Source organism: Haemaphysalis longicornis, unplaced genomic scaffold (assembly GCF_048455015.1).
Source record: "Haemaphysalis longicornis isolate Haplotype H1 unplaced genomic scaffold, Haemaphysalis longicornis Haplotype H1 scaffold_9, whole genome shotgun sequence".
Taxonomy (NCBI): Eukaryota; Metazoa; Arthropoda; class Arachnida; order Ixodida; family Ixodidae; genus Haemaphysalis; species Haemaphysalis longicornis.
Genome location: NW_027526460.1, coordinates 25,146,633 through 25,218,721, shown reverse-complemented (window position 1 = coordinate 25,218,721; position 72,089 = coordinate 25,146,633). Strand labels below are relative to the sequence as shown.

The 72,089-nt window shown below is 46.0% G+C and overlaps 1 pseudogene; it reads left to right on the top strand.

Annotated features, from left to right (window-relative positions):
- Positions 1 to 35,405: 35,405 nt before the first annotated feature.
- Positions 35,406 to 36,573, top strand: LOC144153111 (uncharacterized; annotated as a pseudogene).
- The last annotated feature ends 35,516 nt before the right edge of the window (positions 36,574 to 72,089 follow it).

Sequence of the window (72,089 nt, the reverse complement as noted above, 5' to 3'; positions counted from 1 at the left end):
CACTTCTGTTATTAAAGGCGCTGCTAAGAAGCAAGAACTTTGCCTAAAAAACAAGCACCCTGGTGGTAAGGTAGGTCCCCTCCCATGCAGTGATTTTAGATTCCCTTTCATTCATTCATTCATTCATTCATTCATTCATTCATTCATTCATTCATTCATTCATTAAGGTTATTCTAATCCATCTGGCTTCTGTTTATACATAGATAACTATATTATGTATATGATTTTATATCGCATAGGAGCATTTTTATAAATAAACAGTGGCGCTTGTTTCAAGGAATAATTTTGTAGCAGCTTGTTTTTTACCTAAACATTCCTTTGATATCGAATAAATGCCCTGTTTTACTCCGAAAACACTAAATTCTGCCATGCCGCGGGGCTACCTAGAAGAAGAAAAATAAAACGAAATAGAACGTAAGAATAGTCTAGACGTTTAAAAGAGTGAGGCGATAGAAGCGTTGTGCACGGCTCATATTCTCACTCACTTATACTTCGAGGCAGGGTAACCGAGCTGCTTGAAAGTCTAAAACCAGAACCTTTCTTCGGCGTTTGCGTAAGCATCATCGAAAATCTTGAGGCGCTGTGTATTAAGACCTAAGTAGTAGGAATATCTTTGGAGATCGTTTGTGAGAGCATACAGCGACAGCTCCGAACTTCAAGCATGCAGTTATTCTGCAAGTGGTTCCGGAGAAAATCCTTTTTTCGTCGCGCAGAATTTAATACGGACATTTCCCGAGAGATCTTCAGCGAAGTTAGAGTTGGGCAAAAAACCCAACTCTGGTTCCGGCCCATTATCCCTCTATTCAAGCATGAGAGCTTTCACTTTGCGTTAGTCTGTACATATTTAATATAGAATGCTTTCTGCTTGAGGCAGAACCGAAACACTTATTTTATTTAGCTGAATAAATTCAGGCTTCATGGTTTCCACGCACTTCTGCTCTTTTGCGGGGAGATTGTGTTTTCTTCCCGCACACGCAGTGCAAGTTTCAAACGCATTTCTTAAATGTGAAACCATTATGTTGGTCTGGCATGCCAAGGAAGCGCTACGACGATCTGAAAGAATGTTGCAACGACTGCAGTAGGCTTTGTTAGTCTACCACCATTTTTGGCGCGCAATCATCTTTGAATGAATGAATGAATGAATGAATGAATGAATGAATGAATGAATGAATGAATGAATGAATGAATGAATGAAAATTTATTTGCCTACAGCTAGCGGCGGAAATCTATAGCGGTGCCCTCTGGTGTAGCTGCGCGTAGCATGTCAGGTCCAAGAAGGAGGAGGGCGCGCTGTGAAGGTATTGAGAGAATGAGACTGTGCAGGTTTTGACTCTATGCAGGTCTTTTTGGCACCCATCGCAATGAAAGGTTAAAGGAAATGGCGTGAAAACTCGCCCGCATCATCCGGTGTCGGAAAACGGGTGTTGTCAAAAATGTGCAAGATAGAAGAACTTGAATTTCTATCCACCAAAACATGCCCCGGAACCCTCAAAATTAAATAAATATGATAAAGTATTTCTCATAAGTGCTGCAAATATCATCATCATCATATTTATGTCCACCGCAGGGTGAAGGCCTCACCCCTTGGCTTCCAACAGCCCCTATCCTGCGCTGAGCAAGCCTATTTTTCGCATTAGCTGGAGTTATTCTTTGAAATCATTCATCTGTTCGAACCAACTGATTGATCACTTAATTACTACTACTTGATTGATTGACTGATTCAATCATTGATTGATTGATTGATTGATTTAGTGATTGATTGATTGATTGATTGATTGATTGATTGATTGATTGATTGATTGATTGATTGATTGATTGATTGAGATTATTTTAATTACTTATGTGGCTGGCTACTTTTCTTGTCATTGGCGAATTCCCTCTTAGGTACACGGGCTGCTTTTTCTTGTATGTGACATGGGAGTGTGTTTTCTTTTTTTTCCGGGAACAAAAACTTCTCCATACCTCAAACACGCCCTGTATCATGGATGCAGTGTCCGTCTGGTGTAAGAGTATGAATCACGCACAGACCCGCACGGGCTCATGAGACCGCATGCAGTGCAGGCGAATCTGTTCCGCTGTCTATAGGGCCCAGCACTTTTGCTTTTTAGGAGAAACTTTCTAGAAACTGGACACGCCTCTTACAAAATCCAGGTGCCGGAAGCAGAAACAGAGCAAAAAAGAGGTCAAAATAACGCACTCTCGTGCTTGTTGTAGGATGAATGGATGTCGCCGGGAAAGAACAAGTACCTATGCGTGTATATAGTAAAAACAGCGCGAAAATACGATGTTTGCACGCTGACAGGAAAATGAATTGTTCGCGTGTGCAGACAGGTAGCTCCGGTGTAAATGTGCACTTCGTGTTTTGCGCGAGAGAAAGAAGCGGGGGGTTCTGGTGGAGCCTGCAGAACCTGTTGTTATTTTTTCCTAAGGTTTGAAAGTTTATCGAACTTGCTGAAAAGAGATTTGCCGTATTTACTCGGTTTTTTGGCAGATGGCTTTGGTTCCCTGGAGGGCGCTGTTTATTCTTTGTGCTTTCGTGTCATTTTTTTTAGGTGGGAGGAAGTGAGAGAACTGACGGAAGGATGCCAAACAAAGTATTTTGATACTTGTTCATAGTGGCATTATTGTAATCATTAGAGTGATTTAAATGCAGACTTCTTTTTAAAGCAGAAAGAGCTTTCAGAGATCGGCTCTAAAGTTGTATTAAAAGGATGCTGATGGCAACGCTCACTCAGAGGTCACTGTATGATATTTTCTCGCTGTTTAAACGGCTTCATTGTGTTGAAAAAAAGGAAAGAAAACGTATTGTGCCTTTTCACAACCACACCCTGTTTCTCCCGCCAGAGATTGAACCACCAAAGTTGCCAAAAAAATTAGATCGAAAGAAATTAGTCCGAGCTGGATGTCTTTACAGTAGCATAACGTGTAGCGTTGTGCTCAAGCGTGGCAGTGTCAGCCCATATGCGTACTCACAGCCGTGATTGGTTAAAAAACAACTGGAGATATTTAGAACTTCCTAAGAGTGCGAAGGCAAAATCCTAGGTGGAGGCCTTCTCTTGATCTGCTGTTCTGTTGAACTTTGCAGCTGTTCCCGTCACTACTCGACCGGCCCCCTGGAAAGCACCCTCCGCAGCTCGTTCCGCTCGCTAGCCATCGCCAGGGCCTGCTCTTCACCTTCGTCGGCACCCTTACCTCTAATCGACCACATTTAGGAGAAATCCCCAAGGTGGAGTAAGTTTCTGTAAAGGAAAGGTTGACATCCACCTAAATGCAGCCATACGGCTACCAAGGAAAGCTATACAGCTTTCTCGGAAACTTCGCAGTTGAAAAAAAATTCGTCCTGGTCCAGGATTCGAACCCGGGACCACTGCTTAACCGGAGCAGTCGCTCTACCAACTGAGCTAACCAGGAGGGTAGTCGTTAGTAGCGCGAAAGCGAATTGATCAACAACTCGAAGAGAAGGACAGGGGTTCGACCCCTGTCCTTCTCACCCCTGTTCTTCTCTTCGAGTTGTTGATCAATTCGCTTTCGCGCTACTAACGACTAGCCTCCTGGTTAGCTCAGTTGGTAGAGCGACTGCTCCGGTTAAGCAGTGGTCCCGGGTTCGAATCCTGGACCAGGACGAATTTTTCTTCAACTGCGAAGTTTCCGAGAAAGCTGTATAGCTTTCCTTTGTAGCCGTATGGCTGCATTTAGGTGGATGTCAACTTTTCCTTTACATACCCTTACCTGTGAAGGCGGCTCATATGGCACGAGCGGCAGTGGCCTACCCTCCTTTGGCGCTGCTGTTTCCCATTCCCGGCGCACTGTGTCACCTTTTTTCAGAACCTTCCCGACCTTTCTCCCGCATTGCTGCTTCCCCTTCCCTGCGCACTATCCGTGGTTCTCGCTCATTCAGACTTCAACTTCAACTTCTTTTGTACCACCGATTTACTGCACCTCACAACGCGCGTGTTTGAACCATAATCTAAAGCTCTGGCGTTAAAAAATTAAAGAAGTACCGGAGGTGACACCAGGCCAGGCAGCGCATTTATTGTGTTTTTTCCTCTTCTTGTGTACTCCTGAGGTTGCGCTTTTTTAAGTCATGACGTGCTAACTCGGCCAAGTAACTGCTCTCGGGAGCTTATACGCCTTGTGGCACCATTCGCCGTGCTCGAAGGCGTAGGTTTGCTACGTCTCCATCAAGTGATCAATGTTATTCGCTGCATACTGCCATCGTTGAAGGAACTGAAGAGATAACTCAACCTCACAGGACGTTTTTCTGTTTCATGCTAATAGCTAGCTCAACAGAGCAAGTTTTCTCGGCGAGTAAATGCGGAAAGTTTCGCGAGCTTTCCATTCTGGACGATAGTGGACCAGACAGTACGTCATGGCGCATAAGCAGTGCTGGTACTCCATCACGCACTCGCCCGTTCTCGCGTGGGCGTGCCTCTGACCAAGACTGATCACGACCCATCAGTATCTGGGACCACGCTGGCCGCGGGAGAATCGCAGCTAGAAGTGCCGTGACCGATTGCTGGCAATATGCATAAGAATGTAAGCGCTCGCTCATACAACTTTTTTGTTGCACATGCTTCTTTTGATCTTGCTCTGATTTTATTAAACAAATACTCTCCCTCCAACTCAACTAAAGCCTTCTAGCGGGACCTTTCGCCATAATATCATGTGTCCTCATTCAATTTTTATGTGTGTCAAATAAAGTTAAGATCTCATTTCTGAAATCGTCATGTTATTTTTTTGGTAAATCAGTTAGAAGACTAAGGATTTTGCATTGGAGAGGACATTCTTTGTGCTGTTTAAACAACCACATTAACAGATTTGAAGCATTCGGAAGCGGAGAGCCTACACAAAACAGCCAGCATCAAAGCCATTTTTAGTGCCTTTTGTAAAAGCACTTCTACCAGAACAAGCAGCAACACCCACTGCTAGCACTGGCAGCACAACCCATAGATGTAAACGTTTTTCATGAAAAAGTGAAGCTTAATATATTTTAGACAAGATAGATGTATATATAATCGAGAGTACCACGGTATTTTCAGTGAAAACAGACGTTTGACGGGGTTTTACGAAAACCACTGAAAAGAGAAATGGATCAAAACCGGCATCGGCGAGGGAAGAGGTCAAATGAGAACATAAAAAAAGACTTCTTAGCTCGCGATGGGCCAAGCACAAGTTAGAAAAAAATGGGGAGAAGATTTTGATTTTTCATTAGGAGTTAGGAGGTTTAACCCGCCGACGCTACACAGGCGATGAGGCACGCCGTAGTGGAGGGCTCCGGATTAATTTTGACCACCTTGGAATTTTTAAGCTGCGCCGAAATCTCTAACACACCGGCGTTTTCGCTTTTTGCCTCATCAGAAAAGCGGCCGCCGCAGCCTGGAATCGAACCCGCGTGCTAGGGAGAAGAAAGGGGAGTAGGAGGGTCGCTACTTGTGAAGGCAAACAGCAGTGAACGATTAAATTGAACTGAATAAACTTGATTACAAAACAGGATTGCCTACCGCCTAACTTAAAGAAAGGGAGAGGGGGACAAAGGGGTGTCTACCGGTGAAGGGCTACATCAGTAGCCCGGGGAAAGTCCCAGAAGTTGATGAGGGTTGCACAGGATGAGATGATGTTTGGTGGATTGATGCAGTCTTTATACGGATGTTTTTGAAGTGTTGACTGCGAAGAGGCTGAAGCAAATTCACCGCCCGCAAATGTATGTTTCGCCACTAATTCCCTCAACATACACCGTTCCACTACTGAACCTTGGAGGAGAGCCTTGGCGGGTACTGTCCTGGACGACCTGCTTCGACTGGCCCAAACGGATGGTGATTGCGCCGTCGTTCAAGACATTTTAGAATGAGGACTCAACTTTAAAGCTTCAATGCAAGCCTATCTATTGCTATCAATAAGCTTTTATTCTCTCTCTCTCTCTCTCTCTCTCTCTCTCTCTCTCTCTCTCTCTCTCTCTCTCTCTCTCTCTCTCTCTCTCTCTCTCTCTCTCTCCCTCCCTCGCCTCTGGTTTACAGTTTTATTTGCAGAAATTTCACCCCACGGGAAGTCTCTCATTGGGTGGATACATGTCGGGGTCACTCGCCCGACTGTCAACCACATTGACGTTTCTTTTCCGTTTCTGGAATACGTCCTGGGTCTGTCCTCGCCTTGTGAACGAGTACTTGAGCCCCGGAAGGAATATTTCTAAGCAGTGGCATCTGTTTTTAGGTATAGAAAATAGCAACGATCTGCGTCGTTCCGCATTCTCCATTTGATGCGCTTTCATGTGCTGATTTCGTGGGCTGGGGGAACAGGATGTACAGCGAGGCCTATGGACGAGGCTTCAGCGCTGCACGCCTTGGCGTGGGTCAGCTCGTTTGCGATGCTGGCCGTGTGTCCCGGCATCCAGTCAAGGCGTAGAGACAACTCATGGTCATTGCGCAGTAAGCGGCTCTTGTGCTTGATGAGATGGAACAAGGACCCAGCGCTGCTCGCCTTCCGCAGTTGGTTGACAGCTTCTCTGCAGTCACTGCATACGATGACTGCAATCTGTTTAGTCTGTAAGTAGTGCGTGGCTTTTGAAAGTAACCGAAGGGGGGGGGGGGGATCAGGGAAACAAACGGGGCTTAGCTCATAATGCGTAGGCGTCGACTGGTCGAGGCAGTTTGATTGCCTGCCAATGTACACCCCGTGCGGGGTAACGACCGGTATAGTGCTCACTTTGTCGCCTTTGCGCCACGAAACGTCTGTATACACAGCCGAGGACTGTCGATCGGCTGCGTCAGTGGTGAAGGTTTGCGCTCGCCCCTCGTTTGAGTGGTGGTTTTTGGAGTCACTGTGGGACATTAGTTTGAGCCGAACGACGAGCTCATGTTCCTATCGTCTGTACTGTAGAATGAAGGCGCGCTCGGAACCATGCAAACGCAGACTGCTCTGCAAGGGATTAACCGACACCAAAAAGTGTCCACTGGCCACATGGGACAACAAGGATCTCGCACTGTCGCTTGGCTGCGCAGGTTAGTGCGTGCCTCTGCAGCCTGCCAACGTTTAAGGTTTGTGACGTGATATTTCTACTTTTGACACTTTTCTACTTTTTCTACTTTTGTGATTCACGAACCGTTAGACAGGTCGCATAAAAACGCGATAAACCAATCTCAAGCAGAAATATTGTACTATCAGCCTGGTTCCAGACGAGATTTTAGCGGCTTTCTTTGTTTTTGCACTTTTTCAGCAGCATACTGTTAAAAGCAGTTCGTGATTTTATCGCCTCTTCGTTGGTGCTATCCAAAAAAATTATTGAACGTGCGGCTGCTCCGCTCTTAAACTTTCAAACTGCCAAGCAAATGCTTTCTGCATTTCTTGCTGGTGATTCACAGAAATGTTCGGCTATGGAGAAGGCCAAAGACCGAGAACCACTATTTGTGGAAAGGAGTTTGCACAGGCAGTTCCTTCGTTCTAAACTTGAAGCTGTGACCTCAGGTCCGTGTTAGTGAGACGAAAGTCGGTTGAGGCTTTCACAACGAAGCTTCTCGTTTAAACCACAAAGTCTCCAAGATTTTTTCCTTCCCACCCGGATATCTTATCCCGCACTTATTTTCTTTGACATCTTCGAAATATTGCTTTTGCAATCCGCACGGCGAAGCGAAATACGGCCGAGATCAAAGCTCCTGGTTGAAAGATTCGGGCTTCGGTCAAATTGACACTTCCTTGTGATTTTTTTTTTAATTTCGTGATACCGACGAAAAGAGTCATATCTCGCAAAAGAAAAAAAAATAGCAGGCAGAACAAAGAACGACAAAGAAAGAAGAGCCTGAGAACGCGACGCCCAGCGGCAAAACTTTGTATATTGTCCTTTTTTAGGAGAACCTTGTCAAACTGACATTCTGCACCGCACTTGGAAGTTCGAGGAACCGTGATTCTTTTCTCGCCACCGTCACGCCTCGGTGCGATGTGAGAAGGAGTCTCTCCTGTGGATTGCGGGGATTTGAACAAGGCGACCCGTTGATATAAGCGACGGTGCGCTTTATCACGACATTTCATGTCTTGGGACAACTGGGGGAGTAAGACAGGGCAGTCCGCATTGCCCGGAGAAATTTGTCTTTGAGATTGAAAAGCGGAGCTAAGCCCGAAGTCAAGAGTGCTAAGAAATCGCTGCAAAGTAATTTTTTTTTATTCCGAAAACGGTGCAGAAATAGCAAAGCAAAAAAAAAAACAAAAAAAAAACATTGGTTTCGCTATTTTATTTTTTTCGCCCCTTCGATAACTTTCACCCAGTAAGTCTTGCTTATGCTCAGCTGCACGCGTCAATTACAGATATTGGATTCACGCAAGCATTTTTAAAGAAGGGTGCCGTCTTTGATGTTGCGCTCCTCGTTAGCTAAGACACGTGTGGCTGTCTCCAGCTAAGTTTGTCACAAGACATTTGTCATCCGCTGGATTTTTTTTTCTTTCTGTTAGGCTTGGTACGTGGCGAGGGAAGAGACTACAAAATCGATATATATATATATATATATATATATATATATATATATATATATATATATATATATATATATATATATATATATATATATATATATATATATATATATATATATATGTGACGTCCCGCAGATGGATGGTGCAGGGCAGTTGGCCGGAATGGGAGATTAGCCACCAAGAGACGGTGCGGTGAGATAGTGGTGGACGATGAAGAAGAAATTGTTAATAAAGGTGTTGGTTCGACGGACGCCATGTCTCCTGCGTTACATATATATATATATATATATATATATATATATATAAAAATCTAGAGAAAGATAAACTCACAAAGCGCGCAAAAATAGTATAAGTAAAGAGTCGGATACACAGCAAGAACAATAACAAACAATGTTTACTTACGTAGCGGCAACGGGACTTGCCTTCATCAGAGTAAAGTTACAGGATTGTAACTTGTTACAATCATTGTTGTTACATGATTGTTACATGATTGTAAAATCATGTAACTTTACTCTGATGAAGGCAAGTCCCGTTGCCGCTACGTAAGTAAACATTGTTTGTTTTTGTTCTTGCTGTGTATCCGACTCTTTACTTATAATATATATATATATATATATATATATATATATATATATATATATATATATTATATATATATAGAGAGAGAGAGAGAGAGAGAATATGGACAAAGAAAAAAACAATAGGGTTAACGACAGCTCTGCCGGCTTGACAACCCTGCACTGGGGAGGAGAAAGTATGGTCAGAAAGCGACTATTACAACTTGCATAAAAGAGAACATAAAGACCCACTCGTGAAAGCTTCTCCAGGCCTCCACGGGTTTAAAATTTTTCAGGCAGCCCTGCAGACTTCAAGTACAAAGAGCACAATGATTATTGTTTCACGAAGATGACAGTCGTGATCACGGTATGACGATCGCCGCCCCATTAGACGGGAAATTATCCGGCTTGTTCATCAAATAGAATCTGAACCGAGGGCACCGAAACAAAATGCGTGAACGAGATTTATTTATTGATACCCTTTCTTTACGAGGACCGCAGCCACCCTACAAATAGCCATTTCAAATAAAAACGCTTTCCATAGCAGCAACAACATTATAAGATAAAAAATTACGCAGAATTGTCTATTTCTATACCAACTAGGCAGAGCCTCTGGACGCTTTTCTGTTGTGCTCGAACTTCAGCGTGTGGGAAAAGAATCATTGAGATGTTTACGAATGTACGCTAATAATAACAAATAAAATACATAAAGGTACATTTTCGTTGACACTGTCACTGTTTCATTTGCAATGCACGACAAGACCTATCAAATTCCAAAACAAAGGCTTAATTAAGAAAAGTACTATGAAAGGAATGTGCATGTCTCTCGGCATCCCTACTCGCTAGTGGCTGGGCCAGATTCAAAATCAACGACACAGCACACCATAATGTTTCTTAGGCATTGAACTAAGCAAAAACGTAATCTCAACGTTTCTTTTCTCTAATCGGAGCCCACTGTTCCTTTTGTGCGTGCGTGCCTGCGTGCGCGCATGCGCGCGTGCGTGCGCGGTAGAATGAGCTGGAATGAACAGTGCGATCTGTTACGGAGAACAGTTTACTTTACTGGCAGTTCTTTTAAAAGGGTCAGGCAGACAAAATACAAGTTCATTTTATTCAAAAGATTTTGTGTCTTAAAGTGGCCCCAGCACTTGTTCGTCACGAAACGGTGCTTTATATACTGGGAAATCAAACAACGCAAGCCCCATTTTTGTCATCCCGCTGAATCGCGTGTTTTGGGACGTCTGCGATGACCCACCCAGGGCAAGTAGTGAAACGAACGTAAGTATGTGAACTACGGCTGCAGCGAACGGCGGAACGCCTTGTTTTTGCTGTCAGTCCTGCAAGTTGGCGCCACCATACCGCTCGAGACCACTGTCCACCCTCGCTCTGTTTTTGACTGGATTTGTGCCTGATTAATGTTTGCTATGGTTGATAGTCCGACATTCTCAGATGGCCGATATTCTCAGATAATGAATAGCAGCCTACCATTGTCACTGAAGAAGAAAGTGTATGACAGCTGCATCTTACCGGTACTCACCTACGGGGCAGAAACTTGGAGGCGCACTAAGAGGGTTCAACTTAAATTGAGAACGACTCAGCGGGCAATGGAGCGGAAAATGATAGGTTTAACATTAAGGGACAAGAAGAGAGCGGAGTGGGTCAGGGAGCAAACTGGTGTTAAAGACATATTAGTAGAAATTAAGAAAAAGAAATGGATGTGGGCAGGGCATGTAATGCGAAGGCAAGATAACCGATGGTCATTAAGGGTAACAAAGTGGATCCCTAGAGAAGGCAAGCGTTGCAGGGGGCGGCAGAAAGTTAGATGGGCAGATGAGATCAAGAAGTTTGCGAGGATAAATTGGTCACAGTTGGCACAGAACCGAGGTAATTGGAGAATAGAATAATGGGAGAGGCCTTTGCCCTGCAGTGGGCGTAGATAGGCTGGTGATGATGATGATGATGATGATGATGATGATGGTTGATAGTACTTGGTTGGGGAAACTTTGGGTAGAATAAAAAAACAGGGTCACAAAAAAATTCACAGCATATCCACGGGGTGAATGATGATGAGTGGGCGAAGCTCCTGAGGGGAAATCATCGGTAAAACCGTGACTCTTCAATGAAAGTTCGCCCACTACATCTGTGTCCGAACGTAACGGCTAGAAAGTCTCGCTTAAACCGCGCGTCGGCACCTTGGGCCTGAGCTCGCCTGATGCGTTTTGCAGACGCCTCACGAGCTCTCACTGCATCGGGGTCTGCCTGCCGATACGCGCGCTTTCTCGCCGCTTCCCGTTCTCTGACGTTTTGGAGATCCTCTTCGCGCCGCAGCCGTGCCCCTTCGCGTACGGCAGGGTCCTCGCGCCATTGCCGTGACGCTTGGGCCTCTCGTTCTCGAACGCTGGGATCTTGGCGGCGTCGTCGCGCAGCCAGACGACACGCTTCGGCCTCCCGCTCTCGTACGGCAGGATCTTGGCGGCGGCGTCGCGCAGCTTCACGGAGCGCTTCTGCCTCGCGGGCTCGCACATCTGCAGCCTTATCCATCGGGCGATTCCGAGCGCGCGCCAACAGCGAACGGATTTTATTACAACGCTCCCCGCCATCTAGTAAACAATCCAAGAACTAAACTAGAGGTAGCCACGCCATCTAGTAAACAATCCAAGCGCATCTTTTCATCATATACAAGTACCGCCATCTAGTAAACAATCCAAGAACTAAACTAGAGGTAGCCACGCCATCTAGTAAACAATCCAAGAACTAAACTAGAGGTGGCTACATACATACGTCGAGGATGCACAGACCCACGCCTTAAGGAGCTTCGCCCCTAAAACAATGTCACTTATGCCAAATGGCTAGTGTAAGCTCAGCGCACCGGACGGCTGTGTAGCTATAACCGGCACAGTGCGCGCAGTGTACGCACTGGTGCTAATATGTTTGCGTGTTTGTTCGTAACTTCCATATTTACCCCACCATTATTGCTGCTATAAAACGAATCTTCACTAATTGTAAGCGCGCATCGCTCGTTCCGCAAGCTTATAACCCATGTTCGCTTGTCCCTTGAAAAACTCGCTTGTCCCTTGATTACGCCTTCCGGCCAAGAGTTAAGAGGTCAAAATTAATCCGGAGCCCTCCCCTACGGTGCGCCTCATTAGCTGTGTAGCATGGCGCGTTAACCCTCATAATCAATCGTCAATTAAAACTTGATAAATAGGGTTATATAAGCAGAGCCACCGGAAACTCCTGGACAAAATTAATCCGGAGCCCTCCCCTACGGTGCGCCTCATTAGCTGTGTAGCATGGCGCGTTAACCCTCATAATCAATCGTCAATTAAAACTTGATAAATAGGGTTATATAAGCAGAGCCACCGGAAACTCCTGGAGCCACCTGCAATTGGCATACATGTCCGCATTATTTAGCGTAAAGAAAAATTCAGGTACATTTGAGGCCAAAGATATGTAATTAACCGACAGTCCCCGCGTCCACTTAGTTAGGAATGCTCATTGGGTTGGTTTTACTAAAAGAAGAGAAAAGAAGTGGTCGCCGAACAAAAAACGACGCGCTCAAAATGGCGCAGAAAGGCTCCAGCACCTGCGAGATGAAAGCAAGCACACAAGAACAGAACTCCCGGTAGAGGTGTACCAGACAGAACAAGAAACAAAATATAAAAGAAAGAATGCGAGCTGCCTAGGAGAACGCGTACGAACACTGGAAGGCGGGAAAATTAAATTGCAGTAACCAAATCTCTGTTTAATTCATCAAGAGAGGAGTGAGACAGAGGGAGGAAGAGCATGATGGTGGTTAGAAAAAAGCGAGGAACGGTGCCACAGCTATTTTAGCGAATCACTGCTCCGCACTTTACAGCTTTCACGTTGCGTGGAACTGCTTCATTTTTTTTCCTATTTATATAGCGTATTTTAGGTAAGTTTCCGTTAAAAGTGGTGTCAGCATTATCCTAACGAGGCAATCTTTTAAGTGACCCAAACTTTCATTTTGACTACATTACCCCATTAAGTTCAGAGCACTTAAGGGGCCCGACGTGTCGTCGTAGCTCATCCGAGGTAACGGTACCTAGCCACCGGAGTCACGCGGCGTCACGCACCCAAAACACAGGCTTCGAAAAGATCACCGCTTCCCCTGCACGGGATCAAACCTGGCGCCCTCCTGTTACGAACTCTAAGACAATCCCATTGCGCTGCACAGGCACACGCTACTCGTATGAAAAGTGTTGGGGGGGGATCTCTGCGCTGCGCCGTTGGCACGGAGGCTGCCGTTGCTAGGCCGCAAATAAATGCGCAATGATAGAAAATAAGGAAAAATCACGAATTAATGAAATTATTACCCCAAAATAATAAAAACCTCAATCGGGTGTCTCCTTGTAGTTGTTTTCAGGGGATGCGGCGCCCTCACTTGACTACTGTCGGCATCGACGCCAGGCTGATATTGAAACCAGTCAAGAGTAGACGCCACGGCGCCTTTGGTGATTGTCTGTTCCGCACTGTACAGCTATCACGTTGAGTGGACTGCTTTAGTTTTTGTTAGATGTTCGCTCGTAATCTCTTTCTTCCCTATTTTGCTCCAAGTAGTGGCTGTTCAAGCGCCTACACTGGCGTTTAAGGCATGGTAGCGCCTTCGCCGCTACAGGTTGCACTGCAGAGACAAAGAAACAGTCTGGTAGGGATCACGGATAACCTTAAATGTGTAAGCACTCACCTCAAAAAGCTGTGCGTAGCTGCTCAACTTTGTGAATGCTCATCAATATGTTCTATCGCACGTGGAAGCACGTATGAAGCTAAGTAGTGCTATCCTTGGATTTACTGCAAGCGTTTCGGAAATGAGTGTGTATTGTTTTGGATGACCTTCTTTTCAAACCGATATATACTTGTAGAAGCGCTCAAAATAACTTCGTCATACTGCGGGTTTGGTGATTTTGTGCTCAAGACGGAAGCTTTTTGTTTTTATGGGACTTGAGGGGAAGCAGTAAGTAGTTTTTCTGGCCTATAGCCCACTCTTTAAGCATTACTTACATGCTCAAAGCATAACGACATTTTATATATGTCTGTGGCGTACATATAAATGTTCGCTCCATTCTTTCTGGCACAACTATGGACTGAGAATTGTGGTCATCCGCTGGGACGCAGTTTTCCAGGACGCGCGAGGTAAGGAAACCGATGCCAGATATACAAATGTTGTTAAACCTAGGCCTCCAAGAACTATGTACTTACAAGGAAGGAAGGAAGAATGTAGAAGAAAGGCAGGAAATTTAACCTGGCCAGAGCCTAGTTTGCTATCCTGCACGTGGGAAAGGGGAAATGGGCAAAAAAGACAGAGGAAAAAAAGAGGAAAAGTTGGACCGGACACGTATCAGCACTGAGGCACTGACAGTGATTGACACTGGAGGCTCTCAGTCTATAGCCTAGTGTTCAAGTTCGTCGCCCGTAGAAAACGTAATAGTTCCTTAGTCGCCTTCTGAGCGGATGACTGAGAAGGCCAGTGGCACAGAATCTTCTCCTCCGAAAATAGCCGCCGAGAGTCTAAGTTCCTCACTGCTGATGACAGCTTCTTCCTTGCAGGCAAGTAGCGTGGGCACTCGCATAAAACGTGGCGTATCGTCTCCGATGTGCCGCACGTTTCGCACTCCGCCCTTGCTGCCATTCCTATTAAGTACGAGTAAGCGTTTGTGAATGCCACCCCCAGCCAGAGACGGCAAAGAAGAGTTGCGTCAGACCGTGGGAGGCCTAGTGGAAGGGGACGTTGCAGGTGCGGGTCAAAGGCACCAATGCGTGCACATGCGAAATCTTCTGGAGACCATTGGGAGATAGCTGTTTCCCGGGTAAGAATGCGGAGGGCCCTAGCTGCGTCCGTCCTAGACTTACAAAATACCCAAACATATGACAAGGTGAATTACTTTTGGCAGCGTTCAAGAGAGGCTGTGAGGGTTAGCACCAATGGGTTGGTACGTAGAAACAGCGCTTTCAAAAGGCCCCAGAAAATTTCATTTATGTGTGATCTGTGCCTATTTTGCACGGTTTCACCAGTGTAGCACATTTTCTTGGTTATTTGGAGGAAGTCTTGAGCATCAGTTCTTTTGTAATGGGCAGCATAAAAGCAAATTAAAGGCCACTGTGATGACGTCACAGCAGATCGGAATGTGTTTTCATGCTATCTCCCGCATTTAAATTTTGCACTTTCACCTTTTTAATTGTACATGTTAACTTCTTAATTTACACTGCTATGCAAACTAAGCTTTTTAGGCGGAAAGCGTGCGTACTTGGGTGTTATTATTGAAAAACAAAGTACTGAGAAACATATTTCCGGCGCAAAAAGAAAAAGAACGAGGAGCGTAAAAATTACAGGACGAGTAAAGGTCTGGTCTTTTTATTCGTCCTAATATTTGTTTGTTTTGCGCTGCGAATCTGTTTCTCCAGTTAAATCTGCCCACAATTCACTCAGTATAGCCCACGGAATCCCCCAGTGTGTCGTCGTAGCCGACATCAGAATATCCATAGGGAGGAAAGGATACTTTCAAACGGACTATTCTTCCTACAGTACCAACCTAAACAAGTGAAAAAAATATCAGAACGTGGGATACGCATTGAAGAATTCAGTGTGGTAAGGTAATTATAGGGTGTTTGCAACTAACTTTAGTGCCCGTTTATCAGCCGGTTAAAACAATAAAGTTTCTACAATCGACGGCACCAGAAATTGCGCTACCGCGCGAAGAATAATAACCTCTCCTCGCATGGCAGCGGATGCAAACTGCGTCGATTGTAAGTGCCGTGCCGGATGGTCACGGCATTAGCTGTTTTCGAACGGTTCTTGGGGAGGAACATCATCAAACACAGTTCGTGGACAACTCCGTCATAACAACGCATTTGCATCTGTGTCCATAAATAAAGCGTCCGTTGGGTAACTGCCCTTTATATCACTTCGAATTTCCTACGAATAAACTGCTCCCATTTTAATGGGCACGTTGGATTGCTACTAATTAGTAATTATTCGCATATTTTATTCGCCGAACCCTCGTTCAAATACCGCACTCATGAGCACAGAGTCACTGCTTGGAATTAGATGGGGGTTACAGCACGTCGGTGCATTTCATCCACCGTGGTGGCTCAGTGACTGCGACGTTGTGCTCCTGAGATCAAAGTTGCGAATTCTACTTCCCTTCCGCGGTGGCTTTTTTATTGACCGAGGCGAGAAAAAAAGCGAAAACGCCCCTGAGGACGAGATTACAGCGCGGGTTAACGAACGGCACACCTTATAGCCTATACGTCCAGTTTTGGCGTGCAAGAACCCCAGATTGTACTCACGTAGAGGTGGGATAAACTGCAGTCACCTGCATAAATTTCGGTGCCTCGTACGTTTTAGCATCTTACGGATTTTGTGTCTTGTCAGAAGATGTTGTTTACCCCATTTTTAGTAACACATAGGGGAGTCCAAAATATGAGTTTAAAACAACAACCCTCTGCTTTCTTCGTGATATGCAATTCGAGCAGCTAAGTGAGACGAGATAATTTTTTTATCTTCCCTCCCGAATGATTATGCATGTAGAACTCGCGAAACACGATCGGCTGAGCCCGTTATTTAACCATAATTATGCATACAGCGTTAAATACCTATACAGGGCACTGGGAAAAGAAGACCCAAAGCTTTTATTCGTCCTGTTTTGGCTTTCTTTATTTATTGTGTTTTCGGCTTCGTATGTTGGTGTAATCTTCCATAAAGCTTGGTGTTGGGCTAGTTGGTTAATGTAACAATAGCACTGAACTTAACATGACGACGACAGGTTCAAGAAAAAAGGACACACGAAACGGTAGATGGTAATCGCTACGCATGTTAATACAATGGTATGTAATGTAATCGTATGTCAATGTAATCCTAATATTGTTGTCTCGATGAAATAAGCATTACTGGCATCGACATGCGAGACAGACATTTTCATTATTATTGTAGCCTTTCCGTGTGGGTATGCTCGCTTGCTGCCAAAATGTAAGCACCGCAAAATTCCCCACACTTGCAGATAATTTTCAGTAAGACCAGCTGCTCCTTGCTTGCTTGATGGGTAGATATTGCTGTACGTTTTTATATTAGCATTGTTACCTCTGTGTGTTGTACCTGAAAAATGTAACACAGCCTTATGGTGAAATTTTAAATAAACGTGCGAATCAAGTACACTGTACGATATTTATCAAAAGTGTTAGCGGATATAAAAAGCGTGGTAAACGTGTGACAGATCGTAAGGATCGCCACTGTCTGTCTTTCAAATGCAGCCATTTCTTATTTGTCTGCTTGGACGTTACACGTATTTTGCTGCGTTGAAGTCTTTTATAACGAAGCTTCCACTGATGGCGTTCCAGGTAGTGCCGAAGCGCACTGCAGAAAGGACAACTTTACACATTGGGTATCGCAATACGATGATGATGATAAACGAAGGTACATCAAATGCCTCAAGAAAAAGAAAATGCTTCCCCTGCTCGGAATGGACCCTGGGTCTCTCGCGTTATGAAGCCGGTGTCTATCCGATCGTGCCATTGCGGCACTTCCTTTATTGCCAATCTCTGACACTAACTGGAGGCACCAGGTGCAATGGCAAGAAAAGTCGCAGTAATGCCACCATGCCCCCCAGGGCCGGTGTTGTCATTTAAAATTTCTTACGCGCAGTTAGGGGTTCAATTTTTGACAACCACTCTGGTGGAGAGTTCTTCGCTCCCTGAACTTCAACAAAGTGTGAGACACTTTCCAGAAAATGCTGTCGAGTTGGTCGCGCCTCTACGTCACAGTGAAGCCAAGCCATGCGCGAACGCCGAATTCTGTGCAGGTCAAACAACATGACACCGTCAAATGGCACACCGTCCTCTCTATCAATGCAACAAAAACGTATGCCGTGTGCGCTGAGTGGAAAATCTTTCTGAAGTGTCCGTTGGAGGACGTCGCGAAGGAACACTGCGGCCCAGCAATGAAGAAAGACATGCTCCACAGTTTCGGGTTGTTTACAAGTAAGACAGTCGGTTCACCATTACACTATGAACACCCTTTCTTTCATCCAAGTTGGGACTGAAAGTGTGTCAGTGCGCAATTTAAAGAGGAAAGACTTCGCCCCAGGTGACACTTACATTCGCTTCACTCGTTTTGACACATCTTTCGCTGTACCATTAGTGTATACAGCTCTGTACAATGGCACGGGGAAGACTAGGTCACATACATCCTTATATAATTTTTTTCCTGGTTACATATATTCTGGTTTTTTCCTGGTTACATTCTTCGATATTGCATTGAAAAATGGGTTGCCGTAAATTGGAATGGCAAGAATTTCTTTAAAATATGACACGGTCGAAGCAGCGTCGCATTTTAACGATGTTACCCTGAAGAAAGCGGTTTTGATTTTTTTTCTCGGTAGACTAACCACAACGCCCCAGCCACTTGAAGAAGCAATTGCTAAATTAGCAACTCGGAAAGCAGCAATTTCCGCGCCCTCCAATCTTCTCGACTTTATAAACTTTTGTGTTTTTGCACTCCTTGTACCGAACAGGTCAAGGCGGAAAAAATTTACTATCCTTCCGTAGCGAGCGTACAGTAGTGCACGCTGCCATTGCGCTTTGGCGAGCAAACCATGGAAATGGGCAATTTTGCACGGATGACGACGCCCGTTATTAAATTCCGGCCCCGAGGAAGCAGCGCTTAGGAACACCGGCTACGTGTTTCATTCGAGTTTGGGGTCATAACATAGTGTGTTTTAAGCTGGAAGAAAATACAAAAAAGAAATTGCGGAACTGTTTACCTGAATGCAAACGACGTTTGCAATACATGCCTCGTTGCTCCGAGTAGAAGGCACTAAAAACAGTTAGGCGCTGGGCTTCATATCGAAGCGTCATTTCTTCTATGCCCGACTAGGTGCCAGAGTACACATTATTCATTGTTAATGCATATATCCGCGGACGTTTTCAATCCCTCTTTTATAAAATAATTAATCTTTTAGCATGTTCCTGAAGGACAGAAAAAAGTAGCCCTAGAGATAGCGAAGGTCGCTTTATTCTATGATATCTTCGACGTCTTCGTGCATGTTGCTTCAAGGCGCCCATGCACTAGTACTTAATCAACACGCCTTATTGACTATCTGAATTTTTTAAGGCGCATGCGTGTTTTTGATTCGATGCAAGTACAAGTGTGGCACATTTTTCATCCCTTCATTTGTCAGCAACTCCTGGTGTCCAGGGCTGAGACAGCGAGGTCGTGCCATGGTCTCCTGGACTGAGGAGCCACGCCCACATCACCAGGCTCACAATAAATTTTTTCCTCCTCGTCCTCCCCCTCGGGACAAATCTCTTCCTAAATCTTATCTAGCACATAAATGAAAAAGCAATAGCTACGCAACTGCTGGAACTGCAATCTACATGTGTGCCACCGATTAAGTGCGGATGGGCCTAAAAGGCCGCCCTTCGTAGCGCGCTGCATACACCAGGTACTTTTAAAGAAAAGGGTGCAGTAGAGGTTTCGTTACAATTAAGGCATCCATGCAATATGAGTGAAGTCAGTACGACAAGAAAGCGGGCCAAACAACAAAATGAGGACGGGAATTCAAATATTACTTTGCTCCTTCTCCTGAATCTAGGGAGAGAGAGAGAGAGAACGACCTTTAATGAAACTGGCGATGTCAACCGAGCTAAGCTGCCCGGCTTGCTAGGCCTTCGCAAGAACGTACTTTACCCAAAGAGGGCTCACTTGTCGGATGTAACGGCGTTACATTACTGTGCCAAATATAGAACTGTCAACTCCAAAGTGGCAATACAGAAAGTCAGGGGACTAAATAAAAATGGTGGTGACACTTTTAGAGACTGAAAAAGAATATTTAAAAATTTGACTGACTTGATATGGCTTGCGTGCTTGCTACATTCTTTTCTTTTTTTAGCAAGTTCTGGCCAGCGTACGTCGATTCGATGGCGTCGTTATTATCTGTTAGACGGCTTTCCACGTGTCATTCATTTATTGATAGGTTCCAGCGCTCCTGACTCCTCGCTCGCTCAGAAGGGTGGGTCGTTGCCTGGGCCAGAGTACTCTTTGATGGCTGTAGCCATTTCTGTGGAAAAACATCCGCCGACACCGATGAAATATGCAGGTTCGGGCCCTTTCTCTGTCGGACCGGACATTTATCCGCAATGAGTTATGGCCGCATTGTGGCGACGTGTGTTCTTCGAAAGGGACATCGAAATTGTACGAGATTTCGGCGCATCATATTAACCCTAAATCACCTCTAGTTATTTAACAGACGACGCCATTTCGCTAATTCTCGAATTATCGATAACGAAATCCTCGGAAACCTCCTTCATTATTTGCTAGGTTCACTCAAAGGTGGTTGCTTTATTCTGGACAACGAGTCGAAGGCCGAGCGATAGTGGTCGATGCATGGATGACACATCTTCACTCTCATCCTGTTCCCCTATTTAGGCAGCCAAGGCACAATTATGCGTGCACTGGGAAAAAGGCAGCTAATCGATGAAGGTGACGGAGCGGCAACAACGTTAGGGACGTCCTGTTAACTTTAGCATCAGCATGCTGCAATGTCGGGTGGTTTCGGCTTTCGCAGAATAAACAGGACTTAAATAGCATTCATTGTGGCTGTTGGGGCACGAAGGAATGTTATGGAGAAGGCGATGCCCCCCGCCCCACCCCCTTTTCCCAGAACGTCTTCAGCTTTTTGCTTCTAATGTCATTGCATTACACCCTTTCTGTCATGAAAGAAGAAACGCCTCTACCACTGTTTGTAGACCGCTGCGGAGGCACGAACAGCGACAATGATTTCGGGCGTGAGGATACTACACGTTACAACCAAAACTAACTTCCAAAACAATCGGCTACTAATGAAGTACTGCGCGATTTGAGAAAAAAGTGTACGGATATAGTGTCCTCTTGTGATAGATGCTTTTTAGCCAAGATTTCTTCTCTGTCGTTGCGGTACGGCTTCCGAATGAAAGTCTTCGTCCTTGCGGATTCCAAAAGAATTTACGATTGTCGGGTGCATTTACCGTCATTTTTGTACCAGCAGCGCATGTACAAAATACAACTCTGTTTCTTTCCAAGAATATTCCCTGTGCCTTTTTAGCGTCATTGTAAACAATGCTTTGCATTTTCGCTTTCTTCAAACGCCTAAACAAAACCAGCTTTTCTTTCGGCGTTGCAATTGCCCGCCTACGATCGACAATGCGTCGATCTTTTACTGCCCTGTCTTCAAACGTACAGAAACCCCGTCGGACCACGTCAGTTTAAAAGAAGGTAGCAGCAGTCGGGATCGTAAACACGCGGATGACCGCAGTGGCAAAGGGTGCATAAATTCGCAAAATCCCCCTCAATCATTTCTCGGTGTGTTTTTAGGCGAATGCTGCTGCTGCAACCCCATTCCCCGCACCTTCACTAATACCGCCAGTTTTCCCGCAACTGGAAAGCAGCCGGGAGCTTAAGAAACATTGCCGCTAAGGGAAAACAACGAAGCTGCTGTATACGCTTGGTAAACGTTCAGCGTCGGCGCCAGCTCACTCTGTTTTCTCTCGCGGCCTTCTCGTAGACTCAATGCACGATGGAATGCCGTATACACCCCTTGTTGTATTTGCGCAGCACTGCGGGGGAAATGGTTCACCGCGTAATCGCGCTGTAGGCCCTCCGGGTAGTAAACACGAGAACGCGCAAGCGCGAGCGCGCGAACAGAGATGCGGCGCAGCTCAGTTGTGGTTACAAGCCTTTCCTCTGTCGTTGGAGCGGCGATGTGCCTCGAGGCATGTTATTCTCTTCCCGTCGAAATGCACGAAACTGAAATAACGAAACACTCGAGAATAATTTCAGTGGCTGGCCTTTGGGATTGCAGACTGGCGGGTCGGCCTAGCCTTCTCCGACATCCATTCGCCCTCGCCGTTCCTTAACTTTAACTAGTTCATAACAATAAAAACCTTTCCGAAAATGCCTAGTCAAGGTTTAAAGCGGTACCGTTCATGTTTATCCGTAGCAATATAATGATCTTGCTGAAACGACATGGGCGTATTCCATAGAAGTTAAGAGGAACTCCAGCAAAAGTCGTTACAGCTGCAGTATATAACAGAACGTATACGTGCAAATGCATAAGTACATAAATCAATGTATTGCGAACAGCTGTTTAGTACGATAAATTGGAACGAAAGCATGCAGAGAACAAATTTGATTGTGGCTTGTCCCATTTTTTTTTTATTTTTTTCTTGCGAACCATCTCGTCCCCTCACGAAAAAAATATTACAATATATTTCAAAATATTCAACATACTACCCCTCCCTCGCCTTTACCAGGTGAGGATCGGTATAATTTCCTTAATGCTTAGACAGGAACCGCATAAAACCGCTCAGCATTTCCGCTTTTCCATTATCCAGCACTGGTCTATTCCGAATGGTAGAGTTCTTGTAAACTTGTTTTCTTTGGAAGAATCTCCAAAAAGCACATGATGCACAATTAGGCTACGCGCGCTGCTGATGCAAGAAACGAAGGGCTTTTGGAATTTATCGCCAACGAAAGCAAGCCTGAGGCCTACTTCATGCTCTGCATTATTATTCGCACACAGTATTTCACCAGCTACATTCTCGGCCGAGAAAACTGTGGGAGATATTTTGAACGCCACTATGGGCAATTAAATGGGATGTCTAAACGACTTTACCCGCCGTGGTGGCTCAGTGTCTAAGGCGTTGTGCTGCTGAGCACGAGGTCGCGGGTTCGATTCCCGGCCGCGGCGGTCGCTTTTCTGATGGAGGCGAAAAGCAAAAACGGCCGTGTGTACGAGATTTCGGCGCACGTTAAAGATCCCCAGGTGGTCAAAATTAATCCGGAGCCCTCCACTACGGCGCGCCTCATCGCCTCCGTTGCGTCGGCGCGTTACACCTTACAATCAATCAATCAATCTAAACGACTTTGTTTCGTTTACATTTCAAGTGAAGAAACAAACTTGCGGTAAGTCCTTTTACGAAATATGTAAGGAAAAAAATGAAACATGCGAATATGCCTCAATTGTAGAATGTAGTGAAAATTCAGGGCTTAAGTTTTGACGCGACCACAAGCACCCCATTTCGGCTTATAGGGAACATAGTTGTAGGGAACAGCGCTGGAGTTGTGACGGGTTCGCCGTAAAGCAGTGTACCACAGGCTGTGCACATGGGGGCCTTAGTTTCCGACGTCAATAAACAAGAAAAAAGGATTTGTAAAAAATTTGTAAAAAAATTAGTTCCCTTCCACTCTGTGAAGAAGGATGACCTGCGAAACATGACGCAGTAAAGGAAATGCACGAATTTGCGATTGAGCCATTAACAGTTAGCCCAGGGAAACTTTAAAGGACTCGAGATTTATTCTAGTGGACAAACATGGAGCTGTATGTTTCCCTCCGGCGTCGTAGGCATCTTACGGTCTGCATCACAAACCAACGCTATCCGGTCGACCACTGAGGACACCACCGGAAAGTTCACATTGCGGCTGTGGATCTACACGTTTAAACCTCCCGCCAGCACAAAGGACATGTCATCAGCGAGGGCATTAAAGCTACATCATCGCGTGCATGCCCCCTTCCTTTTCCTCCACTCCAAACTCGTTCTAGATAAACCAGCAAACAGTTATGTGCGCGTGCTTAGAAGTAAACGGCACCGCCAAAATTGTCGCTCTGAAAGCCCCTCTTGCTTAACAAGAAATATTGGCTCACGTCGACGTTGCTGTTCATCCAGGAGAGATTCCCAGCTACTCGGCGAGATGGAACTTGCGGTGGAAACGCCGGAGGGAGCGGCTGCCTGCTGCTTTCGCACCCATTCGCGCTTTTGTTCCGACGTACGATCCTTGGACTCCTGCTGTTCTTCCTCCGGGCGAACCACACGCGTCTGTCCATAGGGAGTTATAACCTGGAAGGACTCGGGCTTTATTCTAGTGGAAAAACATGCGGCTGTCCGTTTCCGTGCCACGTCGTAGGCATCTCACTATCTGCGCAACACACCAACCCAAACCTAATCCGCTCTACCATAGAAGACAATAGAGAGTTTTAGGTAACCGTTTTCGACGGTCCGTTCCGGTATCGGCGGCATGCTCAGTGCAACCGGAACCAAAGCTGTTCGCGGACATGCGCGTCACGCATGCTCAATGGCGCTCCTGCTTGCTATCGGAGCGGAGCGGACCGTGAAAGACGGTCAGCTAAAACTCGCTAATGTCGCATTGAGCCTTGAGACTTACACGTTTGAATTTCCCAACAGCACAACGGGCATGTCATCGGTAGCGGCAGGAAGCCTAGTTCTGCATGCCCACCCACCTGCCTGCTTCCACTCCCAACCAGTGTATGCATAAACCGGCAACCAGTGAGTGCGTGCTTAGGCGTGAAATACACGGTTGAAAATGTCGTGCGGAAGGCATTTCAAGCTCAAGATTTGAGGGAACACATCGGTGTTCAAAAGCGCGCAAGTTGCTTTGGTAACACCTGATAAGAGCGCTACCGCCGTTATCAGCTGATTGTGCAGCTTGTGAAAGAGGCATCGGTAGTGGCGAGGAGAATAACAGTTGTGAAAGCGGTGTCGACGGTGGCGAGGAGGAGCGCGCCGCTGCGCCGAGTAAATCGGCTTCACCGGAATCAAAACTGGAGGGGGGGGGGGATACAGCTTAGCAGTAAAAACAGCAATTTACTTCTGCAATTTAAACACAGCGACCCCTGTCACTCCGCCCGTGGCAACTTATTTTAACCTACATGATACTTCGAGGAAACCCGGTGCACTGTAAATTTAACTGAAATGCAGCGCTTCATCACTAATGATTTCGAGCCCATGTCGACTGTTGCGAAACCTCTGAAATATTCCTACAAGTTTCCGACACACTGGCACTCTGGCACGCCGGTATGCTGGCACGCTAACAGGTGCACTGGTGTGGGCTTGCGCTTGCGACAACGCCAACCGTTTGTATTTATGGTTGTCGTCGCTAGAAAAAATAAATGGCCGGTGATGCACGGCGATTCTTCATTTTAGTCACACAACGTTATATTCCATACTGTACCAGATCAGTTGCTTTATCAAGGAGGTATAAAAGATTTGAGTTTTTTCCAATTTGGCATCAGCAGCAAGCAAATCCGTGGCAACCAAGTGGGGTCGCGTCCTGTTTCTTTTTTTAGCGATGGTGAAATGTACTGGACGTTCAGCTTGTGCAGCCCACGTGGAAGTCCCGAACCACAAGCAAACATCATCGCTCATGTTCACTTGCTGCCATTATGTCTGCACGCAGGATCATCCATAAGACGCATACAAAAAAAAAAAAGCGTGCGTCCTTTTTTTTTTTTTTACCAAGTGTAGCTGCCTCGTCCCGTCGTGCATACGTTCACCGAAGGCAGTCAGCAAGAGGCAAAAGCGCGTGGCTATTGTTCTTGCACAGCGCTATTCCCCATCTCTTTTGGCGGGAACTTCATGAAAGGCACCACCAATTCCCCGGGGAAACCATATTTTTTGCTTCGTCTAGCCTTATCTAGGGGAAAGACCGATTCCTGCTATTCTTTTTTCCCTGTTCTCAGTTTATGACTTTGCCGGTCACACTTGATTTCTGTGTTTGATCCTTCTGAGCGTATTTTGCTTTTCTCCGCTATTCAAGAAACGCGAAAAAGAAATAAAATTTCCACGTTGCGTAGGAGTACATTATCAATTAACGAGAAAGGTTGCGCGTAGCTGCATTTAGGGGTCTTCTATCTTCACACAAGCCTCTTTTAAGCGTGTTCTCGTAGGCAAGCCTACCTGTATTGCAAGCTATGCGATGCGTTTCTTTCTTACTTTCCTGCTTTCCTTCCTTCTTTCTTGCTTTCTTTCGTTCTTTCTTTCCTTGCTTCTCTCTGTCTGTCTTTCTTTCTTTCTTTCTTTCTTTCTTTCTTTCTTTCTTTCTTTCTTTCTTTCTTTAGATCATTCTTTCCTTCGTTCTTCATTTCTTTCGTTCTTTCTTTCTTTCTTTCTTCGTTCCTTGCTTCCTTTCTTTTTTGCCAAAGCACAGGCTTCTTTAGCAGTGGGAAGCACTCAAAGCCTGCAGAATGTCCCGAAAATAGATGGGGCATTAAATGTGGTCCATTGGGTCTTTTCAGTGCGATAGTCTGCATACGCAAATATTTGACCACGAATATGCTCCAGAAGGTGTTGCGAAACACTTGATACATTTTTTTATTTAGACCGCAAGGGTGAGGATAAGACTTGTACAATTCCTGTTTGTCTGCTCTTGACGAAATTTTAGATTTAGCCATTCTTTCAATAACTGGGGCCCTAACTGGGAACTTTACAACCTCTATTCAATAGAATACAGCTCATTTTTAAATAAACAAATATATTACCACTTCAGTAGGTATTGTGTGAATATATTTTTAATTTGGCTTACCAAGAATTCGCTACTAGTATACGAATTTCGTATGTACAGTGCGGTCCACTGTTAAAGGGAAACGGCGAGCGCATGGCCGCTTCCGAGGTTTCGGACCAGGTGCTAGTCACCTCCCGAGGCCTCCAGGTCGCTGCGGCCCTGTGGGCAGCCGCCACCGCGGAGTTCTTTCAATATATGTTATTTCTCTCTCTCTCTCTCTCTCTCTCTCTCTCTCTCTCTCTCTCTCTCTCTCTCTCTCTCTCTCGCCGGCCCCAAGAAGTGTCGAGAATCGGAGACAGCCGGCGCATGCGCACTAACCGCTCCCGGCGGGAGAAGGCGCTCTGTCGTCTGCTGCGGCGCTTCGCCAGGCCGCTCAGATCCTTCAGTACGAAATTCCTTAGGTATCGCCAGCTGAGCGGCGCAGCGGAGCGCCGTAGCAGAGACAGAGCGGCTCCTCCTGCTCGGTGAGCGCGCATGTGCCAGCTGTCTCCGATTCTCGCCACTTCTCGGCGCCGGCGCTTGGCGGAACGCAGTGGCCGCGCGCTCGCAGTTTCCCTTTAACAGTGGACCGCACTGTACACAGCATAATATTACATCGGCCAGGCCTCTTTTTCCACAATCCACCTGAAAAGCCAACTGCCGAGCCTGAATGGGCGAACTACGTCAAACTACGAGGCCCGGCGGCATACCCTTCGACTAATCAAAAGCAAGAACAGAATATGTGCACATGTGCTGCTGTGTAGGCAAAGCAAAACATTTCGCGAACATAACGCAATATAGTGAAGCTTAGACCAAAGTTTTGAATTCGAACTACTGCTGTTGCTTATCACCGGCCTAACCTGGTTATTTGATAAAAAAGATTGATCGCCCATATGCTTTGCCAGGAAGCACACACTCAACTGTTTTAATAATGCATCCCAGCGCTGCTATGCTTTTTATATGCTCACTATAGGCAAGACAACATATTTCTTGTCAGTTGCTTTACGTTCGGCATGCATTCTAAAACGTTTATTGAAGTATAGGTACGTGGCCGATAGTTTGGCTGATGGCACAGGCACGCTATGTGCGTGTTTGCGCGGCCGAAACTACAAAAGTTTACTCGCGCATATTTTGCTAGCGGGCACGCCCACCACTGTAGCCGTATCCCCCGCGCGAAAGATAAACGCGGTCGGCAACTCCCATTTACTCAAAAGCACGTCATCGGTCTTTTGCGTCCTGGATGTCTTGTCTTCTGTTTATGTAGCGACTATCTCACGGTTTTTGTTGATGACATTTGTAAAAAATACACCATCCTGTGCAATTTTCGGGAGGATCGTCGTAGTATGCAGGTTTCAAATGCATAAATATAAGCCGTTGTGATGATATTCGCGAGAGTGCTTCGGGGGTGTACATGCTGCGTTGAAAGTATCAAAGCAGCTTATGCGGGTGGGACGTGAGAACTAGAACAACTACCGCCAACCATCGTCGGCCTTTTTCGAGTGACTTGCCTTCAATCGCTCACGGCTTCCTGACTGTATGTTGGCTTCCTTTCAATAAAACAACGTAACAAAATCCTGCAACCTCAACATCGGCCTCGCGCTTTTGGGGATCCAAGAAAATCTCTAGCGGGGCTTCGCAAATTACGCTCCCAAATTCAAGTAAAAAAAAGGCTTTTTTGGCGGTTTAGTAATAGGCAGGCTTAGCCGCCTTTCTAGGTTATCTTTATTCAACGAGAAAGCGGCTCAAGGGAGAAATGGCAAGAGAAAGACGAATATAGGTAGCAACCAGGGTATGAGCCGGGCGAGGAAAAAGGCATTATTGTTGCATAGTTTAATTTTAATAAGCCGTCTTATAACAATACAATAACAATCGATGTCGATCATTCGCACTCACTAATGAAGAAAAACTGGGCAGCTTAGCACTAGTGGCGCGAAGGTTGACCAAACAGCGAAGCTGGCGGCTCCACCTAGCCTATTCTTGGTTTGGCTACGTTTTGGCGCGGTTACAATGGGTCCAGAATGCCATCATCCTCCATAAGGAGAGCAGTAAAATACCTATAAGAAAGGGCGTCAGACAAGGAGATACAATCTCTCCAATGTTAATCCCAGCATGTTTACTAGAAGTATTCAGAACGTTGGATTGGGAACAGGTGTGAGTTAGGCTTAAGGGAGAATATCTTAGTAACCTTATATTTGCTGACGACGTTGCCTTGCTAAGTAACTCGGGGGACGAAGTGCAAAGCTTGCTTTCCGCACTGGACAAACAGAGTAGAACTGTGGGCCTGAAAATTATTATGCAGAAAACCAAAGTAATAATCAGAAACCTCGGGACAGCACAGCGGTTTCAGATAGGTGGCGAGGAAGTGGAAGTGGTAAGCGAGTATATCTACTTAGGCCAAGTTGTGACCCCGGATCCCAACCATGAGCAAGAGATAATTATAAGGATAAGAATGGGATAAAGCGCATTCGGCAGGCATTCTCAGATAATGAGTGGCAGCCTACCATTGTCCCTGAAGAAGAAAGTGTAGGACAGCTGCATCTTACCGGTACTCACCTACGGGGCAGAAACTTGGAGGCTAACTAAGAGGGTTCGACTTAAATTGAGAACGACTCAGAGGGCAATGGAGCGGAAGATGATAGGTGTAACACTAAGCGACAAGAAGAGAGCGGAGTGGGCCAGGGAACAAACGCGTGTTAAGGACATATTAGTAGAAATCAAGAAGACGAAATGGACGTGGGCCGGGCACGTAATGCGAAGGCAAGATAACCGTGGATCGTTAAGGGTAACAGAGTGGATCCCCAGAGAAGGCAAGCGTGGCAGGGGGCGGCAGAAGGTTAGATGGGCAGATGATATCAAGAAGTTTGCGGGGATAAATTGGTCGCAGTTAGCACAGGACCGGGATAATTGGTTATCTATGGGAGAGGCCTTTGCCTTGCAGTGGGCGTAGATAGGCTGGTGGTGATGGTGATGGTGATGCGCGGTTATGGTTGGATGCTCGGCCAAGTTTTTTGCGTGGTGTCGTCGTCAGCCCCCCGCCCCCCCCCCCCCCCCCCCTCCTCTTAAGGAGTAATGAACACTCGCTCATTAAATTATGTACAATCTACGCGTACCCACCGGCTTTCCGGCGAAGCTCCAAAAGTAGCGGAGGGCGCAGGGGGATTAGCGTTTGCTCAAAATTGAACTCGTTCGGTGACCACCGTTCGGTTTGTGTGATCTGGCGTGTGGGACGATAATTAAGAAGTTAGTTGTAAGTTATCACTTCTCGGTATTTTGACTTCTTTCATTTTGCAATTATTTCTTCTCTTGGCACCGTCAAAACTGCAGCAGTCGTCGCAACAATCGATAGAGGGAGCCACCCCAATACGCGTTTCCAAAGCTGTGTTTGTACCAATTGTATCGCGCCTCCGATAGGTGGCGAAACGAGTCTCGCCAAGCGCGGCGAGGCATAGCTACCGAGACGCGGTGCCGGCTGTGCCGGGGCGCGTGATGATGTCATCGCTCGGCGACGTTTTCCTGCGCACGTTCGCCGGACCAACCACCAGCTTAAACAGCATCGCTGCTAAAAATATTTTTTCTTGCGCACTTACTCGCGCGAACGCTCACCACTCACCCTCACCAGGCGGACTCAGTCACGCGCGCCACTCGTCCTCACCACTGGCACTCAATCGCACAGACAGACAGACAGACAGACAGACAGACAGACAGACAGACAGACAGACAGACCGACAGACATCCATATTTCCAGGTTTAAGTAGTTCAAGAAGGACCGTCATATTTGAAAACCCTCGTGCAGGAGCGCTCGCGTTCGCGGGATGCCGTTAAGGGGAAGCCTTCAAAAGAAGGCATGCAAAGCGACCGGGTGTCTGCACATCACTTACGAAGCGGGGGCGTGCCGCTCAGGAAGCACTTCAGCTGGTGCAGTGACGTTGCCCTCAAAACCCAACTTCGGGATGTCCCGGAGTCACCGGCGTTATCACTAGGAGTTCACGAGGCATATGCCTATACCTATTATAAGAAGTGTCAGGCTAACTCACTGGCTGGCTAATTAGCCCTTTCAGTCACAGCGTCTCCAGATGATGACGCGACTATCTTTGTAGTTTTTATGATGAAAACGAAAATAGTCCCTGCTGCAAAGAGACGCGGCTACTGTTCCAAACCTACGAAAGCGAAATGTAGCGCCATCTCATTTAGAACCGCGGAACAGCACTCATAAACATCGTTTCAAAATGGATGCCACCACGTTTTGTGGGAGCTCCAGCGAGTTGCCGTCCTAAGTTCTCTTTTACTGCGTCGTAAATCATTTAAAAGGGATAAAACACCTGTTATTATTTCACTTCCTTATTATTTCCCCTATTTGTTGTAGACTGGCTCAGGGTATTTGTAATTTTTAAAGGGAAAAACAATTGTGTCATGGTGTCTCTATTTGAGGACGCGACGCCCTTTGCGTAATAAATATTCTAGAGGACGGAACCTTTTTTTCTTTCCTCTAGACAACTGAAACTGTAAAACTTGAGCGTATGAAATTTTTATGCAGTGGATATAATAATTCGTCACTGAAAGGGCTAACTGACTGATTCCTCAACGCCCCGCAAAACCATTCACCAACAGAGTTGAAACCTCGAGCGAGCGTACATTTCTATCACGGCGTTGGGGCTCACAAAGGCGGGATTTTCCAAGATATATACCCCTCGTGGCCGAGGAAAGGGTGAAAATTGTGGTTGAAATTATGTGATTATCTTCCTGACCCGTTGAGATATGGAAGTGCTTTTTGTTGATATATATAGCCCGTAAGAACTTCTAAAAAGTAGTTTTATGGTTTTGCCCTATCCAAAAAATCAGCATTTCGTGTTAAATTCGGTGTTTTTAAAAAAGCCCCAGTATATGTTTCTTTGATATATCCAATTGATTTTTGATGATAGATGTTACACTTGAAAATGCTCATAACCGGTTTTGAGGATTTGGCACTGCATGCAAAGAAGCTAAAAGGTCGAAAAGAATTTTTAAATTACATCCCTGAGAGAGTGAAAAGGGCTGAAATATTTTTTCACAGTTTTGTTTCTATTGCGGACCTGTTTAGATATGAAGAAGTTTTTGTTCATATAGGTAAGTGATATAAGTGTCTAATTTCACATTTTTTCATTACGGCCCCGTAATAGGGAGAACCGCGATTTTGGAGGAAGCTTTGTGTTTTTGCTAATTTCGCACCAACTAATCAGTTCGTTAAAACATACGATTCGCTTTTGCCTACAAAACACTACCCATATGAATGTCCAGAAACCAATTTCGGGATTTTGCCCTAACGAACATATAACGACGCTACCGGGGTTTTGTTCTCGGGAAATAGAATTAGTTCAATTTATGCGCGATTGAATACCGAGCACTATCTGCACGGACATTCTGTAACCATACGACGTCCGTAGGAGCCCATATTAGTTGTTATAAAACTGTGACGGATGGTGATCCACCGCAGCCACTGGCAAAACGCGTCCCATAAGTAAGCAATCATTTGAGCAAACTATCTTAGTACCATTTGTAAAACACAAGTTCCAGCCGTTGAGCACAACCACGAGTCTGCGGTAGGAGCCCATGTACTGACAGCAGGCGGGAGTTTCTTACGGCGTACAACTCCACGTCGAAATAACTAATTACGACAAGTTCTAATTAGCCGAACACGTGTTATGCCTGTTAGTATCGTTCGTATAGTAACCCACGCGGGCATCGCCGGGTACTACCGCTAGTGTCCCATATATCTGTACATGCCGAAGTTTCGGCGAGAGTTTGTGACAGCCATTTTTGGCCGTAGTAACCGGTTTCCAATCACAAAAAATATAGAAGGCTCTACTGCGGTTGCAGGAATTTACGAATGGCTGACACTGTATTTTCTGATATATGTTAGGCTAATTAACAAACGCAGTCATGAAACGCGAAGCGCAACAAGATGCGCATAGTGCAGTCAATAATACATTGCTACTTTCTTAACCCGTTCACCGCAGCTATCGTGGTTAATAATTAAAATCCCATGAGTGGATTATACCCGATTTCCTTTAAGGTAAATAAAGGTTTGCAGTAGTAAGCTTACCGGAAATCTTGGTTCCATGCTGATCCATCGTTCGAGACATCCGGCGGAACACAACTTTCGCAGAAAACTCCTCGTATCATCACCATCATTAGTGAAGGCACCAGTCCTGGGAACATATCCTCTAAGTTGCTCCTCACCAGAAGTCTTCCCCATCACCACTGTGACTGGCACAAAAACAGACCTTACACGCACTGCAGCCCCTGACACAGAAACGTTTTGTGGCCAACTTGTCCAGGAACATCTAGTTTTGAAATGGTTAACCTAACCGGTTGTAACCTTTTGAGGGCTCCAAACAGCAGAAAGTTTTCTTCACAGCAATTCGGAGGGTAGCGAAGACCGACGGAACTTCGCTGCGCGTGCACCGACGGATATTTGTCGCAGTTTTGTACACAGAGAGCGGCCAGATACACGTCTATGTCACTGCTACACATATTCCAAGAACTTGCGCACCCACCGAAGAAGGTATGCACAACAATTTTCCCAACGTTTTCACGCTCGCAACTACGTAAAACGGCCCGAAATACAAGCACGGGAACGAAGCGACGCCGGGCGTCCCAGACGCGCGGCAGCTGAAGCATCGTCTGTGAGCGAACGTAAAACAAAAAACATGACAAGACGTTTTTTGCGCCGCTGGCGAAGCACTGGCACCGACATTGCACAGAAAATGCAACCTCACCACGTCATGGTATCGCCGGCGTTGTTGCGCGCAGCTCGGTAGCGCTTGCATCTTAAAAGCATTGCAAGCGGGGCTAATTATTACAATTAACGAGCCACGCTCACCGTCTGCTAATCGGGATGATGAACAAAGGGAAAGCTCTTGCGTTACGTTTGGGAAAATCCCGAATGCATTCATGAAAGACGATGGAACAAAAAAAAATTGGCCGCGTATCTGCTTCTTTCGTTGCAAATGTCGTCAAAAGACGATAGTCTTTATCGACTTTTGCCAAGTAAATGCCTCCCTTCGCTTTACCGCTCACCTCTTATGTTGTTCCTCTTGCGTCGCGCTCCTCCCAAGGTAAAAACACCAAAGGTTTGCTGAAATCATTTTAAATTTCCCGCGTTCCACTGCTCCAAACCGGGTGTCTCGATGTGAACGCTGCCGTACGGCGAAGACGCGCGTTAATCGAGGCACCCTACTTCAACGTTTATAGAACCGCGTTTCCCTACTCCACGTGCGTTGCAAGCAGAACGTGGAAACTATCTAGTGGAACCTTGCGTAACTGTTGCCGGTTGATTTCTTAAAATGGCGCCAGAAGCTATAGTGGCGCTGGCGACAGCAGGCGACGGCGGAGTGAATTATTTTTCTGCAGTTGATGAAGTATTTAATTTCGCAAAAGTCAAGCATGTTTAAATTTTTATAAAGGAACACTGCAAATATCACTTCTGTATTGATTTGTTGTCTCATATTTGCGTAATGTCTTGTTCTTCTTCAACAATGTTGACAAGTCTGAACATTACACCGGACCAAGACGGGTAGATTTAGCTGTGACTATATAAGACTATTGCGCAGGCATTGTTTTGCTTTGGCCGGGTGGCTGAATCGAGTCACAGACAGACAGACGGACAGACATACAGACACACAGACATACAGACAGACCAAAATTTCTGGGTTTAAGTAGCCCAAGAAAGACTATCGTCTTTAAAAAAAAAAACTCCCACCTCCCCTCGCGGGAACTTCTGTGTAGATGCGACGCATAGGCGGAGCGGCGAAGCTGGTCCCAGTCGATGACGACGTTGGCGTACTTGTAAAGCGGCGTGGACTCTAGGTGTTTGAGCCAAGCGTGGATGTTGCTTCGCCGGAGAACGGCACACCGGTTATATGCGCAGCGCGCCCGAAGGAGAGGAAACGGCGGAAGAGAGAGTACTGCACATGCGCCGGCCCCAGCGCGTCTGCCGCGGCTATGACGCAACGTGCCGCGGCTATGACGCAACACAATCCAACACAATCCACTTTAATCCAATCCAATCCAAATCCAATCCAACCGAATCCAAGCCAAGCCAAGCCAAGCCAATCCAATCCAATCCAATCCAATCCAATCAAATCAAATCCAATCCAAAGCCCCTCGCGAGAGTGTTCGTTATCGGAGAGGAGAGGGGTGAGCGGCGGAGAGCGGCGGAGAGCGCAGCTCGCGCGGGGAGGAGAATGGCAGAGGGGTGGACAACGCCGACAACAACGACGACGACGCCGGAGGGACAAGGCGAGTGAATCAGATGCTCTGCATCTAAAAACGGCATCTCTGCATGGCGATGAAAGCCGTCGTGCCCGATGGCTACAGATGGACAAGCCGCTCAAGACAGATTTTGTGGCTGACGAATAATTGTAATTAAACCGTCTTACTTAGCTACTTAACTACTACTTAGCAGTATCTCACTGTCTAAGGCGTTATGGTGCTGATCCCAACGCTACCGATTTGATCCTGGCTGCTGAGGCCGTTCTGTTATGGCAGCAAAAAAAGAGAACGCCGACGTGTTGAGATTCGGTGAAATTTCGCTTTGCCGCAAAAGGATTTTACTGAACAATTTTGCTGAGGAACCACGACGCTGTAAAAAAACGACTTCACTGTCACTAAATGCTCAAATAAAAATAGTGATAACAAATTGTTGACTACAACAAAACAATCATTAATAAAAACTTTCAAATTGTACGGAACGTAAAGAATACAAAAAATTGGCGCAGCTTGCACCAGTGGTGCAAGGCTGGAGAAGCAGCAGAGCTGGCGGCCGCTCTCCCTTCGTCGGGGACCCGGCTGTTGTCCCTCACATTTCCGAACTTGCCAGTGATAGTTCTCCACGACTGCCAGGCCGGAATCGTTTCGTCCGCAGGCTCTCACATCTATCGCAAAGTGGACCGCGTTTGCATGTGTTAGAACCAGCGTACCAGTCTACTGCCAGTGTCCGCCCTACGAACCCAAAGGAAATGCTGTGCGCCCGGAGTGCGATGATGGCTCAGATTCTGTTTCCGGCTGCCGATAGGAGCGGACGCAGGATGGATGGCTCCGTGCGAGCTGCGATAACGGCCGATGCCGGCCGTGGTGAACCGGTTTCTTCTTTGCCCAAGGATTACCGTGTTGTTCTGCCCCCCCCTGTCCACCGGAGAAGCGATGAATCGTGTGGTTGTTCTGCACTGCGACGTCGGCGGTCGACCGTACAGAATTGACGACTTCAGGCAGCCGTTGAAGGACACTGGAGTGATACAGGAAGTTTGTGGCATAGGGGCCTACCAGATGTCCCACGTCTGGCTGATAAATTTTCGGACGGACGGAGCGAAGAAAAAACTGCTGGAAAGCGGCCCGTTGAGCGTGAAAGGAGGGCCATGCCTTGTAGTCGACCCCGTAAGGCACGAACTTCGGGTGAAGCTGCACTGGGTCGCCTTCAACGTTACCAACGAGACTATAAGGAAGATATTCGCCGAGTACGGCGACGTGAAGGAGGTGACGAGTGACAAGTGGCGTGTTCAGGACTTTGAGAGCTCCGAGTCGACAACCCGGATTGTGCCCCTAGTTTTCCATGAAGGTGTCAAGCCGGACAGGCTTCCCCACCAGCTGCGGTTAGGCCCCGGCACGGCGCTCGTCGCGGTGCCTGGGCGAGCCCCACTGTGCCTCAGGTGCCGCAGAGCCGGGCACATTCGCCGAGAATGCCGGGCCCCCAGGTGCTCGGAATGCCACGCCTTTGGGCACGAGAAGGCGGACTGCACCCGCTCGTACGCTCGGGCTGTGGGTCGAGGCTTGGAAAGTGACAACAGCGAACTCGTTATGGACGAGGAAGAAGCAGAGGGAGCAGCGGCACCCGCAGCACCTGAACCCAGGACCCACCACCACCCCGAGCCGGAAACGGACGCGGATACCACAAGAAAGGACGAGAGCAAGCCACTGACGGCGGAGGGGCGTAGCGCGCCAGCAGCCGATCCGCCGCAGCAGGCCACCGCTCAAGACGGGGACAGTGCTGGAACCACCAAGGACGAGAGCGAGAGGATGGACCTCGAGGTTCAGCCGAGCAAGCGTCGGCACGAAGATGGCCCGGAGACTGCGGACGAACCAAACCAGCGAAAGCCAGAACCGCCGTGGCAGGCTGGTCGGGGAAAGAAGAATCAGCGAGCCGCCACTACTAAGCCAGGGGTGGCGTCACCGGGAAAAGGCGGCACGAAAATCACCTGACCACATGTAGGACCGGGCACACTGTATGGCGCGAGACAAAGGTAAGCACTTTACACTTGGTCTGGTCCCTCCAAAATGACGGCCCTCTGTAAGCCCTTTCGAAGAGCTACCATCAATGCACGAGGACTTTCAGCTAAGCGAAAGCAGAATCAGCTGTACCGCATGGTTACGGAGCGAGACCTAGACGTCGTCGCCATACAGGAGACGAAAGTCGAAAGTGAGGATCAGACCGACTGTATGGTGCGTCCCTTTACAGCACACTATTATGCATGTGTTAGTCACGCGGTTGGAATGTCGGCGGGGTGTGTTCTCCTGATTCGCAAGGCGTTAGGGGTGGTAGTCCAAAATGTTACAGTGTGCCTAAACGGACGTTTCGTAGTTTGTGACTTTGCTTTTTCAACAAGCCAGTGGCGAGTGATTTGTGTTTATGCACCAACAAGAGTCCAAGAAAGACGCGATTTTTTCGAGGAAATCAGAAAATACTGCAGTGGTGATCGATACACAGTGTTATTGGGCGACTTTAACTGTGTATGCTCCGCACGAGACAAAACCAGCTGTACATCCTATCGTGACGTAAGCACAACTTTATTATCTGAAATGGTGAACGATCTTGGTTTAGAGGACGTGGGAGAGTGTGTTAGCAGTGGAAGAGATGTACATACATTATATACGCATTTCCAAGGGGCTAGTCACGCCCGCTTGGATAGGGCGTATATTTCAGCTGAGCTGCTGCCATGGTGTTGTGACTACAGCGTGCGCTCTGTTTCGTTCTCCGACCACTGCTTAGTATCGTTTTGTCTGGGAAGTAAAAACGAAAACAGAAGTAAATTTACATGGGATCTATGGAAATTTAACGATAAACTGTTAGAGGACTATCTTTTTATGCAGCAAGTAAGAGCAACTGTAGAAAATATTGGTAATAGTAGCAGCGAAAAATTAGGAGTTCAATGGGACCACTTTAAGCAAGAAACAAAAATGCAAGCAATCGAAAGAGGAACCGCTATTAAGAAGGAAAGACAAAAGCAAGAAAGCTTCTTGCGAACTTGTTTGCAGGCAATGTTGGAAGAAGAAAGCCAAGTCCCGGGGTCGTGTAAAGATGAGATAAAGGCCACAAAAGCAAAACTTGAGCTGATAGACGCCGAACGTTATCACGCAGCGCTCGTCAGAGCGAGAGCGGAAAAATTGATAGCGGGCGAAATGCCCACCAAGAGAGCACTGGGGACAGAAAAAAGATACGCTCGCCGCAACGAAATAACAGAAATTGAGTACAACGGAGTAGTCAGCGGCGAAAACATAGACATAGAACGTGCTTTTTTTGAGCACTACAGTACCTTGTTTTCGCGAAGCGCTATTCAACTTGAGAAGTTTGAACGTGAATTTGTGTCTCTGCTGCCAAAAATCGATGACGAAACAAGGTTACTATTAGAATCCCCCATCACGGTAGAGGAAGTGAAAGAAGCGATTAATAACCTAAACCTGGGAAAGTCACCAGGTCCTGATGGCTTGGGCGCGGCTTTTTATAAGTTCCTTAAACATGAGATATCCCCTGTGTTAACGGCAGTATTTAGAGAAGCTTTTACGTTAGGGGTGCTGCCACCGTCGTTTTCGGCTGCGCACACCATTTTAATTCCTAAAACAGAAGACACTGTCAAACTTCGTCAGGTGACGTCGTACCGCCCAATAAGCTTAACTAACGTTGGCTACAAAATACTAATGAAAATACTGGCTAAAAGGTTACAGACTGTTATTGGCGTCATAGTGGGACCGCATCAAACATGTGGGATAAAAGGACGATCAATTGTCACGAACATACACAAGGCTCGGAGTGTACTCGAGAGCTGTGATGTGATGCATACCGGTGTAGCAATGCTACAAGTGGACCTCGACAAAGCGTTCGACCGCGTGCCACACGATGGGCTTATGGCAGTATTAGAGCACCTTAACATCGGTTCTGTTATCCTAGAAGGTGTTCGCATGGCCTATAACAAGTGTACGACCAGAATAATTGTTAACAAGGTGTTGGGAAGGCGCATAGAAGTGCAGAGGTCGGTGAGGCAGGGGTGTCCTCTGTCACCTCTCCTCTTCTGCATATACATTGAATCCTTGTGTTTAGCCATAATGAGAAATGAAACTGTCAAGGGATTTCAACTTCATGCAGCCGAGGTACGAGTTTTAGCTTACGCAGACGATATTGCTATTTTCTGCGTAGATCAAGAAAGCGTCGCTCAAGTCGTTAACTTAGTGAAATGGTTTTGTCATGTGAGTGGATGCGCCGTGAACTGGGACAAGTGCCTGGGAATATGGCATGGAGAGTGGAGTACAACACCGGTGGTATTTAAGAATATCAAGTGGGTAACGACGCCCGTGAAGTACCTAGGCGTGCCGCTAGAGTATTATACCGATAGTGACCCTTATTGGCGGAAACAAGCTGTGGAGCTACGAGAGAAGGCAGAGAAGTGGAAGGGCACAAATTTGTCCATCTTTGCTCGCGCAACGGTTTGCAACCTATTTATGGTGAGCAAACTTTGGTATGTATTGCAAGTACTCCCTTGTTCACGGGCAAAAGTTCAAAAGCTGCACCGTGTTTTTGCAGTATTTATTTGGGGGTCGTCATGGGAACGAACCAGTCGTACAAACCTCTTTCGGCGCGTTCGTGATGGGGGTTTAGGGTTAACGCATTTCTTTTTACGACAGTTGGTAAACCGTTTTCTTTTTTTGCGGGATGTTAAAGACCCGTTTTTGCGCATGGTTTGTCAAATTAGATTAGGCAGGGTTCTGCCAGAGTTTATAGTTACGACATTATATTTGCCGGGAGGTATACGTGGCTACCTAAAAGAGGTTGTTGAGTTATTTTGTTTTCTAGCTGTGCGATTTTCGTTGGATTATCTGAGTGCAGTTTCAAGAAAGCGACTGTATGGTGATCTTTGTGATACAGTTCTCCCGGTTCCGTTGTACAGAATAACGTACTCAGGAGGCCCCGGTCGAGATGTGTTAAAGCCGGTCAAGAAAATGCCAGTTGCACCAGGGATTAAAACATTTTTCTTTAAGTTACATACCGGAACACTCCTTGTTAACACATGGATGCAAGAAAAGGGCCTCCTTATGCCATGGGGGGAACAGTGTTGGTTGTGCAAGAAACCGGAAACCATTGAACATGTCTTCATCGACTGTTGGGATGGTGTATTCTTCTGGGATGTGCTGCAGCGTACGTTGAAAAAAGATCTGCCAGTCGATGCCCGTGGCATCCGGTATTTGTCCGTTGAACATGATGAGGAGGGTGTACCGCTAGATCTAATAATGTTATTGGGCCTGCACAGCATATGGAGGTGTCGGCTGGCGGTCCGTCACTCGGACATTGACGCGCGCCCAGTCAGAGAGTATTTTCAGGAGGCTATTGTTTCGTTTGTTGAATTGAAAAAGGCCCAAAAAAGTGTTCCGGAATGGCTGTCACAAGTTGAAAGGCTAACAAAGATAAAAACATTTTAGCCACCAGCGCTGTATCCCAGAGCGGGAGCAGCGATTTTATGTTTTAGTATGGGTTTGTTGTGACACTGATGTTTATGTTTGTAAAAGCGGTGCTTGTTTGGAAATAAAGAAAAAAAAATGATGGCTCAATCGGATAGACGCCGGTTTCATAACGCGAAGGACCCAGGTTCGATTCCGACCGCGGAATAGCTTTTTTAAAAGCGAAGCTGTATTGTCCTGACTGATGCCGTTGTACGCCAATGCGCACGGCAGCAGAGCCAACTTTTTCTGACGATGATTATGAATGATCAGGAGTGAAGTGAAAGGAAAACAAAATTCGCACATCTCCACGAAGTGAACCATGACGAGTGGGCGAAGCACTGGGGATCGTTCTTACCGCAAATTACACGTGGCATTGCCCACTCGCGCATGTAAATGAGTGACAACGCTTGCGTACGCTATATACGATTCCATTACAATCGAATTAAATTTATTCCAATCCAACCAATTTCAGTCAAATACAATCCAAATCCAATTAAATCAAATCCAATTAATTTTAATTCAATTCAATCCAATCCAATCCAATGCTCCTCACGCATGCGCAGCACGGCTCCCCAGGAGCCACGCGAAACTGCACAACTTTTCTCTCTAATCTGTTGTGAAACTTTTATTTCGTTCTTGTTAACCTTTTGTGAACCTTTTGTGCTGTGCCGTGAGCACGGACGCCGGACGCCGGACGCCGGACCAGCCTCGGCCTTAAGGTGCTTCGCCCCTAAAACGCTTCCCATGGCTGGAATCGAACCTGGTTCCCTCGCGTTATGAAGCTGGCGTCTACCCGATTGCTACATTTCGACACGGCTGAAGCGATATGGAAAACTCAGACGACAACCAAAGAATCCGTAACGAGAAGAATGGCGTTGCCCCGCGTTCAGGGTAAGGCTGTTAGCCACAAGAAGTTAGGCCTAAGATCCCATTTTGAGGTTTAGGACGTTAGGCCTAACGTCACGTCTTGGGTTGTAACACCTCAAATCGGCACGCCGTCAAAAAATTGCCAATTGAACACCAAGCAGCAAGTACCGAATTCGCGCCGCACACCCCAAACACAAACGTTAGCCCTACTCAGTGCACACCCCGTGAGAGCTGCTGTGGGTATTCTGGAAGAGGGGTGCGTACCTCCAGAGTAGCACATACTCGCAGCGTGGGATCGGCCAACCGAAGAATTCGTCACGCGAAAGCTGTGTTTTAGACGGAGGGGCGCATGATTTTATTACCACTTGGGTGCACATGTTATTGTTCACCGCCACCCGGTGGCGCGGTGGTTAGGTTTCCGCTTTCATGGGGTACAGGTCTCGGGTTCGGCTCCCGTGATCTTCCTAACCATATTGTTTTTCTTGCTCGTGGACTACTTTCCTTCTCTCTACTTTATATATTGTTTATTTATTTATTGGTTCCTCAAGGGCCCCGACTTGGGGCATTACATGAGGAGGGAGGGGGGGGGGGAGGCGTACATGCGGCATATGGAACATGGTAATCGCGACAAGTCATGGCCATGCTTTAACGGTCCACTTACAACACTGTGAATCGATGATAATGGCAGTTTCAGCAGGCAGGTCATTCCAGTCTCGAGCTGTGCCCATAGGAAACGATTGCTGAAAAGTAGTGGTACGGGGACGCTCAGGATGCACTGCATTAAGGTGGGTTATGCGAGAAATTCGATCGGCTCTCTTGATAAGCTGGTTGTCGATGGGCAAAGAATGAAAAAAAAAAAACTTTTGATAAAGACAAAGACGTGAGATCCTACAGCGGGAAATGAGAGTGGGAAGGTTGAGCTGGGTTTTGAGGGCGGAGATGCTGGGACCACATGAATACTCTGAAAGTAAAGTATAAACCTTGCTGCACGATTTTGGACAGATTCAAGAAAACGGATAGTTAATTTGGTATAGATCAAAGATGGCAGTAGCATACTGAAGCTTGGGTCGGACAAAAGTTGTGTAACCGCGTACAGAAGGAGACGTCATGGCAAGATTTCGGCGAACGTATCCAAGCACCGGGTTAGAGGAATTAGATATGGTATAATGGCAGTGGACCAACTTATATCACATGAGATATGGGCGCCAACATATCTTAATAAATCTGTAGTTTCGATAACAATACTATTAACAGTATAATTCAGTAAGACGCAATTACAGTGACGTTGAAAGGATATTAGCTTATTTTTAAAGACGTTCAGGGACACCAACCAGGTGTTGCATGATTGTTCGATGCGAGCACTTGGAGCTCTTTCGGTGCGATTGACGGATAATGCTCTCGACCTAAACAGCTCCGCTGTTAGTCGTCGTCGTCGTCGTTGTCGTCGTCGTCGTCGTCGTCATCATCATCAGCCTGTCTACGCCCACTACAGGGCAAGGGCCCCTCCCATAGATCTCCAGTTGTACAGGTCCTGTTCTAACTGCGACCAACGTATCCCCGCAAATGTCTTGATCTCAATCTGCCCACCTAACTTTCTGCCACCCCCTCCACGCTTGCCTTCTCTAGGGATGCACTCTTTTACGCTTCCGCTGTTGGTAACACGTTTTTATTGGCCCGTCATTTTTGCGCCTACTTTGGATGCGCGGACATATCAGCACACGAACAATTCGGCACCCGGGCGTTTCCCTGCAAGGGGATTTCGGTAGAAAACGAGATACAATTACAAACGACTTTGGTACAAGCGCTGGTGTCGTTTCCCTTTCTCGTCCCTGTGTCAGTTTGCGCTTCAGTTTCACTCATGAGAGATTTCGGCCTGCCAATGATTGACAAAAAACAGTGCGAATTTGAAATCAATTACATATTTTTAGACATTCCCACAATTTTTCTTATTGCGCAGATTCATAAATGCATTTAATTTCTTGGAAACGATTTCCCCGGTAATTATGCATTAAGAAGGGTTCGTTGATCCTGTTTTATTGATTTTTTTTATCTCTAGAAACAATTTTTCTTAAGAGTGTGTCTGTTCTGTTGTTTCGTTATTTACGCATAATTATTATTGGGCATGTTTCTAAAACGATTTCTGTAGTTAATATTTACTAGGGATCGTTCCTAGATCATCTCTATTTGATTTAATTTTCTCACATATTTGCACTAAACGTTATTTTAACTATTAGGCGAGTACCGAAATTCTTTTTACAAAGGTATAACATTTGGGCTTCAGTGAAATTAATAAGTGTCAGCCAGTACCACTAAAAAGGGGTAGGTGCCACTCACGAGCGCCACTAACCACTAATGATGGTGAGTGGGGCTCACCACTCGCGAGTGGGGAGTGGTAAGTGCCCTCACGCTCGCGAAGGCTCAGTAGTGAGTGGCGCTCACACTCGTGAGTTGTGAGTGGGGCTCACCGCGAGTGGCGCTCTCGCTTTTTCACTCACCAGCCCGAAGTGATGCCGAGGCTCACTCGCCCCTCAGTGGTGTTTGGGTGGCGCGTGAGTGCACTCGTGCCTGAGCCTGCTGACCTATGCTCACAACACACTTGTCGTCACGCTATGAAAATGTGCAAGCGTCAATAGAAATAATACCGGTGTTTTACTTACTTTGTGGGAGTCGACGTAAGCAAAGTTTCCAAAACTTCAGGACACCCATATTCGGTGACCGTCACACAAGAGTGAATAGGTCAAGCTAAGCAGCTTTGAACGGACTGTTGTCAGCTTTACTTCGGCTCCTTAGCTTCGGAGTAGGGTCACAAATGGAGTTGTACTTTTTCCGTTCAAATTGCTCCAATCCAAAACAGTAACTAGGAAGGCGTCTCCCGCGTACTTGAACGAATGTTGCAGTTTGGCCGCGATGTTACAGGTAGTCGTAACTGTGTCTTTCAGCTGCTTTAGCGAAAACGTTGCATTCTCCGCAAGAAAATACGTAAATGAGGGATTAGCGAGTCACTGCTTGCACATTTAGGACGCATGCATTGAGAACGCATCGCTACTTGGGTGACAAGCCCAGCGGAGCAACTGGAATTCGCTTTTCTTTTTTTTTTTTTTTGCAGCATGAACTAGCATTTTTTTCTTTTTGATCCCGAGCGAACGTGATTCATGGCGTAGAACGCGACCCTTTGCGACCCACTGATCTTTATTCATCTTAAACGCTGACAGAGGGGCAAGTAAAACGTGGGACACCACGGAATCAATCAACTGTTCCCCGTGTCATTCCCCTAGGTTTACATTTGGGAGGCGTCAATCTTGTTGGGCGCAATAAAATGAAGCGACTGCCATTATTTTTCGTTTCTTTTCCCTGCCAACTCCCTCCTAACTCTCGCTTCCTTTACACGCTCCCTCTTTGAAGTACATCGTGTAAGTGTCTGCACATGTAGGCCCACCTCGCGACATTTTAAGGTGAAGCCTTATTGTCCTCAGTGATGCCGTTGTACGTCTATACGGCCTACAGAAAATCCAACTTTCTCTAACGACGATGATGAATGATCGTGGATGAAGTGAAAGAAAAAAAAAACGCTTCCCGTGGCCGAATCGACCCTGCGTCTCTCGAGTTATAAAGCCGGCGTCTATCCCATTACTCCGTCTCGACATGGTAGAAGCCAACGCCAAGCAACAGGTACCGATCCGCGCCGTACACCCAAACTCAAATGTTAGGCCTACGGAGTTGCACACCCCAGAGTTGCTGTGGGTATTCTAGAAAAGTGTGCGCACCCCCAGAGCAGAACATACTCGCAGTGTAAGATCGACCAACCAAAGAATTCATCACGAGAAAGCTTTGCGTTCAACCATCGTCGTGATTAGACGGAGGGCTGCATTATTTTTAAAGGCGTAGGTTTTCTTTCGGAACCTCTGTGTACCAGGGAGCGAAATAAAAGACGAGAAAGCAGCAGAACGAAGAAGGGAGGGGGAGGAATACATTTTATTGTTTATTGGGATAGAGCGAACGTATTCCCTTTGCTTCCTGAGAGTAGTAGGACCCTCAGTTCACCGCGACTGCCTAAGGACGCGGGTTCCATTCTGGCCTCGCTGGCTGCTTTTCTTGTGAGCGTGAAAACGGTGAACGCCCGTGTGCAGAGATTCAGGCGTATGTTAAACGTCCACAGGCGTTCATAATTAATCCGGAGCCCTTCACTATGGTGTTCCTTATAGCCAATGTGTAGCTTCGGTGAATTAAACCCCCCTAATTTGACATTTTCATGGAAGTTCAGTGCGTCAAGGTCTGTAGCCGTGGGCCAGCCCTGGTGATCATAATACCCTGGTCGCGCAGGTCCGAGCTGGTCAGCGCGAAGTTCCATTGCTCAAGGGGATGGCTGGAGATCGGAGAGACGTACTGGGTGTTTTGGTAAGCCGCGGTGTGTTGTAACAGAAAGACCCGTACTCGTCGGCTAGGTACTCTCCAACATATAATTCTGGAACGCGCTCTCAACCCAGCCGTACCACTCCTTTCCCCGTGTTCTTTTCCTGAGCTGTAGGAGATACTGTTCAGTAGCAGTCGACTGTGGGACCATACTCTTCTAGTGGCGCGGGCGAAGACGGCTGGGGCAACACATAGATTCCCGGACTAGAATTCCACTCTCTTTCGAGCTCATTAAAATCTTTTCTCCGTTTCCCTCATCAGGGTACCGAGGGAATTTGATTTGAAGAATTGGGCCTGGCATGCGGCGTGTAGTAGGCGTGTGTGCGAGTACGTGGTAGCTTCTAGATTCTAGAGAACAGAACAATATGACGTGCCTGCTTACGAATAAAACTGGAGAACGATGTCACGTCCGGAAAGGCGCGGACACCATATCGCCGTCATAGTACGAGTGATGTCAGAAAGAAGATCCTGTCAGGAGCATGTACTCAACCTTATAAGCGCAAGGCGTTGTCGGAAAGGGAATTTGTGTACCGTAAGCAGAAGTTTTGCGAGGTAACATTACGATGATTCCAGAGGAAGGGGGGGGGGGAGTTTTGTATGCAACGCAAGCCCGACGTCCACAAAGAGATACGACCAACGGGAGCAGAGCAGAACAACCAAGGGTGGACAGGAACGTATCAGCTTTGCGTTGCTACCTGACTTGACAAATTGATGCCGGAATAGAAGCTCTCACTCTAGGTAACAGTAACTGAGCGCGAAAAATGTTTTAACTATTAAAAACAATGGACGAAATAAAGGTTTAGTGCGAAATAATGGGACACAGCCAGGCTCATATGGTAGTTTCACTTGTTCTAGTTCACGTCCAGGGTCAATTTTATGTTGTAAATCTCGGCCTCAAAGCCGAAGCAAGCAACACAGACAACTGCTACAACCATTATTACGCGACCGCAAATTCGGGCCAATTTTGTTATTCCGAGTGCTCAATATGTTTATATACTCATCTCTTGAAACGGCGTCCGAAGCGAACAGGTTACAGGAAGTTGGTGGCGCGTATAGTTGTTGGTACGGAAGATAACAGAACATGGGCCCCGGTCATGATAATCGAGAAAGTAAGTGCGTAAACTTCGTTTTCTCGCGTCTACAGGTGCATGTCGAAGCGCATCCCGCGAGCCTCCTCAGATTTTGTTCCGTTGTCGCTCTTATTTCTATACGGAGTCCTTGAGGACCTGGGATCCTACCTGGACGCCTCAGGACTCCCCCCGGCTCTACGCTTTCTCTCCGCGTAGCAAACTGGACTGTGGAAGTGTTTTTTTTTGTTTCGGTTGTTTTTTTTTATAGTTTTAGTGTATAGTCCAGCATATACGCATATATGTATCCTCTCTCACTCTTTCTTCTCCCTTTCCTGCCTGACTGTTTTTTCATCCCCTGAGCCCCCACACAAGTGTCCAACCTTAGCTGAAACAAAGTACGTCTGCTCGTGGACTTTCCTTTTCATGGTCTATAGCAATAAATTCATTCATTCATTCATTCATTCATTCATTCATTCATTCATTCATTCATTCATTCATTCATTCATTCTTTCTTTCTTTCTTTCTTTCTTTCTTTCTTTCTTTCTTTCTTTCTTTCTTTCTTTCTTTCTTTCTTTCTTTTATTGAAGACTATAATTAGCCGAACCAAACGTACCATCTCCCTCCCTCCCTGCTGGTCCGTTTCATATTAATTTCTATTTTATTGCTCCTACACCTTCTGATGTCCCTTGCGGCCATCCTTCGAGCCACAATCCTTTCCGGCCTCTTATCAGGCAGGAAGCACGTTAGGGTTCCCCTGAGGGACCTCCAGACCTCAAAATAGCTCCTGGTGAAAGCATTCGTTTTCGTTGGTCTGTTGTGGTCATGATGGCTACACTCAAAGGAGGGATTCAGACTGGCCGTCACGACGCTGCAGCCAATTTCTTCGTTCAACGACACTCCCAAGGCTTCTGCGAGCGAGCAAGGAGCTGACATCAATAGGGGACACGGTGGTGGTGCAAGTGTACGAGCAGAGCAAATAAAAACCTGGTCTGGGGTAACTTGTATTAAAAAGGAAAAAGAATGTCAGCTTTGAGCCGTTATCTGAACGCCATTACCTTTGCCGGTCCGGCGAGAAGGCTGGCTGTAAAGGAATAGAACTTTCTGCTTTGCCATCGATTCGGTCTCCTTCGTCCACTGTGAGCGGTGCCGTTCTTGCACCACAACTGCTCTGCAGATTCTTGTGTGGAAGTCAATACTTCACTTTCGGTCAGCATTTTTCGTTACTAGCTATCTCAAAAGTAACAAAGCAACCATTTGTCGATATCTGGCACGTCAGTATTATGGTTCATTTAAAAAAGGAACGTGCGTAAAGGCACATGACAATTTGGGGACTACGGAGCTCAGCGCTTGGTAAGAAAATAAGCCCTAAAATTTGAGATTCGCGTGATGACCAGGCCTCAGTTGAGTGTTAGGAAAAGAACTTTCATTTTGTTATTGACAGGAAACAATTTATTCGGAACCCTCTTAATACATCGCGTAATAGAGGTTGATTGATTGATTGTAGGGTTTAACGCGCCGACGCAACGCAGGCGATGAGGCGCGCCGTAGTGGACGGCTCGGGATTAATTTTGACCACCTGGGGATCTTTAACGTGCGCCGAAATCTCGAACACACGGGCGTTTTTGCTTTTCGCCTCCATCAGAAAAGCGGCCGCCGCGGCCGGGAATCGAACCCGCGACCTCGTGCTCAGCAGCGCAACGCCTTAGCCACTGAGCCACTGCGGCGGGTGCGTCATACAGGTTGCTGACACGTGTACGCCTTCAAGCTAAAATTATTTGAACATTGCTTGTGCTCGTTTGTATCTTGCAAGGTTTCACATCGTTGAATAATGCCCCTTTCCTACTGCCTCTCTGCCTTCCCTCGCCCGCAGTCAAAGCCATTTATATACCTCGCCGTCCTGTAGAATGTTTTCCTTTAGTATGTTTTTCTAACTCACACCCAGAAGTCAGTGTTGTGCTCTGATGTAGCAAGTGGTTTCTTTGGTTAAGCCACAGTGAATATGGGACCAGTATGGTTCACTGTTGAGTGTATAGAATTAGGTGCCCTTTTTCTATAGAATCAGGGGTGCAACACTAGTTCAAACTATGACAAAAATTTTGTAGCGGAAGTAGCCTTTGTGTGTACCCAAGTTACGAAGGTGCCGATGCTAGAAGATTTGGACCCAGAAGATTTTGTTTCTAGAAGATTTTGATCCTGGTTCTGGATTCTGTATAATTCGTCAAATGAACCCGGGACCTGCGTATAAAGCATGGTTTCGAGGCAAGGTGCTCTCTGTGATCAGGGGCTTCTGCCCACCATGCCTAACTTGACTTAAGGGACTCTGCAACACTTCCGAGAAGCGCTTTCACTCTTTCCCCCGTATCTGGAAGCACTGGGAAAGCTATACTTATCGCCAGCATGAAGCGGCACTGCGTGGTTTGCCCGTCGCAGCAGATACGCCTTCCGTTTCTACTTTGCTTTGTGGCTTTCTTTTTAAGGGGCTATCGAATGCGTGAATTGCTGCAACTGGAGGAAAGGCGGCCAATTGCCGCTGCACCGCTGTAATGACGTAATTCGGGCTGTCGAGGAACGCCAAGACTGGGAAAGAAAGAAAAATCTTTTGAACAAGAGAGAGAAAGAGAGAGAGAGAGAGAGGACTCTTTAATATGAACTGGTGAGGTCAGCCCTGCTAGTGGCAATGCTTGCTAGGCCAGATGGGGGGTGTCTACAATGATGGTCGGTGAATATTAGACATTAGGGGTACGGCAGGAAGAAGACAAACAAGAAACTATAGAAACAAGAAACAAGGGAACGCAAGTTTCCAAGTTATATAATTGGCATAGAACAGTAATTTTTGGCCGAGGTACTTTGCGACCTTCTAATTTAAGTACTGGATGTGGGTGTTGACCACTCTTCTGCAAGCGTTTTAGTTTTTGAAATAAGTTGAAAGAAGCGTTGCAGGGTCTCTTTAATTAGGTTGCTCGATTCAGAGACGTAAACTCAACCTGCTCCTCACCCTATAATTCCAATTTTATGGAATAAACGCAGCCATACAAGAAATATCGACCCCCTAGCTGAGTGACCAAGTTCTCCGTTTCGTAGTAGGTGAGAGCGGTCGGGCGCGGGAGGAAAGAGAGGGGAAGGGAACAGGTGACAAGGGCCGTGTCACCTCCAGGTTTTTCTAGCGTGATAAATTTAAGTCAAAAGGCCGCACTGCACAGCGTGCGGAGAACGCTGAACTTGGGTGATGGAAGTAAAAACGAGTGCGGGTTACGAGAGCCCGGGGCAGGCGAAGAGGGATGTTGTGCAGCCACCGGAAGCGCCTACTTTCGAAACTGAGCCTGACTTCCGGTTAAGTTCGCTGACGAGCGTAAGCGACATGGCAATGGCATACCGATGCTCGGGAGCGCCAGAACTTTCCTTTTGTCATTCTTTTTGTACGAACCTACGGCGCTGGGGGCTCGGTATTCTCCCGAGAAAACACGAGGAAGTGCGGAAGTCTGCTCCCGAGCGGAGTCCCTTTATTACGCTTCCGTGGGCCAGCTCTGTCGGTGATGTTACTCCGCAAGTATACTTGTTTCCCTCTTACATGGATTCTATATTTGAAACCAAAAAGGGTTCTGCTTCACTTTTTTTTGTTTCTTCTAGTATTTACCATGGTAAAGCATTTCGATGCAATAAGATTTTTTGTGTGCGTTCACAAATATAAAGAAAAGGAACAAAATGTCTGGATGTTTTTTTATTTCTATTGTTGCATGGACGCCAAGAAACTAGCCACTTTACGTAGAAGTCTCCCTCAAGGGTAAATTTTAGGGGTGGTAGCAGTGTGAAACCAGGCATTCTGACATTGAGAAGGCAGGAAGCCTCTTTGCCCAAACTGCGGTTATTTGTACAATAGGCGAGGACGGCGGGGGGTGTGGCAGGTATGTCAAAGAAATTTTCGTTATTTCTATTGCTCTTACACTCTCGTGGGTTCCTGCTCCCCTGTCGGTACGTAACTCTTTTGTAGGCTAACAACAGCAACCGTCAAGCATGCGAATTATTTTACGATCTTAGCCCTGACGTTGCGCTTGGGTGTATTACGACGTCGGTAGTCGCACCTTGAGGTACAATCATTAAATTTTCCAATAAATACCGGTTGACGACGTTCGACGTCATAGCATGACGTTAGGTCTAACGTCCAATATTTAGGCTTAATGTTAGGTCTCCTCAACGTCGAACTTACGAGGTGCCAAATAACCTCTCACTCATTTTACGTCGAGCTGTGGGTACCGGTTGGCGACGCTCCGCCATAAAGCGTGACGTTAAGGCTAACTTCTGAGCTTTTTCGATCAATCAGCCACTTTATTTTTCCGCATTAAAATAAAATACATCTCCCGCCACAAACACACCCGCCCGCCATTTCGTATGCCGTTAGGTTCGCTAATAATAATAACAAATTAAAGATACTGGTAATGATAAATTAGAAGATAACGCAAGATAATGGTACACTTCCGCGCTTTGTAGATACCTGCGATAGGGCGCCAGTAGAGGACATCGAAATTAGTGAAGAAGGGATGTTTAACTTACTCCTGAACATTAATATAAAAAAAATCACCCGTACGAGACGAAATCACGAACAAATGTTGGCACAGGTATGTGGAATGGGTTTCCAAATACCTTTCTATAATAGTTTAGTCATTGATTACTACCGGTTCTTTTCACATCCCCTGGAAGCGGGGCAAGATCGTTCCCATACACAAAGGTGGCCCAAGAGCTGACGCCAGTAAATACGCACCGATTTCTCTAACTAGCGCGTGTTCAAAATTAGTGGAGAATATAGCAGCGAAACATTTAATCAAAGATCTAGAGCATCATAAAGTGGTATGCCGCCGCCAGCTTGGATTCAGAAAGAAACGTTCCACGACAACTCAACGTATCCAAATTTTGCATGACGTTTCTTCTCAAACAATAAATCCGCGTGGCCCAACTGATATAGTGTTCATAGGTTTTGCGAAAGCACTTGATAAAGTTTATAATCCAAAGTTTTTGCATAACATACAAGCTGCATTTAAAAATTCCACAATCACAGGTGTTTCCCGTCTTACCTTTACATGAGAAAGCAGTATATTCGAATCGGCAACCGTTAGTCTGTACGCTCACCTGTAGGGTCTGGAGTTCCTCAGGGTATGGTACTAGAACCACTGTTATTTTTCTTATTTATCAATTATATACCTACCAGCATCACTGTACCACTGCGCTTGTTTGCCGACGACTGCGTCATTTACAATAAAATTCAGTCAAGTAAAGACTAAGAGGAACTTAACTTGAATTTACCAAAAAATACAAAGTGGTGCGATGAACAAATACCTGTATACATGTCGATTACGCGCAAAAAGCATAACCTTAGTTACTCGCATTACATTAATGTTTAGAAGCTTGAAAACGTTCACACGCGCAAATACTTCGGTTTAACTTTCACGTCAGATTTACGGTCTAATACGCACACAGAAAATTTATGCAATAAATCACTTAAAGCCCTGTAGTCTTTGAGGCGGAACCTAAACCGGGTGACTGCAGAAATAAATCTTGCTTACAAAACTTTGGTTAGACAAGTTATTGAATACGGCAAAATAGTTTGGGATCCACATACCGAGACTAACTGTTCCAAACTTGACCGAACACCGAGGCTTGCTGCTAGGTTTATATTTAATAAATGTCGTCGCATCTACTCCTCAACGCAAAGCTCAATTACGTGATCTCCCGCCATTTGATCTCAGAACTAAAGCGAACGATTGAAATTCCTGTTTTAAGTTATTCATGATCAAGTAGACATTAGCGCAGACGACTACGTTGAGTTTCCCATGAACGCGCCAACAAGGCTCCGCCACAGTATACATATTCCCCCTCCTCTGCACCGCAATGATTTCTTCAAGTTCAGTTTCTTTCCTAGGGCAATAATCGAATGAAATTCACTATTTGACGCTCTTGTAAAAGTTACGTCAGCAAACGCCTTTTTGGGAGGTCTTAAGGCCACATTTTTGTAATAATCCTAGGCGAATTGTTTAATATGTATGTATTTTTATACGTATATGTATGCTGTGTCTCTATTGGGTCTATTGAGGCGTAGTGCGAATTTGTGTGCTCATCGGTCATTACTTTCACGTATATGTTGTAACTCATTGTTGTATGGCTTTGTGATTGAAGGCTTCTATGCAATTCAGTTGCATCCATGTTTTCTTCTTCTTGTTTTTATTTCCACTCCTGTAAAAGCCCAAACAGGATTGACAGCGTGAGTAAATAAATGAAATGAATGAGGAAAAATGGATTCTTTTATTTAGAGGCCATATTGATATTCTATATTTCAAGCGTTACAGCGCACTTCCACAGCGATGCTACTGAATAAAAGAGTTTGTGCATTCCTTTAAGGGAGTACGACTCTACTCAATTTCAGGCAGTGCAATGCCTCACACGAAAATGCATCACCCGTTACTTTCTCCAGATCTTGAAAATTGCGCCGTGTTATTTCACAATGACAATGCCCAATTGCTGAGACTGTACTACGTTGTTTAGGCAAAGGCATCACCCAAAAAACGTCTTTTCCAACTTTTTGGGAAAGCAAAGAAATGGAGAAACATGTTATCTGACGCCGAGCTGTAACTCACAAGACTTGCAATGAAGTTGCCCGAAATATTTGAGCTCCGATTCTTGTTTCTTCCAGAAAGAGAAAAAAGAGAGCGGGAAAAAAAAGAATGCTTGCTCAGGCAATCTAAAATAGCTCGTATTGAGAGCGTCTGAACCATGATAATATGGAAATGCCTACTGAGCACTCTGTTTTGAATACCCAAGTCATTTTATATGTTTCCATCTTTTCCGTCCGCTGAATGAACGTCTTACGATGCCTTCCTGTCCGAATGAATCTGTCACGGTTCATCTTCATCTTTTTCCCGTCGCATCGAATCATTCCTTGCGTGCTGCTATACACTCACAGCCCACTGGTGCGTGCGTGTGCGTGTGCTCAGTTTTTTCAGCCATGCTCATTCATCCACGTCATGTATTCAGTCAGAATGCTGCCGGCATACTTTCCTTTGTCGTCCATGGGTGAAGCGAACATTTTTTATTTGTCAGGCCTGGATAAAGGTTTTGAACTGCGAAAATATTTTGTGACATTTGACTGTCGGGCACGACTTCGGGCGTGGAGATAGAAAGCTCTGAGATTCTGCGGTGGTGCATGCTCCGCTATAGAAAGCTTCTACCGAGATTGTCCGTGCTCTCAAACATAGTGTATCTGCTTCGAATTTCGTTTTTTTATTCAGAGAGTACAACACATTGGACGGATGGAGTTATATGCCGGATGTCTGGGTCACTCCTTTTTGCATTTCATTTCTTTTTCATCTCCTATCGTCATCTTATATATATTCAAAAAATATGCGAATGCGGTTGAATGGCTTCCTGAAGAATTTTGGCTCGCTGCCCAAAATTTTGCTGATTTATTTTATGTCTGCTGCCTGGGACATACTTAGAGATGAATGCAAAAGGACGCGCGGGAAACCGGCACTCGGCCCGCTGGACTGAGAAAAATGTCCCGGGACGACATAAAATGACGTGTGTGTATTAAGTAGATCAAAATATAAACTGCTATCTCTGCGTTTCGGCTGGCAAAAGAAGAAGAAGAGGAAGAAGTTTATTTGCCCTTCAAGAGAGGTACAATTCGTAAAATAAACTGACGAGGCTCCCAAAGTTCCATGACTGCCACGGGACCCTGTGCATTTGCACGCCTTTATCTGTAGTTATATTTCTTGCGCTTTGTTTCCTTTGTATAATTTCTTCTTCCTGTTTCCCGACCCTGGGTTTATATCGCTTTTTAAGAGCGTCTCATTGTCAGCTGCGTCAACTTCTGCAATTTTGCCGGCGGTTAGTGACCTTGATGCACCCCTAAACAACAAATTTGGCGTTAGTACACATTCCGATTTGCTTTCTCCCTTGTGCACAATTCACCCCTTTTTATTCTACCACGTATTTGTTTTTTTTTTTTGCCTAAGCAGAACGTTTTCTCTAACGCTATTGGGAAAATTGGCACGGCAAGAGCAGAAACTGGGTGCCGTAAACGACAAAGTTCCGTGAATCGGTTTCAATACACAAAAAAATATGCGTCCCAAAAAATCCCGGGCCATCTGCACTAACGTAGAACCTGGGGAGGGGCGAAGCATGCAGTGTAAAAGCGTATTCTTGGCGCCTTGGCGTTTGTGCCCGCGGAGATATAACCGTTAGGGGCTAGAGGTGTAGAGTTTTGGTGTAAAAGTCTCTTGTCTTGGAAGCACAGAGCATTTCAGAGCGAGTGTCCCGGTGTATTCTTTTAGTACGTGTCTTTCCCACGGAGATAAAAGGTTCTAGCACGAGGAGTTGGAAAACGAGTGCCACGGGGTGTTGTTTTAGTACGCGCTACGTTCTAGCGCGAGGCGTTGGAAATCGAGTGTCCCGGTGTTTTAGTACCGTGACTGCATGATGCTACGATGACATGAGACGCCGACATTCCGAGCCTCTAAGGGGCTTCGCTGCTAAAACATTGGGGTAGTGCAATTAGGTACTTAGCATCAGTATGAACGAATAAAGTAAAATAAAATAAAGTAAAATAAGGTACCCTGTATTTTTTTTTTGAGAAAGAACTAATGACATGCCTACTTCAGTTGTCAAAATACTTATAAGAAAGAAGCCGCAACAGCTAAAAGCTTCATGGCCGTTCTTAAGTAAAAAAAAAAGGTTTATCAGTTTATTTTCACGTTGCTCCTGGGCCTGGTCAAATGGTCTAGTTAACGCCGTTATAACATGGGATGGCCCCAAGGACATGCCGGAGCAGTCGCACTTTTGATTCAAATTGTTTTGATTCTGATGATGTCTGTGAAGCACCGAGCAGTGACTGGGAAATGCGACCAAGAATTCCGTTTTAGTAAAGCTTTCAATTAATGTGATAAAAATCAGAACAATATCTAACTTTCTCTTATTCGTTGGTGTTTTTCCCAACTTGGCGCCACTCGCCACAAAACTTTCCCTTTTTCAATGCGCCGTATATAAAATAATGAACGCATGCGGGGCATACACTGGCTTTTACGAGCAGTAAAAAGGAGAGTGATAGTATTTGTTTACACTTTTCCTTTGGCAAGTTCGCTAAGAGTATTGTAGTCCCCTATAACAGCTAGACGTAACTACGGTGCGACGGGAAGCTTTACGAGGAAGTCTTAGAGCCATAGGTATATTTAGAGCGCCGCCTATAACGCCACCGCTGCCGAAAAAGTGACCTTTTGGTGAAAAGCTAAATCTATTTGCAGTGTGTCCTTAACGCCGAAACGCACTCCTCGCTGGACACCGCATTCGATATTCCCAACTTTTTTATGACTAGCATTTGGTTGAATACTAACAGGTCGGAGAAAAAGGAAACTGCAAAGGAACCTGCGGAGCATTGAGTGCTGTAAGCTATGTGCTGCTGGGGCCGCACGGCGGCCCGCAGCTCTGTAGGGCTGTCCTTTGAGACAGCTTTTTCTGCCGGCCTCCGGCATCGTGCACTTTGTGTATGATGCCAATAAAATTTCATTGTTCATTTCGTTGTTCACTTCATTGTTCATTTCATTGTTCATTTCCTTGATTCATTTGCTAAGGCAGTCAGCCTTAATTTTTTTAACGGTTACGCTGCTTTGAACGAGTGCTTCGAGTACACGGTGCCTTCATCGGGGGTTTCTACAACGGGGTTGGTTTTGCATGTGGGGCGCAGTTGGCGTAAACCGGTTTAACGAGTAAAATGATAGATTATCGAGTTTTCTTCTTGCTCAACGGCTCTCGGTGCGCCAAAAGCGGAATGCGTAGTGTGAATATGTTAAGCAACAGACAGGACACAAAAAGGAAAGCATCGAAACTGGCCGTTTATTCATGTTCGACGTTTTGGTGCATTGAGACTTGGAAATGGGGGTGTCATTCTGTTTCTACAAAGCGCTGCTACCGCCTTTTTTACATGTTTCACATGTTTAAATCACTAATGTATTGCCAATGCAGTCCCGTAACACTAAGACGTCTGCCATTCGGATATAAACTTTTTTTTTAGCAGAGTACATTGCCTAGCGAGTGTCTTACAAAACATAAGTAAGTTAAAAAAAGAACTGAAGAATGAACTGAAACGATAACAAAAAATAGAATGGCGGTGAGCAGGTAATTAGAGCTCCTTAGCGAGCGCTCATATGCCCCTTTTTCCCGTGATTACCTTCCAGACCTGCGAAAGCCAAAAAGAGGAGCAAACAGAATTGAACAAAAAATCCCTTACGTTCGAAGGAAGAGCTTCAGGCTGGGATAACAAGCGTGAACAGACGTCAACTGAACAGTTTAGCACCCATCACTCCATGCCTAATTCAAGAAATGCATTATAGGGAGGCTTAGTCAGCCTACAATAAAAACTTACGAGTTCACTTATGTTTGGAGCCTGATTAGATTATGTCTTCGATGACCTTTTTGTTTTCGCTGATGCCTGCACTCTTCTCCATTCCCTCGTTTCCATCTGAGGTCGCTTCACGTTTCTGGTCCAGTGCGGCCGCTCAAATGCAATTTTCGTCCCGTAGTAGGGAAACAATGGCTACACATTTGCCTAACTGGGTTACAGACCGGAGTTTTCACATCTAAACACGGTTTGCGCCCGCTTGACTGGCAACGCTTTCCGATGAGACGGGAACCGCCGGGATCACTTTTAGTCTTGTTTTCTATACAAGTGTAATATCGTGTACTGCCAGCGTCAAAAATTTGTATTCCGCGGGCGTCGGTACAGGAATTAATATCGGAGATATTCGACAGCGCGGAATGAGTAGCGTGTTGGTATAGGAAAATATTTGAACACGATAACATCCTGTACCAGGAATGCTGATGCGCCAAGTTAACTTCTTACGCCTGCTGTCCATGCCTCAGTGTTGTTTTATTCCAGGCACGCAAGGCAACCGACATTATAACGGTTCACGTATTTCGCCGGTACGCATGTTTTCACGGTTGAATGTCTGCGTGCGAAGTGAGCAGTTGCTAAACAGCTATAGTGTTAGTGTAGCCATCTTGCCAATACTGCAAATTTGCCGAAGGACAGAGAAAATATTTATAGCCACTCAAAACATCGTGCTGTCCAACAGCATGAATTCAGAGGCTTGTTGGTTCAAAGGTGTTGGGTCAGGGTAGGCTTATCTCGCTAGAAATAATATCATTTGTGTTTGAGTCCGTTCTGCTATGTAGATCCAGCACTAAGCATAACTCGGAAAGAGCCACTAAGCAAAGATTTGACGCTTCCGTCAGAACGTTAAACGGGTAGGGAAGATTGAGTTAGCTCGTGCTCTTAAAGCGAATGCAAACAATTGTGTGCAGTTGCCTCCGTTTATCTCCACCAGTTGTTGAAAGGGTCAGCCTTGAAGGAAGGTTGCTTCACGTAAAAACATCGATTGGTTATCAATATTCTTCGCCAGCGGTATCTATTTGGGCGACAACGACATTTACGATAGTATAGAAACCGATAGAGAATAAGACAGCAAACATACAATTTTGTAGGTTGATCATTGGCTTGTAACGGTTCCCACTGCTTCCTCCTATAAAGGCAATAATGATAAAAAATTAGGGGAGCTCCTCCGAATTTTCGCAAAAAACAAAAAAGCACCTGTGAGGCCGATTCCTTGCTGACACTGCCGGTGGTGTATATGCCGGCCTTACTTAAAGGAGCCATGAAGACAAAACACAAGTTTGTGTTATTCGAAATGTTTCGTGCTTGTCCGAATGCAAACAATGCTTTATGCACTGAGAAATTATTTAATTTAAGTTAAAAGTTTGATTTAACCGCTAAATCGTGCGTTTTCATGATCTGCAATGCAATCACGGGGCCTTGTTTACGTTAGTGAACCTAGATGGCGCCACCACACCGCGGCAAGCCGTTTTATGCCTTTGGTTTGTGAACGAATTTTTACCTGGCTTGTTTTGTTCATGGAGACAATAGTTTCGTCAACTTTCGTGAAACATTGTGCTCGCTCGACAAATACGGTCACTTAAGACATCGTCGCTTGCCTGAATCGGCCAGTGTCGTCTGACACAACCCCAAAGCCCCGCAGTCCTGTGCAGCTAAACCAAGCATAGTGCGCGCCGTACCAACAGCAGCATACGCATCGGTACTTCTATGTTTACGTGTGCTTTCGCAACTTCCACTGTTTGTCCCGCCATTCTTGGGGCTTTAAAAAAAATGTACCCTAAATTTAAGCACAAATAGCTCTTCCGGCAAGCTTATAAGCTCTGCCTAATTTGTGTTTTCTTTTGCCGCCCTGAGCCAATCGCAGAGCTGTCTTGTATGACATCATAGGTTCTGTTTCGGGAAATGAGCTAGTGGGTCGCATGGCCATTCCCTTTTTTCCTAGTTAGGTAGCATATTTGAGTGAAGTTTACTTTAAAAGTGGTGTCAGTATGATTCTAACGAGGCAATATTTTGAATGAACCAAACTTGTGTTTTCTCTTCATGGCTCCTTTAAGGCCCGCGATGACCTTCCGCTGGACTTAGAAGGACGCGTTCCCTTCACAACACTGAAACTTCATTACATCTACGCATTACGACCCGAATGTGGTGATGCCAAATTACAACTGAATCTTCCGAACTCAACGCAGCAGCACTCATGCTTTCGAATAGTCACACGTCAGCAGACTTAGGTTTCTCCAACAATTTTCTAACTTTCGTTGTTTCACCCCAACGAAGACTTATAATAATGTTACAATTATTAGTACCTCCACTTACTTATTGTAAAGTAAATGATTGGTTAGGGTACACATAATCCTGCTGCCCTTTCGCTGTTGTAATGCAGCACTGCTACATGTGCCCTAACTTTCAGGCGTTGCACTGCCCAGACCAGGAGGCTCAAGGTTAACTGGTCGCCCGGGGGGCCGCGGTCGCCGCCCCAACGGCGGCCACCATCATCAAGTAACTCTGCTCACAATTTAAATGTGTTTCTTTTTCTTCCTCTTGTCGATCTCTGCTTCTCAATTTTGCCACCATCATTCATTTTTTTCTTTCTCCAGCTGCGATGAGCTTGTGTTACCACCGCACGTGTCGCTTTTGTTGTCGAAATTTCAAAAGCAGTCTCAATTTCCGTCACATCACAAGCAGTGCGTAGCGCATCCGCGCTGACGCAAGGCGTATACACACCTCGAATACAACATCATGGCGACTTTCGCCCCGTGTTTTTTCCCGCGCACTCAAGCGGGTTCAGATTTCTGAGCAATCGATGTGGGCGGCGAACGAAACCAGAGCTTCCCTTCGGCAGGGACAACACCAAAATTACCTAGAAAAGCGCGTTTCGTCTTCTTGTTTTTTATTTTTCGCGATGTACTACGAACCCCAATTTAGGTTGACAGCAAAACAGGTCAAGTTTCCTAGCTGTTTAGATGTTGTTTATTCCGTTTTGTTTACACCATACCCTTATCCCTAAATATTCTCTATTTCTGCTTGAAAAACTTCGCGTGATGTATGTTTTCGTTCACGTGATGAAACATAACACCGTGTAATTTAGTGAGTGAGTCGTTCCACTGCGCCTTGAAGGCGGCCGCTTCTGGAGTTGCGTTACGTATCGTACTTTCGCTGACTTAAGACGCTAAGTTATGGTCGTCGTTTGTAGGCGCTTTAAAAAAATTGCGGGAGCACATGAACCTCTTTTGCACGAGGATGAGAGAGCACAGGTGCTCTGCGTGTTTTGTTTTTTTTTTTCTTTTTTTGGAATTCCTTTGCGACTTGACCGCACACATTCTCGGGTCGCATTGCTGAGATATGTCTAAGTTTTATTATTGTTCGACAACGCGTCCTTCTAACTTCAACGCGAGGTCTTTTCCAGTCTAACGCGAAGCCCGTGCAAAACCGTATCCCCCTCTCCTTCTGCGACACCAGTAGTAATTTCACTGGCCCCTTAGCAATGATGACGTCATCGCTGTGAAGTTACAGTGCGCGTCGCCACCATCCGACACGTCCGAAAAACGTAAATTTCTAGCGTTTCCAGTCGACCGTATTTTTAAAGCGGGGTTTTCTATGCCTCACGGAATTAAACCACCCCGCAACGAAAACGCACTGCAGGAAAGCCAAATGTACGCAATTGGTTTCCTAAAATGATGATCATGATAAGCGGAGGCGCATCATGATCATCATTTCCACGATGATGATGATGGTGATGATCATCGCCATGATCACCATTTTCATTCTTTTCATGATGATCATCATGATCATCACCTAAGACAAAAACTCTTTCCGTGGTCTGAATCGAACCTGGGTCCCTCGCGTTACGAACAGGATAGAATAGGCGCCAATCGTGTCGAATTGGCGCCTATCCGATTGCGCCAATCGGATAGGATTGGTCGTGTCGTGTCGTGTCGGATAGTCGTGTCGGACTGGCGCCTATACGATTGCGCCAATCCGACACGAACGAAGCAATTTGGATTTAAAGCGAAGCTTTCTTGGTCTCACTGATGGCGACCATCCCGTCACCGAAACTTTGTGAACCCCTACAACACCAACGACAGCGTCCGAATTGCTCACGATAAAGCTGAGCGTTTCAATCATCGTTGTCGTTCACGAAGCTGCGGGCGTTTTTTTTCTTTGCTGCCGTCGCCCTAATTTTGCCTAATGAGCCACCTATGCTTTTGCATTAAACAAAGCATAATTTGAGCTCTTTGGGGGGCTATCTATGCATAGGTGGCTATTAAAAACAGTCGAATACTTCACAAATGAATGCATGAAGAATGCATTATAATATCAGGCGTACAGATTGAGACATTAAGAATTACTGTGATTATTAACATTTTTAGATAATGCTGATATTTCTCTGTGCTTGCACGCACCGCTTAGTGCTTTGTTAACAGCAAGAGTTAAGGCTTAATTACCTTTTCCTTAAATGTCGCCTTCTGTCAATAACTTCGTCCTCTACGGCGCATTACAACGCATAAAGAAGCCATTGTACCAACTCAGTGTACTTGCCCTAAATTTTATCAACATTTTAATTTCTTTCTGAAATGTTAGTTTTTTCGCCTTTCCGGTACTTGGGAACTGCCCATCGCAGCTTCTTTTTTTTCTGCCTAAGTTTTGACAGCTACCTAATTTCATGGGCACTGAGCTCAACGATTTCTCCTCAGCATCGACTTGAAAACAAACACCAAAATTTAGGCTCTCAACATGGGTAAATCAAAGCTGGGCTGTGAAGTGCGCCTGCCTCTAAAAGGCTGCTGATTTATTTTTGTCCCCCATGATTATAAACAGGGGAATATAAATCGTACATTACGGCTTTCCGTTTTAAGTCCACGTAGAAAATAAAGTCGCAGTGACGTTGGTATGGTATACTCCGGGGCTGATCGGGAGGTTCCATTATGCGATGAAAACTTCTGATGGCAAACTCCTGTTGTAAGCAGCGCTCCTGCCGGTCGCTGCTTACCAGTTAGCTTCATAAGTTTTGTTTGTGACATTCAGAAGTATTCATTGCCTTAAGTAGCCTATTTCACCATTTTATAGCATAAAGTTTTATAAAACACCTTGAACAATTGTTGACTCTGGTTTAAAATCTTTTAGCTGGTGGCGCTAGCTGCAACAGGAGTTCTCTCGAGAACGCTGGCGCTCAATTCAATTTTCTCGTCGCAAAAAGGACCTCACGTTCTCCAATGGTTCGTCCCCCGCTCTACACACTTCTATCGTCTAGTATACTGTAAAGTGTGATACAACCCACGGATTTTAGCGCACCACTGGAGCACTTCAGCCGCTACTCACTGCCATATTACTGCATGGCTATCAGTTTAGGAAGACAGCCCTTGAACGCAATATTAGTCATACGTACGTAGTATGTTTTGTTCTTATGTTTTGTTTATTGAGCAATCTCAAAAATAATGAAACGGCAGCAGGGACTTGGATTAGGGCCGTGTTTGTAAAAAAAATGGGCGCAGTTCCACTCAAAGTGAAAGCTGTAAGAAGTGCGGAGCAGTGATTCGTCAGTGTTTGCTTGAGCTTCATGAACTTTAACCGCAGGATTAGCTTTCCTTCGCTGCTGTTGAGCGTTTACTGCTGCTTGGCGAAGCTGGAGATTTTCTGCTCCGCGTTGGCGCTTGGCTTTTGTGTCAGGTTGTCGCACAGGCGAATCGGCCCTATCTATTTTTAGAGGCTGTGGTTCCATTTCTTGACTAACCCGCCGCGGTGGCTCAGTGGCTAAGTCGTTGCGCTTCTGAGCACGAGGTCGCGGGTTCGATTCCCGGCCGCGGCGGCCGCTTTTCTGATGGAGGCGAAAAGCAAAAACGCCCGTGTGTACGAGATTTCGGCGCACGTTAAAGATCCCCAGGTGGTCAAAATTAATCCGGAGCCCTCCACTACGGCGCGCCTCATCGCCTGCGTTGCGTCGGCGCGTTGAACCCCACAATCAATCAATCAATTTCTTGACTAGTTTTGGTATCACCCAAGGTACTGTGGCACCCTCTCTCGACTAGTTTCGATATCAGCCTGGGTGCGTGACGCCCAACGTCATTCGGAGGACGACATCCCTGGCCCCTAAAGTGCTCCGTATTTTAAAAATGCTACCTCTGTTACCATATTTATGTGGGAAGGATGGCCTTTTTGCGCAGGAGATGATGGTTGAAGCAGAAGTACTTAGCAATGGCCCTGTTACAAGGGATTAATCAGACGGCACACCTCTGAGAACGCCAATAGTTAGGCTACATTATCTGGTTTTTGTCCAATGATCCAATCAGTCACACGTGGGCGTCGTACAATAGCGCTTGATTCCTGCCAATATAGCGTTTGATGTCAGGTGGGACACAGTGGGTCTCTCGGTAACATCCCAGTCGGTGCAGTGCAGTTCGAACCAGGTGTTTTCCAGGCTTCAGGTTCCAAAACTTCCTAGGACGTTGCTATGACTACATCGTCTCCACCCCTCGAGGGCGTCCACAACAAGGGCAAAGCCCTTAATAGAAATGATACACAAAGGTAAGAAAGACAAAAAACTTTGGCGTCCTATAACCTGCGTAAGCGCTAGAACTCATCATCATTCTCTATAGCGCATAATTACAGTAATACTGGGAAAACATCTGTTGTATTTCTCAAGAACCATCGTACAAAGAAAAGACTATACAAAGATAGTTTGGGCGCATGTTTTATTCATACGCATTAAATACACCTCGTAGGTCGCAAATACCCAATAACGTTAAAAATATATCGCTTGTAGGTGCGTAAAAGAAATGTACGCCTTCTACACCACGCTGACTGACTGAGCAATGAGCCCTTACAGCTTGATGATGATCACAAATACATGGACGAGAATTATCATCATTACTATTATAATGATGACTTAATTATGACTTACTTACGCTTCTGACTTACTTGTGAGGAACATACATGCTCGTTACCGGCATTCAAATAATGTGGACTATCAGCTGCTTCACTGACCCACATGGTTTGGGCCTGCCATCTCAAACCCCATTCCGCCAACCCCGGATTCCACATCAGTAATTCCGAGCAGTGGGAGGCCGTGCTGCTCAGCTGCATTCCTTTTGTACAAGCTGCGGTCATCCAGCTGGCGGAAGACGCCGCCAGGGGTCATGGCCGCCTGGCCTCCGCCTGACGAAGCGCCCACCCGGAACCCCCCTCTCGGAAGGGTACGCTCAGCAAAGATGACAAATAAAGTTTTAGCTCTCTCACTCTGTCTCTTGCCCGCATTCGATATTTTCATTTGTCAAGCAGTGTTTTGTCAGCGCTGACAACAAGGACCCATTACAATGGGTGTGCTGCAGAAGTTGGGCCACTGTTAGGCGTACTTAAATTTAACGTTTCTGTGACAGGATTTAATTGTGAGCAGAGAACACGCTCACGCGGTCAATCTAAGCAAAAGAATGCCAATAGTTATCACGGAGTAATTTGTCGTTAGGTGTAAATTGCCCTCTTTCTGGGTTTTTTTGCTTCAAAGGCACTGTATAGTTAACTGTATTTGGCTGACATGCGCTGTAATAATTTTCACTCTGCCTGGGCTAATTATCGTGTGCAGTATTTTCCATAATATAAATAAATAAATAAATAAATAAATAAATAAATAAATAAATAAATAAATAAATAAATAAATAAATAAATAAATAGGTGTGCACAAATTGAGAGAATCGTCCACTAATGCGTAGCGTACTTATGGTATTTGTCTAGAGGGTTTGTTCGTTCCACCCAAATATGGCCATGAGTAGAGAAAGACGTTAGGTTATTCTATTTTTTTTAGGTTTTCTTTTGTTTCTCTTCGTTTTAATAGTACCATTTTCATTAGAGACGATAGTCTTTCTTGGGCTACTTGAACGCAAAAATGCATGTCTGTCTGCCTGTCTGTCTGTGTGTGCCTCGATTCACTTACCCGGCCGGAGTAAAACAGATGATGCACACATGGTTTATATACCCACGCCCAAATCTAAACGTCTAAGTCCCGGGGCTATGTTCATACTTGTCAGCATTGTTGAGCCAAAACAAAATATTACGCTTATCTGGGGCAACACATTAATACATATGTGACATTTGCACTGTTTTCCTTATTAAGCATACATGGATGGTTGATTTAATAAAAATTGCGTTTAAGAAAAATTGATTTTCTTAAATTGATTGATTGCGTTTCTTAAAAATTTATTTTAAGAAATCAAACGAAAACAGCAACGAAACGTTTCAATAGATAGTTTTCACGTTCCCCTTGGAACACACGTGGAGTACGGTGGCTGGATTCACGCGCGTCTCCTCCGCCGCACGGCTGCGCTGGCGTCGAGGCATTCGGCGTGGAGAAATGGAACGCGGTAAATTTAAATTGACCTCAGCAGACCGAGAACGTGTTTATCTTTGGAGGAGCGAGACGGGAGAAGAGCAGCATGAAAGGTGAAAGGGAAAGAGAAGGCAGGCATTTACTTGGCAGTGGCGCCAGACAACTATTGTCTTCCGCCGACATTGCAACGAAAGGAGCAGATACGCGGCCAATTTATTTTCGCATAACGTTAACGCTCATCAGCCACCGGCAAAGATTTTTTTTGACGTCGCAAGTCAAGCCTGGAAGTCAGAACCCTTACATTTTTTGTTTGTTATACAGGATATTTGAGAGAAGTTTGCGGGACAATTGGCAAGATTGATATTAGGATAAAGCTGTGTTTCGAATTTACCAGTGTATGTTACCTTCATGACTGCCCTTGCCGCGTACGCTCTGTGTAATCGCATACTTCGAAAACTTGCGTTTCTTGCGTATTTTTGCGGGAGTATTTTTGATTATCTTTGGCAATATTCACAACAGAGGTGAGGCTTCGACCACTCTCTTTGCTTTTTCGCATTGCCAAAACAAATATTATATACATACGAATAAACACTGGCCAAAAATCACCACGCTGCCTTTGCTTACTCAAGTCAAATCCAGCAGCGAAAATCCCTCTGCCTTTGGCGTTGTCAAATTTGTTGTCATCCTATTTGCAATGTCGACATATTAGGTTTTTGTCCTACATTCATCTTTATTTAAAATATTTTTTTTCATCGTGCCAGGTATTGCTGGCGATGTCAAGCTCGACCGAGAACAATCTACCACCTGGCGCCGCTTACAAACCAAGACGTGTCAACATTGCACGTTACTTCATGCGATACACCCGGGAATATGCTAGCGTCAATGACAGCACTGCCAAGGTGAACCGGATACACTGCAACACATTGCGCTGGACTGTCCCAAGACGCCGAGACCAGCGTCATGGCCACTACCATCACGTCTACCACCCGAGCAGGCCCTGCTGTCTAATCTGAACCTCATGTCCAGCTCTGGCTGGCAACCAGGGCGACGCGGGCAGCTGAAGATCACCGCTTCTTGGGCTGAGGAAGCCGTACAGAACTCTAATAACCGCTATCAACAAATTTTTATTCAATAAATGAATTCCCTCTACCACGCAGGGCACAATTCTGCAAATTTGGCGACAGATCCTCCCATGTTTTATTCCATTCGAAGAAGGCCCACTTTCTTCAATAGGCTGTTTACACCCGTGATGCAACGTCGAACAATTCATACAGCCTTTACATCTAAGTTTTCTAGAGCTGCCGTATTCCCCATTCGGGGGATTTCCTCCATTCACACTGCAATTCGAATGATAACAAATACAGTCAAACCTCGATATAACGAAATTAAGGACGTATTATTGGAAATTAAGAAGAAGAAGTGGACGTGGGCAGGGCATGTAATGCGAAGGCAAGATAACCGTTGGTCATTAAGGGTAGCAGAGTGGATCCCTAGAGAGCCAGACTTCATTAAAGATCGCTCTCTCTCTCTCTCTCCCTAGAGAAGACAAGTGTAGCAGGGGGTTGCAGAAAGTTAGGTGGGCAGATGAGATCAAGGAGTTTGCGGGGATCAATTGGTCGCAGGCAGCACAGGACCGTGATAATTGGAGATCTATCGCAGAGGCCTTTGCCCTGCAGTGGGCATAGATAGGATGATGATGATGATGATGATGACAACGAAATTGACGAAAATTCACAATTTTCGTTACATGCAGGTTTTCGTTGGACGCAGGTTTCGAGTGAAGCCTCCCGTGAGTGAAGCAGAAGCGAAACCAAAATGCTAGTCATCAGTGACGGTGAACTAAGCATTCAAGAATGTATTTAACAGTGAAAACTGGGTGATTTGCGCCAGCTGCTTTCCCACAAGCGTATTCACTACGCGGCACTCGAAAAAATCAGTCACTTACCCTCGTGTTCACAAACGTAACTTCTGTTAACGTAAGTATCCCTTTGGCCTTTTGACACTTTCCGGTGCCTCAGCGTGGTTCAAGGACCAAATTTATGCTCAAACGGCAGTTTTCCGTGAATTTTATGAAAGAGAGAAAGAGAGAGAGAGAAAGAGATAAACTTTAATTACCGTTGAAGTTAGCATATTTGTGAACTTTGTGCTTTTTCTCACTCAGAATTGGTGAGAGAGTGCTAGCTGTGATACTGTACCGGGTGGCGACGTTCTTCTTTCTCCCCAACTGAGACGGCATTTAAAATTGCGAGCTTGTCTTGAAAAGACAAAACTTTTCGTTTTCTGGCCGGAGAACTACTCACCGACGAACCGGCACCTGAAGATGGCAGTAGAGACGCGACTACATGCCGCCAGGCTGGCCTAACAACTAATAGACGCCGTACTCACACGTGGAACCGCACGGTAGTTTCCGGTTCGGGCGAAATTAGCTCAATTAGTGCAACTCTCTGGCCGATTTTTCAGAGAATGTGCAAAAAGCAATGGCTCATCGGCGTATCGAATTCGTTACGTCAAGGTTAACCGTCGTAACGCCTTCGATGGAGGTCACAAACACATGGGCTTCAATGGGGTTGGAAATGGGTTATTGAAAAACTTCGTCAAATCCAGGAATTCGTTACATAGAGGTTTGTTACATCCAGGTTTGCCTGTAACTTTCTTAGCGCTGGAACCTCACTCGGCAAGAGATGGTTCATTCGATTCATAGAACTCTGCTTTCCTGGTAGGAGGAGGTGAGCAGCACACACGTGATTTGATTTTATCGCTGTAGCGCACAGCGTTAGCGAAGCATGTACCTTATTCCCTTCGTAAACATTTATGTTAAATGCAATGCAATAAATATTACCACACAAACAAAAGCAGATAACCAAGCGATTACGTCACAGTTCACGGCTATCGGCATTCATTTGATTTTTAAGCCAAATAACCTTGGCATCACTTGTCGCAGCACACGTCTGTGAATTCATTCCACGGAGCTTAGGATACGCATTTATATCCCACATCGTACGATCTCGACACTATCCCCGATTTCTTGCAGCGCACGCTGCCGTAAGAAGAAAGAAGTAACCATAATCTGGCTGCCGCCAGCCCTAATCCCTCGCGCAAACAGTTTTTCGCCGCAAATGCTCCTTGCCCCACGCGTTATCCCGCTTTCTAGATCGCAAACAGAGAGGGTAGGCACGAAGGGGCGCAAAGGGGGTTCCTCATTCCAAACCCGTCGTCTGTGCCTCTTTCCATCGGAAGCTTTAAGCTTCTGTTTGCTGGTAAATATGCGGCCGTCGCCTCCAAGCGATAGAGGACCGTCAAGAGGGCATCGATTTCATCGACCGTGCTCGTCTCACAGCTGATATCCTAGCTTACCGTATCATCCATAAGGTCATGTGCTTCACCTCGCGACTTTGTTCATAGCACCACAAGTATGGGGTGGGTCTAACAGACCAGCAGGAAAGGAGTTATAAATATAATGTGTCTACATTACTCTTTCTTTCTTTCACATCTCCCATTAGGTTCTGACATTCTTGAAGGATTGCTAACTTTGTCCGTTATGTACCATTTACATCCTTTAATGACCCAGAATCCAGAATGGGTCCAAAGCAGGGGAAATTTACTAAAACAATTCGTTTTAACAGCAGGGCCGTTTAAGCTTTTAGTTCCACCGTGGAGCGTTACCAGAACAATCAGCCCAGCTGAGCGCACGTGAGCGTCGCCTCTTATAGAGCGCCCGGTGTCGTCCATGCTTGCGCGTAAACTTGCGACACGTGGGGCGCTCGCAAAAGAATATCAAAAATACCGAACCAAAAATACGAAAAAAATACAGCTCAACGTTTCAGAAGACTCTGCCCTGCGTTCGTGGCGTAATCTCTCGCGTGCTGTTCTCCTCACCAGTTCACGTGCGTTCGCGCCTGAAGCACAGGCGCCGAGTTCGTTCTACAGATGCCGAGTTCGCGCAGCCGGTTGCCGCGGGTTCTAGCGCGTGCTACCGCGGTTCACTTTGGGAGACCTATGAAAGCCTGCCGACAAAACGACCCTGGCCTGCCAGTCAAGAAGGACTTTCAGCGGTAGGTTCGGATATTCATGTCAGGTGCAACAGCCAGGTCTCCGACGAAGGCAGGGGCGCCGCCAGCTCTCCTGTTTCTCCAGCTTTGCGCCGCAAGTGCAGTCTGCGCCAATTGTTTGCATACTTTGAACAGCGGAGCTGTTGTGGGTCGACCTTTTTCGTCCGTCTGCTGTAGGTCATCCGTCACGCAGAGGTAGGAGCAAGTTCCCAGTCTTGCCGGTGGCCTCGCAGAAATGGGTTCACAGATCCACCAAAAGAGGGTTCAGTGGTCTCGTAGCGGCGGGTTTATCTCCCTTTTGCTCGGCGGGGAGAGAGAAGGAGGAGCGTCCAGGGACTTCCAGCTGACATTTAGCTGCCCACTCGTTTGCGCGAACCGCAGAATCTGTGCGGTGACGGCGCTGTCGTTGTCGGACGGGCACCCGTTGACGTTTGAGCAGACACAGGAGAACCACGGCTCCGCTGTTTAAGAAGATTTCACACCGTCTGGATCTGGGTTTAAATTTGTTTACGTATTTTCTTCCCTTGTTCGTGGGGTTGACTGCCACATATCACCGCGGGTGACGGAACGATCACGCCAGAGTTGCTGTTCTAAGAAAAAGAAAGAATACAGAGTTAACATATCCGTTTATTAACAATGTCCAAAACCTGCCCCGGGACCACTTAAATATATTTTGAAGTTTGTATATTTTATAAACCGCGGCAACGTCGTAAGCGACTAAGCCCCAACCCTTCACTCCCGGCTCACCAGAACAACTTTGGTGGGTTCAGTTTAAAGCGACCGTCCACAAAAATGTGGCGCTGAAAAAATACCCTGCGTAAGTAGGCTAAGGTGTGCTTCGCCCATAAAAGTCTTGGTTGGGTGACCCATCGAACTGAAGTAGGATTAACTTCGCTTTGTTACGTGGAAGCTATGGCCTTCTAAGCTACTAAGGTCGAAAACCACTTTCTAGCCAATTTTACAACTGCTAGTCAGCGACCTCCCTAAGGACTTAGAATGACTGTATAATACAAAGCGGAGAGCCCGTCTTGTGATGTCTCTACTGCAGACTGCAAAATCGATGCTTCGCTCGGCGTCTGGTTTTACGAGGCCGGGAAAGTTCGCGCTGTAGAGTCATACAAAAAGCAAAAATTCCTGGAAAAGCTCACAGAGGGTGGAGCGCTTTCGCTATAAATGGCTTCGGCACCCTTTTGTCCGCGTTGGCCATGCTTACACAACAGGCGAGATTTTTATTCGCCGTAAACGCAAAGGCGCCAGCGGAGAAGGGGGTCAGTTGAAATGAATGAGTTTTATGGGACTGATCAGGGCTCTGCCCCCGTTCGAGCATTCATTTTACTGCCGCTTGCAACGGAGCAGCTTCGTGCGGATAGCCTGGCTCGGGAGAACGCGGCGGATTTTACGAAAGGAACGGCCATGCTCGTTTGGCAGATAGGGTGAAATCACTTAGCATATCGAGCCTTGCGAAGCTAGAGCAGCACACTAAGCTCTGCCTCAATGCTGTGCTGCCAGGATAAAACTATCCGTATATACAACACTCAGTGAGCTCGCATCTTGACATGATAACGCGGGGCCACTGAAGATCGGGAGGCTGGTTGCCCATCGTGAACAGTATTTATTTATTAATGCGTAGCATTCTTTGCCGAGTATCCCCCCAGCCAGGACCATGTAACGCCCTGAATTTCCCGAAAAATGCAGATTTGGCGGAAGTAACACCTGTAATCGTTTTAATAGCGTAAGTGGAGATTAACTGTTTGGATAGAATCGCAAAAAAAATTAAAGTTTTGACAACATGCTCTGACAAATAAAAAATATGCGTCCTATACACCTTCCCGAAAACCGAAGAATAAACGGAAAAAGTCCGCAAAAGAATGATCAAAATAGGAATACAAAAATAGCGAAATGCCGAAAACCCGAAAAACGAGAAAAACTGCCCTGCATTTCGGCAAAATGTAAATTTGGAGGAAGTTCCACCTTTAATTGTTATAATAGCGTAAACGGATGTAATTGGTCGGACATAATTTTGAAAAAAAAAAAACAAGTAAAAAGTTAAACAGAAAATATTTGCCAATACCCAAAATATGCCTTATATACATCTCCCGCAAAACTGCCGAACACTAAACAAAAGAAGGCCGCAAACCAAACGTTGGAAATGCGCATAAAAACGACAGCGTAAACGGAATAACTCCGCTGTAAGCCTTGCATCTTCGTGAAAAAAAATATATATATAATTAGCTCCTAATTGTAAACATAATTGTAAAAAAACATAATTGTAAATAAATTACAATTCCAATATACACAGCCATTTTACCATTATAGTACCTGAGGTGTGATGGTATAACATTGAAGTGTTAGTAAGGAACAAGGCAGCTACTTCGTGTCTGGCTGCAGTGTGTGCAAGGGTACACTCCTATCTGGCAATCGCATATTCCCATCTGTTTGACAACAGCGCCAACATTTAGAGAATACAAATGCAAAATCGCTGAAGGGAAAGAACAACAAGTCAAGTCCAACAAAGCGTACATAACTTGTTTTGGGCTCCAAGATCACTCGCAGGACTGCAAAATCTCTCGATCGTGACTTGCCTTCCATTTTCTCCAGCAAAGGCAATGTAAGGAAGCTTCCCTATAGCGCGTTTAATCCCGGGGCACGCGTGAACGGTTTGGGCTAGGCCGCCACAACTCCCCGTGCCTTTTTTAACAGCGGAGACATTTTACAAAACGTAAATTCACCGTTGCAGGAAAAAATAAAACTAAAATACCGAGCATTCGTTATCGCGTCACTCACGGCGGCCGCCCAGCGTCCCCGGCACGCGAAGTGGATTAGAAAAAAATGTAATAGTCATTGGACATCACCTTGGAGGGGCGTAAGCT